At 35.7% G+C, this 71563-nt stretch overlaps 7 protein-coding genes across 7 annotated transcripts in view; 4 read left to right on the top strand and 3 right to left on the bottom strand.

The window, feature by feature from the left end:
• The first annotated feature begins 9422 nt into the window (after positions 1 to 9422).
• LOC121997928 (ethanolamine-phosphate cytidylyltransferase-like) lies at positions 9423 to 17185 on the top strand. Its single transcript, XM_042552600.1, has 9 exons — positions 9423 to 9892; positions 11419 to 11654; positions 12441 to 12619; positions 13288 to 13359; positions 14376 to 14443; positions 14553 to 14673; positions 15577 to 15642; positions 15725 to 15847; positions 16857 to 17185. The coding sequence occupies exons 1-9, from the start codon at positions 9579 to 9581 to the stop codon at positions 16926 to 16928; spliced, it is 1251 nt and encodes a 416-aa protein (XP_042408534.1). The 5' UTR covers positions 9423 to 9578; the 3' UTR covers positions 16929 to 17185.
• Positions 17186 to 17960: 775 nt separating this feature from the next.
• On the top strand, positions 17961 to 20106 carry LOC121997929 (F-box protein At4g18380-like). The gene is made up of 2 exons (XM_042552601.1): positions 17961 to 18267; positions 18588 to 20106. Exon 2 carries the CDS (start codon positions 18838 to 18840, stop codon positions 19897 to 19899), a length of 1062 nt encoding a protein of 353 aa, XP_042408535.1. The 5' UTR covers positions 17961 to 18267; positions 18588 to 18837; the 3' UTR covers positions 19900 to 20106.
• Positions 20107 to 21729: 1623 nt separating this feature from the next.
• Positions 21730 to 22212, top strand: LOC121995284 (RING-H2 finger protein ATL70-like). The gene has a single exon (XM_042549063.1). The coding sequence runs from the start codon at positions 21730 to 21732 to the stop codon at positions 22210 to 22212; it is 483 nt and encodes a 160-aa protein (XP_042404997.1).
• A 1485-nt stretch (positions 22213 to 23697) lies between these two features.
• Positions 23698 to 33485, bottom strand: LOC121997930 (protein DGS1, mitochondrial-like). Its single transcript, XM_042552602.1, has 14 exons — positions 33122 to 33485; positions 32369 to 32465; positions 32051 to 32254; positions 31634 to 31771; positions 31354 to 31521; positions 29855 to 30049; positions 27429 to 27529; positions 26802 to 26891; positions 26068 to 26140; positions 25963 to 25991; positions 25744 to 25867; positions 24891 to 25001; positions 24159 to 24259; positions 23698 to 24090 (listed from the first exon to the last, which is right to left on the bottom strand). The coding sequence occupies exons 1-14, from the start codon at positions 33382 to 33384 to the stop codon at positions 23970 to 23972; spliced, it is 1815 nt and encodes a 604-aa protein (XP_042408536.1). The 5' UTR covers positions 33385 to 33485; the 3' UTR covers positions 23698 to 23969.
• Positions 33486 to 43122: 9637 nt separating this feature from the next.
• On the top strand, positions 43123 to 49111 carry LOC121997931 (4-diphosphocytidyl-2-C-methyl-D-erythritol kinase, chloroplastic-like). The gene is made up of 11 exons (XM_042552605.1): positions 43123 to 43464; positions 43549 to 43644; positions 43750 to 43818; positions 45077 to 45181; positions 45271 to 45327; positions 45424 to 45624; positions 47142 to 47234; positions 47323 to 47422; positions 47493 to 47592; positions 48517 to 48602; positions 48702 to 49111. The coding sequence occupies exons 1-11, from the start codon at positions 43258 to 43260 to the stop codon at positions 48809 to 48811; spliced, it is 1224 nt and encodes a 407-aa protein (XP_042408539.1). The 5' UTR covers positions 43123 to 43257; the 3' UTR covers positions 48812 to 49111.
• A 15247-nt stretch (positions 49112 to 64358) lies between these two features.
• Positions 64359 to 65570, bottom strand: LOC121994388 (tRNA-uridine aminocarboxypropyltransferase 2-like). The gene has a single exon (XM_042548438.1). The coding sequence runs from the start codon at positions 65528 to 65530 to the stop codon at positions 64685 to 64687; it is 846 nt and encodes a 281-aa protein (XP_042404372.1). The 5' UTR covers positions 65531 to 65570; the 3' UTR covers positions 64359 to 64684.
• Positions 65571 to 70932: 5362 nt separating this feature from the next.
• Positions 70933 to 71563, bottom strand: part of LOC121995285 (proteasome subunit beta type-6-like) — a 1470-nt gene continuing 839 nt past the window's right edge. Inside the window, exons 5-7 of the mRNA XM_042549064.1 lie at positions 71419 to 71492; positions 71231 to 71305; positions 70933 to 71058 (exon numbers count right to left, since the gene is read on the bottom strand). Coding sequence (XP_042404998.1) covers positions 70933 to 71058; positions 71231 to 71305; positions 71419 to 71492 — 275 coding nt within the window. The remainder of the gene's footprint in view (positions 71059 to 71230; positions 71306 to 71418; positions 71493 to 71563) is intronic.

A 71563-nucleotide genomic window follows, 5' to 3' on the forward strand; every position in this document is an offset into this window, starting at 1 on the left:
ATTTGCCTTTTACCTTTTAAGAAAATATCAAAACCCCAACTTGGCATTTCTTATCCTTTTCTAAATGTGTCAATTTAAATTAAGTTCAAAACCTCAAAGTTTGTCACATTTCACTCTTCCAAAGAGTGAACATCTTACATTATGACCTAGATTTTTCTTTAATTACTCTAAGAAGATACCAAAATCCCAATTTGGTATTTCTTATGTTTTTCCACATTGCGTAAATTTAATTCAAACATAATTCCTTAAGATTTGCCACATGTTACTCTTTTCCAAGAGTGACAATTTGGATTAAGGTTTACATTTCCCTTAATTCCATAAGAAAATGTCGAATTCCAAATTTGGCATTACTTTTGCTTCTCTCTAGTGTGTCAATTTAAATTAGATTTAACTCCTCAAATTTTGACACATTTTACTCTTTCAAAGAATAACACTTATCATCCTTTCCATTTTCAAAGGTTAACAATCACCTTGAAAATGCTCTCAAGTGTCAACTTTCCCAAGGTTGGGTTAACTACCTTTCCAATTGGAGTTGACACTCTCTAAACCCATCTAGGGTGTAGAGAATATGTTCCTAGGAACCCAATACCTATTGGTGCTCCTTGGATGCTCTAGGTACTCACTAGGGATGACTTCCCTAGATACCTTCCTAAGGACCTTTCTTGGCTTCTTAGAATCCTTGGTCACTTCCACTAGGTCACTTCTAGGGTTAACTCCCTTTGTAACCTTATTTGTGACTTTATTAGGCCTTTTTGGAGTCTTAGTCACCTTTATTAGATCAACTTTAGGAATGGCCTCCCTTGTGACATTCTTTGTGACTTTGTTGGACTTCTTAGAAGTCTTAGTCACATTGGTCTTGCCAAAAATACTCTTAGGGATTCCTTCCCTAGTATCTTTAACTTGACCTCTAAACCTAGGGTTGGTCCCATAACTATATGGAACCCTATGAAAGGAAGTCACATCCTTCTTGGCTTTAGGTTTGTATCCCAACCTCTATAGCCATTGGATGGCTCTTGTCTAGCTTTTCCTAGGTTATGCTCATTTTGACCCCTAAGAATATTTTCCATTCTTGTTAAGGTCCTTTCTAAATTATCAAGTCTTGTCCTCAATACTTGATTTTCACCCCATAAATCCCTAGATTTTGGTTTTTCATTGAATCCTTAAGCATTTCTATTTTTAGGCATATATCTAAAATCCTTGGTGTTATTGCCTAAGTTGTTATTTACCTTCCTAACCTTAGGTGTGGCAAATCTAGCATGAGGAGGAATATATTTATCCTTAAGGTTATCATGCCTCCTATTCTCATGATAAATAACATTAAGATGATAAGAGTTGTTTCTAGCATGCTTTTTATCATGTGTCAACGGAATGAATTCATTAAATGATACCTTGGTTTTTACATTGGAAGTTCCCTTCTTCTCCCACTTCTTCAAGTGCGCCAATTTCTTGAGCTCTCCTCTCCTTGGGCACTTTGTGTGGTAGTGACCCCACTCACCACATGTAAAGCACCTAATGTGCTTCTTCTGTAGGACCGTTAGATTCGATAGAGGGGGGGGTGAATATCGATTCGAAAATACAGAGTATAAGTGCAGCGGAAAAAGTAAAATAGACACAATGGTTTTACTTCGTTCGGAGCCTGTGACGACTCCTACTTGAAGGCCCGTACTCCTTGAGTACTTTCGTTGGGCAATTCACTAGCAATTCGGATAATTACAATTTAAGTACAAAAAGATGCTAATGAAAATTGAAAACAAATACCGACAAAAGGGAAAAGAACGGAGTGTAGTGTCGGAGCTTTGTTGACGTCGCACTGAACGTTGAGCAGCAAGACCAGCAGTAGAAGAGTTCTCAGTTTAAATTGATTGATTCTGAAGCTCCTGTCTGGGGCTTCTTTTATATGCTGTTCCAGGCGCCTGGATCCCTTCCGGGCGCCTGGAATGTGACGTAGCTGCACAAACCATGATGCTCCACGTGGCGACGACTCGGCTGGATAGAATTCGCCTTCCGGGCGCCCGGACCACCTTGTTCCAGAAAACTCCCTTTTCCTGCAAAACAAAGTTAGTCCGAGGCAAATGTATATCCTGTAAAACAGATTGTCAGCACAGTTAAGTTTCAACAGATAATTAAAAAGAGTATGACTTAGATTCCGTCTTTCCGAGACCGGAATCTAGTCACGATCTCGACTTAGATATCCGAAATGGATCTAAGCCGGATCGACGCCTAATGTTCCCTTCCCGGGAACGCGTCCTCACAGTCACTCCCTTCCAGTGACTTACCTTGCTTACCTGCCAGACGTCCGGTCAGCCCGTCGACCCGTCTGGACTTCTCGCCAAGCGTCCGGTCAGCCCATCGACCCACTTGGACTTCTCGCCAGCTATCCGGTCAGCCCGTCGACCTAGCTGGACTTCTCGCCAAGCGTCCGGTCAGCCCGTCGACCCGCTTGGACTTCTCGCCAGCTATCCGGTCAGCCCGTCGACCTAGCTGGACTTCGTGCCAGACATCCGGTCAGCCCGTCGACCTGTCTGGACTTTTCCTGCACACTTGATCAAAGTGTCAGACAACAACATAACTAACTTAACCTATTTGTCATTCATCAAAATCTGGGTTAGACCGTTAGTGCTACCCGCACCAACAATCTCCCCCTTTTTGATGGAATGACAACTTGGTTAAGTTAGTGAAAACATATGCAAGAAACAACATGCATTTATGTGGTTTTAAAGTTTGTTAGTTTGTATTTTCAAATTGGTTTAGCTAACTTAACCACCTAACCCTCCTCCCCCTTTGGCATTCATCAAAAAATGAACAAAGGTAAACAATCATAGTGAAGAGTTATTGTAACAGGTAATCAAATTTTGAAAGATATCTAGGTTTGGTTCAAAATTTGAAAGATAAAAGTGCAATTTTTAACACCAAGTTAAAAAATTGTCAAGTTGACTTGGGGGAGACAAGTAGTTTTGAAAAGTTTAAAGTTAATCAAGTTTAACTCTCAAAAAATTTTTTGTCAAAAATTAATTTTTAAGGCTAATTTGATAAGAACTAAATTTTGAAATAGTTAACTTTTCAAATCAGGTGGGATTAAACTTTCACATTTTTCAAATATTTAGTTAAATTTAACTTTTTGTAAATCAATGTTCAAACATATGTTAGGCTTTAAAAAGCATTTTTCAAACACACAAAATTTGAGTTAATTCTCCCCCTGAACTTGATACTTAACTTTAACCAGCTGTCTAACCAATTAGGTACTAACTAACTATCAGAAGATAGTAGCTTTCACTTGGTTAGTCAGATTAAGTTAATTATAACCAGTCAGTGTTTGACTTGACTGATGAACTTTAATCTGATTAATATCTGAATTGTATTTAACGTCCAGACTTATGCTGATGCACTGGAATAAGCATCTTAAGTCTAGACAGTTGGCCTATGCATCTCACCCCTTTCTATGTTTATCAAACACAAGCAAGGTAAACCTAAGGTGTTTGTGAGATGCTCAAGAACTAGACCTATGGGTACATGCTTTCTAAGGATTCAAAACTAGTCTAAGGCCAAAACTGTTTTTGAAAGTCTAAAAATGGAAAGTTTGAAAACAAACAAGTTTAGCCTATAAGTTGGTAAAATCATTTTTGAAAGTATTTTTGAAAGATCCTAGCCTATTAAGATAGAACATATTTAATGTAAGTTTGAAATGCCACTAGATAAATCCAAAATATTTTACAAGTAGTGTAGCTACAGGTATAGGTCATCACTAAGGCTACTGAGATGATGAAGGGTGGTCCAGATCCCAAGGATCAAGAAGTGCCATCACCAAGGTGTCGGTGTCTCCAAGCCCGTAATCAGCAACCTCTCGCCAGATGTCCCGATGAAATCGAGGAGGAGGAGGAGGGCAAGGCCAAGGAGGCTGAGCCATGGATGCCAAGTTGCGACGCTTGGTTGCATACATCTTGAAATCTGGCACGGATGTCCTGCAGGTGGCTCGCGAGCCGATGGCGAGTGAGGATCCGGGAAGGGAAGGCAGCGATGCGTCGAAGACAGCTCTCCCGGCCTCCGGCCGCTGATGCGCGGCCTAGCCGCGTCGCGTATTCGTCCACCAGGTCCTCCATCTCGAACGCCAAGTTCCGGATCTGTCTCAGCCACTCCTGTAAAGATTGGCTTTGCTCGGATCTGGGCTTCTGGTCGGCATCTCTGAGATAGGATTGAATCAGTAACAGTTTTTTCGTCAGTGACTCGACCTCTGCGCCGACGTTGAAGAGGCCGGCGACCTCGCTGGAAGCAAGTTCGCCCAGCTTCCCCAGCACCAAGTTCACTATCGTAGATTCCATCTCTGTTTCTCTGCAAGTTAATGGACCAGGACCAAGCCAATACATGCATTATGACAGACGAGCAACTTTGATCAGATATTAATATGGATTAATTTAATTTTGTAACAAAATTAATTCAATTAACTGAATAAATTAAAATTTTAAAATCTTATTCGATTTTAACTAAAAATTAAAATTTTATTTAATTAATTATATTTTTAAATAAAAAATAATTAAATTAATATTTTTATTTGATTTATTCAATTTCATTAAATTATAAAATTTAAAATCAAAATCAAATCGAATTTAAAAAAATAAATTAATCAAACTGAATTTCTAATATTTTCCAATTTGGAGCACAACCAAACGATTTTTTTTCCCAAGTATTCTTCACCAAATGATCTCCGAATGGTAGATCCCTCGGAGGATAGCACAAAAAGGAACAAGTAGATGGACGCAACTCTAAAAACTCTCGGATAGTCGTAGGGGAAAATGTGATATCAGTGCCCGCTGCCCTAGTGGTATAGGTGAGGTCGCTCATTTTACTAGGTTATTGCAAATTCTAAGACACGTAGACTTATGTTTATTGGACCGGTACATTCGACAAGGTTCCTTAAGTTATAGTGGCCTATAACCTCAGCGAGACATGACCCAGAAAGAACGATCTATCTAAGCATGGTGGACTCAAACTTAATCCTAAGTTCGTCTGCAGGGAAACCTAGGTCTACTAGCATTGGAGGGTCCAACACCGTGATTTGTTCGTTTCCTACTGTATATAAAAAAGAATATTCTAAGAAAAAAAATTGAGAAGACAAATTCTAACAAGACACAGAGAGGGAAGTATTTTATTTACCCCGAGGAGCCATCAAAATATAGATTTGACCCACCTCGGTTGAATCGCAATAATAAATAGTTTTCACCGCAAGGAAAATTTTGATTTGTAGTACTTTCAGACCGAGATTCAGCCAACCTCGCAAAAGTGAGAATTGCCGGGGCAAGGTCAGCGCCCGCCTTATTTATAGGGGACCGGTGCTCCTGACTCTTCCTTCCGGGCGCCCGGGGTTGCTAGGGCGGGGTGCCCGGATCCCCTTCCGGGCGCCCCGGAGGGGAATACCAGGGGCGCCCGCCCTTGGTTTTTGACTTTTTTTTTTTTTTAAAAAAATTAGGCTTGAAGTTAAGTTTAAAGGTTGAAATTAAGTTTAAAAATAAAATTTTTGAAATTAATTTAAAAGTGAAAATTAAAAATTGAAATTAATTTTTAAGTTAAAAATTTTGAATTTTTTTTTTAAGTTTAAAATTAAAGTTTTGAAATTAATTTAAAAGTGAAATTTTAAAATTGAAATTAATTTTTAAGTTAAAATTTTTGAATTTTTTTTTTTAAGTTTAAAATTGAAGTTTTGAAATTAATTTTTAAGTTTAAAATTAAAATTTTGAAATTAATTTTTTTAAGGTAAAATTAAAATTAAGTTAAAAATTAAAATTTTGAAATTAATTTTTAAGTTAAAATTAAAAATTTTGAAATTAATTTTTAAGTTAAAATTAAAATATTGAAAATAATTTTTTAAGTTTCAAATTTAAAAATTTTGAAATTAATTTTTAAGTTTAAAATTTTGAAATTAATTTAAAAATTAAAAATTAAAAATTAAAATTTTAAGTTAAAATTAAAAATTTTGCAATTAATTTTTTAAGTTAAAAATTAAAATTTTGAAATTAATTTTTAAGTTAAAATTAAAAATTTTGAAATTAATTTTTTAAGTTAAAAATTAAGATTTTGAAATTAATTTTTAAGTTAAAATTGAAATTAATTTTTAAGTTTAAAATTAAAATTTTGAAATTAATTTTTTAAGTTAAAAATTAAAATTTTGAAATTAATTTTTAAGTTAAAATTAAAAATTTTGAAATTAATTATTTAAGTAAAAAATTAAAATTTTGAAATTAATTTTTTTTAAGTTAAAATTAAAAAATTTTGAAATTAATTTTTAAGTTTAAAATTAAAATTTTGAAATTAATTTTTAAGTTAAAATTGAAATTAATTTTTAAGTTTAAAATTAAAATTTTGAAATTAATTTTTTAAGTTTAAAATTTTGAAATTAAGATTAAAAATTTTGAAATTAATTTTTAAGTTTAAAATTAAAATTTTGAAATTAATTTTTTAAGTTAAAAATTAAAATTTTGAAATTAATTTTTAAGTTAAAATTAAAAATTTTGAAATTAATTTTTAAGTTTAAAATTAAGGTTACAGAATAGATTTTTTAAGGTTAAAATTAAAGGAATTTTGAAATTAATTTTTTGAAGTTAAAATTAAAATTGCAAATTAATTTTAAGTTTAAAATTAAAATTAAATTAATTTTAAAAAATTTGAAATTAAAATTTAAGCCTTATTCATCTCACACGATCTCAGGGAATCTTATGAGTTTTGTGAGATGAAATTGGTTTGATTACAGACTTTTGGTTAACTTGTGTTAGATTCAGACTTAGCTTTGGTTTCCACAAATAGGCATTCTTGGATAAACTTCTGGGTTATTGAGTCACAGGACATCATTAGAAGTAACCAACCTTCGAGGTTTTCAGAATAGTCCTATCCACGGGACTTAGTACTAAATCTTGGTCTAACCGGTTAGGGGTAGCTTCGTTCAGTTCCACTTGGCCAAATGCACCGGATCGAAGCCATATCTTTCTAGACATCATGATGCCCAAGCTTCCCTAACGTACTATCATCCAAAATTTCACAGTACCACCATGATTAAACTTGGTCTCTTTTAACTAATCCTAATTACTCCCGAGTTAGTTAGTTTTGGAGGTGCCACCTATTCTGGAGCCATTATTGGCCATTAATTTAGATTTTGGTTTTAGGTGTCGATTCTTTTATAGTTATAGTTAACTTGGTGATAATTTTGTTATTTTTAAACTGTTTAGATTTTGAATTTGATTTATGTTTGTATTTTGGATTTTGGTTTGGTTTATTTAATTTGTATAATGTATTTTTTCTTTGGGTATATAATATTAATTAAGTCCTGCTTGCGTGGGTGAACACGCTTTGGAACCAAATTGGTTGACATATTGATTATTAATGATTTGAAGGTTTTATTTGAATTGGACTTATATATCCGAGTGCGGTTTTATTATAACATACTTTTTTATTATTTAGGATTAAGTCTAATTTTTTGATCTTATTGTGAATTTTTCTAACATCTCTTTTAAATTGTTTTTTCGTTTTTTAATGATAAATTCTCTTCCTCAAGTGTTAGATCTTGAGATGGATTAAATTGCAGTTGTTCCTTGAGGTTTGATTTTCCTCAAGAAGTGATTTGTTTCTTTTCTAATTTAGTTAATTTACTATTTAAACAGGGAAATAATTCTAAAAAAAAAATTTGTTTAAATTAAGTATACACTCATTCAGACCTTGGGAAGCAGTGGGACTGTTGGCTTGTTTGAGTTCAGACCGTCTTACGTCTTCGGCTGAATTATCTGTTAAACCGCGGGCCATCGATGCGGTGGCTACGATATTCTGCTCTTCTTCCTCAGTTCGTCTGAAGAGTCGTCCCACGTTGCTGAGTGCCTTTTTGAAGAGTGAAAGAAATTAACAAAGAGAGAACCTGAGGCCTCAGAGTAATTACAGGCTTCCCATTCCCATCCATGAGCAAGAGTTCTCCTTCCAGATACTTGCGCCTCCTCGAATAATTGTCGACGCGAAAGGCTAGCCTTCCGCTGCTATCATAGATTGAGAAGCCATCTGTTCCTTGAAAACCCATGCTCGACTTGTTCCACACTGTCCATACTGATGGATGATCTGGGATCATCGTACTAAGCTTCTTCTTTGTCGTTCTTAATTACTCAGCCAGGATATGATCAACCCTGGACATTTTTCAATGTGTTCCAAAGCACACTTACATGATGGCGAGGTTGCATGTTTGGCCTATTTTTAAAGTGGTGGAAGCTGATCAGTAGGAGATGACAAAGTTTTTTTCTTCTCTTTTGACATGGAGATTAAGATAATGGCACAGAGAATGAGATTCCCAGTGGTATTCTAATCAGCCGAAAGGACAAAAGCATGGAGCTTTGGATCCCACCAATTGTGTTGGCTGATGTTTTGGTGTAACTTCGAGGCACAATTGCAGCAACAGTAAAGCAAATATTCGATTGTTCTTTCCCAGCAAAACCAAGGGAACTTCCATCTCTGACAATCTAAAGAAAGTTTCAGTGAGTTCCACTCCTGGTATGAATGCTATCTAGAGTTTGAACAATCAAGATTATTCCAGTGAGCAAGATCTGTAAAGAAGGATTTACTAGAATAATCCCTTGTGGCTTACCTATCTCTCAATCCAACTGTGTGCCTACAGAAATACTACATCAGACAAATTGTATTACTAAAAAGTCGATTTTGCCAGTTCTTCATGCAAGATTTGCATTTGACATCACTAAAGCTATATGTGATTCATTATCGGAAAAAAGGAATAGAGAATATAGACTTTTGTTGGTTAGATTCGCAAAATAGAATAAATAGATCATTTTCATTTGTAGATTTGGTTGATAGGAATATTAGGAGCAATTGAAAAGGAATACCCTGCTCGTCCACCTTGTCAGTCTTCTTGCCCTAGTCGATCAAATTGTTCAATCGACTCAACTTGCTCAACCCATTAGTTTGAGTTGCGTGTCCTAGTGAAAGGTACCATTTAGGGTTTGAAGTTTCAATGCCTTTTAGAAGTTTAGGTTTGACGAGTTGGTGTTTATCTTTGTTAGAATTTTAGAGTTTGGCAAAGCGTATGGCTATGGCGCACTTCATTCCTTTGCCTTCACCATTAAGTCTTTTATCTCTCTACTGTAACAAAAGTATTTAATAATAATAATAATAATAATAATAAGGGTTCAAAAATTCTCATTTTTTATAATTTTATATATTATTTAAAATCATGTTGATTTATTAATATTTTATTTTATCGTTTAAGTTTGGTGTAATTTTTGTAGTTCCACGTGTTTGGAGCAAAAATCATTAGTTTTTTGTTGCAAAAATAAATAACATATTTAAAACGATTCAATATCGTGTCGGGAATTTAATACCATTCGATTCCAAAACAAAAGCAGAAAAGGGAGGAACAAAAAAAAAATAAAAAAATAAAAAGGGAAAAATCGATTTAAAGAAGCGTCTGGTTGCAATCCGCCTCCCTCTCGTGTGTTATCAACCAACCGCCTCCCTCCTCGTCTCCGGCGAGAACCGTTGAGCTCCGAAGAAGGGTCCTCAACTTCTTAAATCCAAGATCTCGCACACAGATCCATCTCCTACCCATGGTAACCGGAGCATGCGCCATGGAGGTCCTTGGAAGCCCCAGCTTCACGGCGGCCTGCCTCTTGGTCGCGCTCTCCTTATTTTCTGTTGGCCTCAAGTCTTTGCTTTCAGGGGTGCGGATCCCTGGGATCCGCCGCAGGAGGAAGAAGCCCGTCCGGGTTTACATGGATGGGTGCTTCGACATGATGCACTACGGCCACTGCAATGCCCTGCGCCAGGCTCGCGCCCTCGGAGACCAGCTTGTTGTTGGGGTGGTGAGTGATGACGAGATCAAGGCGAATAAGGGGCCGCCCGTCACCCCGCTTCACGAAAGGTGCATATTTGAGATTTATCTCTATGTCGCTTGAGAAATTGCCAAATTGGTTCTAGGTTTAGTGATTGTATTGCCTTTCTCTAATAACGCATTATTTTTATGGTAATTGATCGGTCAATTACCATAGTTTATTTAATTGCAGCCATGACATTGATTTCTTCGGTAATTAAAGCTCATTTGGTGTTTCTTTTTCATCCTGTCTCTACACCTTATATGAAGATATCTACCAGCACGCCCATTTGTAGTTGCTTTGTGTCCATTTGTTTGGTCTTTTTGCCTTTTATTGTTATCCACCAAGCTGAGAGGAAGCATTCCTATAATGTTTACTCCAAAAGCATTTACACATCCAAAATTGATTTTGGTGCATGCTTATTTAACTTACTCTATTTTAATCTTAATTTAATTTCCGAATCAGAGAGGATATTCAAGTATTTATCACTCTATCATAGGTAGGTCACACGCCTCCAATTTTTATACGAATGCTCGCGTCCTATTATTTCCACACTTCATGCATATAGTGGAGTTGCTAACCATATTCACACGTTGTGAACAATCATGACATTTTCTTATTCATTGAAATAGATGCTGGAGAGGAAGTTAATGTTCAATTCATCAAGATCCAAGAGAAGTACGAAGATATACTAATTTTTCATATAGTGGAAGGGACAAATAAAGAAGATAATGAAAAAACTATGTTGAACAAAATCGGCGAGACAATTATTTCTTATGCATAAGAAGTGATGGCATAAGAAAGATGTTGATAACTCACCTTGAGTTGATGATTTCTCCTTTGGTAGGGGCAAATAATTAGATCAGGAGTTTAATCTTCAAAGGTTCTAGACTTGGCTAATGCTTATTTTGGTAGATCTTTTACTTAAGAGAATAAGTTAAGCAAGGGAATTTGATTTGGTAATTATTTTGTTCAGAAAATAGGAGATTTATCCCAAGTTCTATTGAAGACTTTTACGTATATAATTATTTTGTTCCTAAAATAGTTTGACTTATTTATCTTCTGTTTTGCTTGGATGGGACGTGGGAGTCTTTAAAAGGGACCCAAACCTCCCCTGTTATTCATTTGAAAATTGATTATATCTCTATTTGTGATTTTTTTTTTCTCTGTCTGAAATTGTTGTTCCTCGTGTTGGACCTTTTATTTCACTTTCTTTCTTCCATTCCATTCTTCCCCACTTTCTCTCCCTACTAGGAAACATGCTGTTATATTTTGTTCCTTGTCATTTGAATTTGTTTTACTTATCACCATTTTCTCTCCCTACTAGGAAACATGGTGTTATACTTTGTCCCTTGTCATTTGAACTTGTTTTACTTATCCACCAATTCCTTTAGTTTCATCTTTCTACTGTCAGGTTACATGAAATGACCAGTAAAGAGCAACTTATATATATACGAAAAGGTTTTCATAACATTGATTACATCCTTAGTCTTAATGGCATTGATTTGCCTTGTACAATTACAGTACATGATTTCATTAGTTGTTTGGGTAATACATCATGTTTCCCTTTTTCTAGGATGACAATGGTTGGTGCAGTGAAGTGGGTTGATGAGGTCATTCAAGATGCTCCTTATGCTATAACTAAAGAATTCATGAATAAGTTATTCACTGAATACAATATAGATTACATCATCCATGGGGATGACCCTTGCCTCCTTCCAGATGGTACTGATGCATATGCTCTGGCCAAAAAGGCTGGCCGATACAAGCAAATTAAAAGAACAGAAGGAGTATCAAGCACTGATATTGTTGGTACTTATCCTTGTCTTGATTTTGTTTTTTGCCCTTCTAATTTCTAGTCCTTTCTTGGTAGGAAAGGTCAATTTTAAAATGCAATTAGTTTGGAACTCGGATGTGCATTTCATTTAGTATGACAGAGTGTGTATATATAATATGATTTTATAGGCTTATTGAGCAGAATTTTTAAATAGAAAATTCACTTCACCTTTGACAGGGTTGAATTCTTTGTTCGATTAAAGTATCTTATCCAAAATGTTTATGCAATAAGGAAAGAACCTATCTGTAGTTTTATATTTTGAATGCCTACTTCATGGGTAGGCGAGCAATGAGATTTGATTAGCCAAGCCTTATATTTAAGTTGACTTAACGTAAATAGAGTAATATTTTTTTACATTATGAACTTGAAATATTCAATCTGAATTCTTGGAGGTCTCTCACTAAAAAAAAAAAAAAAACCAACCCGATGCACGAAGCTCCCGCCTTGCGGGGTCCCGAGGAAGGATCCATTGTACGCAGCCTTACCCTGTTTTTTGCAAGAGGCTGTTTTCAGGATTCGAACCCGTGACCGTTTGGTCACATGGCAACAACTTCTTGGAGGTCTCTCACTGCATGCAAGTAAATTGCAGCTTGTTGCGCTATCACTTCCACCACTTTTTTTAGTGTTCTACCAAGTTCTAGGGGCCAAGTTTCAATACATGTGGTCATGTACTGTTGATTCTCCTTTGTATATAATGATGGATAATTTTCTAAATTGTCAAAGCATTAACTTATTTCTTTCATTATCAACGGCATGTACAGGTCGTATGCTACTTTGTGTAAGGGAGAGATCACTAAATGGCAGTAACCATTCTTCTTTGCAACGGCAGTTCAGCCATGGACACAATCTGAAAGTTGACAATGTAGGGTCTGCTACAGGAACTCGGATCTCCCATTTCTTGCCTACATCCCGGCGAATAGTGCAATTTTCAAATGGCAAGGTCTAATGTTGGAGATTTCTAAGTAGCTTTTATTAATTGAGTTCACATATCTGCTACTATTATTTGACTATCACTTCTATTCATCACCATAATTTTTTTTCAATATTTTCTTAATTGTAGGTGATAATACAACCTGAATAGTTTTGATGTTTAGTTAGTAATTGGCAAAATTTATGCTATTAGATTTGTTCTAAGGTTTTGCAAATTGTTCTTTTAGTGTGACCATCCTAAATCTTGAAGAAAAGCAGTATTATTTTATATAATTGATCTTCCCTCCTTTTGGAGTCAATCTCATATTTACTGTGATTCATAAGACATGGTTCTTATGGTTTGGACATGGTGTTGGCCTTTGGAGATAAAATATAGCAGCCATAGAAGGTATTTTCATATGAATATATAGTTAGAAAACATGTGCTCATTATCTGTGATCTAAGTATAGCAAATTGTTTTTTCTCATTTAATCTTTTATTTCTGGATTAAAAACCTAAAATTAACCGCTCTACTATTTCTAATTTTCTCCACAATGATAATGATGGCAAATTTAGTGCATATACAAACAGTGAATTGTGTGTGCGTATACACTTGTTTAATAATCTATTAGTTCTTGTTTGTTCTTTGGCTTTAGACACATTATTCATCTGTGCCTATCTTTTCCCATTTTCATACAGGGTCCTGGACCTGATGCTCGTATCATTTACATTGATGGTGCATTTGATTTATTCCATGCTGGACATGTGGAGGTGTGCTATGCTTTCTTTTCCTTGTTTATATTGTGTATCATAAATGCATGCGATTATATGATGGACTAAAAGTCAACACGTTTCACATATGTCAATTGAATATCTAGAACAATGAGATGGGAGTCTCTTTTATAGTTTTGCAATCTTGTAAAACTTGGGGAATATAGATCAAGTTTGCTAGAAATAGTGAAAGTGCAAAAAAACAATAATAAAGTTGTAGAAATAAAATAAAAATTTAGATTTCAAGCTATTTATTGTGATTTTATTTTTATTTTATTTGCATATGGATGTGCCTCACTCCGAGCATGGCAAAATTGCATGCTTCATGTGGCAAAGGCGATTCGCTCGCCCTCAGCGCCCCCGCCAACCCGTCCCTAGGCCAATACGGAGGAGGTAAATCACGGGTGGCTACTAGCCATTAGTGCAAATGGCCAAGACATGGGGGAGGTTATGCTCAGTCACGCCGAATTTCGACCAAAAAAAAATTGCATGCTTCATGCTCCAGCACATCATGATCTCAGTTATGCAATCAATAGTTGAATCACTTCCACTATTTAAGGCTCAAACACCAGCCTAGGTTAGTCCCATGCTTAGGTCTTATACATTGCTCTGTCATGCTACCAGTCTGCAATCAAACGTATGAGTCATCAACCTTGTGGTCAAACTATTGAATTCCCAACTTATTAATCAACACCGTTTTCAACAGTTTAGATGTGAATAGTTAGATAGTGCTTTAGGTCATTTTCCTCTGTTTTAGGGCATAAATAGTGAAATCATTTCTGTTACTGATATTCTTCTTGCATGCTCAAATCATTTCTTTTGTTTTGGATTTTGAATTAACTTCATATATTCACCATTAATTATACAAAAGGTCAAAATATCCAGTGTACAATATGGATCATTATGGCATTTTACCTTTTTTCCTCTTCGATAGTTATAACAAAGTTTTTGGTTGCTTTGTTGCAGAACTTTTCTTTTTGACATTAACATCCAGTCTGGCATTGTCTTGTGTACAGATACTACGACTTGCTCGAGAACTTGGAGATTTCCTACTTGTAGGAATTCATACAGATCAAACAATCAGGTTACTTTACATCAGTTGCTGGCTCATAATATCTTCAGCAGACATTTTTCGTGTATTGTTGTGAAAGTTTCTTAAGAGTAGTGATCATTTGGTCTTATTTCATTCACAGTGCCACTCGAGGACTCCATCGCCCAATAATGAATCTCCATGAGAGGAGCTTGAGTGTTTTGGCCTGTCGTTATGTAGATGAAGTGATAATTGGTGCTCCTTGGGAAGTTTCAAAAGATATGGTAGGCCACTGTCATATTTTCTTTGTGTGATCTTGGGTTGTTAGAATAGGTTTCTCTCAAGAAAAGAATTGTATTCTTAATCAAAGCTTTGGTTGGTTGCACTAATAAGATGGTTATTGCTTTATCATCTCTGTAGTTATTGACAGATATATAAAAGACATGTGTTAGTATGGATAATCATATTTCTTGTATAACTCTTACAGAATTAATAGTCTGAGTAGTCTTTTTGTGAATTGGTATAATAGTCATCTTGCATTGTTGTTGTTGGAATTCCAATTAATGTGGGTTAAGGTAATTATTGAACAACTAATAGTTGTTTGGTATAGTGGTGAGCGGGCTAATTCTGAGAGACTTTCCGCCAAAGGACAAGGCTTTAAATCCATATAATGACACTATTAGGAGGGGTTTAGTCTTGTCGCTCATGAACCAATAGGAAATTGTCTCACATCAAATGTGGTGGGGAACACGTCCTGGTCAAAGACAAAAAAAAATCTTATGAACAAATGCTGCTTGTTATATCTTTGAGTTCGATCTTCACTATATTGATTCAAAATCCTTCGTGTGTTGATGAGGATCAGCATCTTATACAATTTGATAAATTATTGTTGGATATGTAGTTAACATTTATAGTTGATTTTACGTCTTCTAAATCTTAAGAGTTCTTTGAATTTCAACATTTGGTCCGAGAACTTTGGCTGATGCACATGAAAAAATTGGTATTAATTATGCACTAATTTTCTTTCTGTTATTATATGCTGTTACCTTTGCTTGGGAGGATGCTTGTTTAGGTGCTAATAACTTGCCCCATCCATTTATTTTTTTTATTGGAATGTTTGAGCACTAGACAAGTTCTCTCGTATCCACTGCTAGATTAATTGACAATTCTTCATTGGTATGCTGCAGATTACCACCTTTGATATCTCTTTGGTGGTTCATGGAACTATAGCTGAAAATATGGATTTCCTGAAGGTACCTTAATATTCTGGTACAAATAATAAGATAGGAATGTGAATAGCAGGAATACTCACACCATTATTGCATAACTATATAGGAGGATTCAAATCCATATTCTGTTCCCATGGCTATGGGAATCTACAAGCAACTACAAAGTCCTTTAGATATCACAACTAGTACAATCATCAAGAGAATTGTTTCTAATCATGAAGCATATCAGGTACAGTCAAATAGGTTATATGTTTTAAAAGACACATTTTTGTTTGCTGTTTTCCTGTGACAACTTATTTATTATTAGATTCTAAAGGTTGATGTGCTACCATATTTGATTCATCATTCATGTAACTGCAGTAGTGGTCGGCTGGACATCCACTCATTCCTACATGCTTCGTCTCATTATCTATAGCATAGTCATAAAACACACCTTAGGAAATTTGCACTACAAGAACTGATGCTGCTAGCAAGGTATGAAGTGCATGCAAACTGCTATCTGCATAGAAAATATGCAGTGGCAGAGACAAACATTTTCCGTACCAAAAATGCTCAAAGATACCATAGTGATAAAAATGACAAACATACATAGGGTAAACCATTAAATAATAAATAGAACAAATGTTTAAGATAATGCTAACTAGTTATAAGCCATAAATAGGTAGCTTAGAGTTTTGACTCAATTTAGTAAATAAACTGGCTTTAATGAACCAAATAAGACTTTGTTTCAACTGCACATGTAGACTAGGTAGCCATATGGGTTTCTACTAGTTATAAGCAGGTGAGAGATTGGATTTTCTGCTTGCTCCTGGAAGGTTCTAGTTTTCTTCCAGGCAGCATCTGATCTATGGATTATTCATGCATATGTAGGTTACGTTGTGTCTGTTCTTTTGACACTGGTAATTCCATAAAGTATTTGAAAAATTAATCTTTTCTGCTATCTCTTAGCTAGTCGCTGATACTTGTAACTGTTATTCATGGTTTTGCTGTCATCAATGATCTTGCTGTTAATAAGTTTGGTTAACCATAGGCAGTACCTGACTGTCACAGTACATAATCCTGAATAATAAAATGAATGGTTACTGATTTGGTAAACCCTTTCTTGCACAACTATTTTGCAGATTTAGATCACATTGCTAGTTGCCTCGTATTGAATTATTCAACAATTTGATTTTGTGCATTTGATGAGTGAATTTATGGGAGGCCATACTAAGTGGCAGTGCTTTTGCATTGTGCAGAAAAGAAACGAGAAAAAGGAAGCAAGTGAAAGGAGGTACTACGAGAACAAAAGCTATGTCAACGGCGACTAACACCCACTTAGTGAACTAGGAAACATTATTCTTGAAACCCCTACATTTCTAATGCCTGCAGGGGCAGTTGTTGCAATATCGAGCAAGTTCATCGGCTTGAATTTTGTTTGTTCTATAATTTTTCACAGAAGCTCATTATGCAGCTACTATATATATACATATATATATCAGTTTACAGGGTGTAATTTTGTCAGTTATTTACCTCAATAGTCTGGGGCAACAATCGATGGATTTATTATTAGTTTTGGTTGCTTCTATGGATGGGTGCAGTGGGTAGCTGTATAGATGGTTATTCCAAGCCTTGGGTTAATTTTCAATAATTTTCAGTGAATGTAAAATATCTCATTGGCTGCTTAACCTTTTCTATACAAAAAGTCACTACGTTAAAGTAAAATGTCTTATATCATTTATCTATTTGTATCTCGTGGGATCAATGAAACTGGCATCCATCACTTTTGCTCTTATTATTAGTTTTGACTTGTATAAATGTGTTTTATTAATGATTATATCTCGCTACTCCTGCTCGAGCTTCTTTAACCCGTTCAATGGGTTTTCTTTAGGTATCTTCGGCCATCCCAGTTCGGTAACTAAGAGCTAAAATGGCCAATTGTTAACCAGGTGGTTAACAAATTATAGTTCTCATAATTGTTATAATTAGATTTGATCAAGTATTTTTTCTAACTTAGTAAATAATATTTTAATATAATTACACTTTATATATAATAACTTTGATTAAATTAATTTACTATAGTGGTAGCCGTTATAATAATATTGAAATAAGTCCTTTTCATTTTAACATAATTGGTTAGTTGGTGCTCTTCAGTGATAAATAACGCAACTCTTCATAAATTTTGCCCTTTATTTTAATCTAAATTCGTAGTTGAGACGTTCTGAGAAAGTAAATGCTCTTTCTGTTAAAAGGACAAATATAAAGGGTGTATGCGAAAAGGGGTAAAGATCCAGCGGGAAATAACCCCCCGTGGCACAATGTCCGACAAGGTCACGTGCTTCGACGGTGCCGTTAACTATTGCTTTTTCTGTATTCCAGCGTTAGACGAAAGTGAGAGAGGTGGACGAAGCCACCGCCCCATTTTGTGTGTGAGAGAGACAGAGATTCCTTTCCAGAACCCTAATCTCTTGTCTGAAACCTATGGTTTCGGTTCTACTGGCGAGATTTTATTTGGGGAGCTCGATCGACGCCCTCGCGCTCGGTATCGACTTAACAGCGGCGGCTTTTGGCTGATTGTTTGGGATTTGAGGTGGAGACTGGGTGCCTGTGAGCCGATGCGCTTATTGCTCAGCTTCAGGCAAGGAGTTCTTGTTCCAAGGGTCTTAATTGGTAATGGATCTATAGTTAATGTCTGCTTTTTCAGAAATGCCTCTTCGTTTTTTGTTTTCTTTCCGGTTCAAGATCAAGCTAATGATCGCGCCTTCTATCGTTTTAATGCGGCTTTTGTGTGTTTTTCCTTGACGAAAATGTGGATTTCTGCTTTTAGGTATCAATTATTTGAACTGATCTGAGGTTCACCTTCTTTGTTTGATTTTTTTTTAGTTTTTAATTTGAAGCTGATTATTCAGATGTTATTTGATCACCTTAAAATGCTTCGATTGTGCAGTAGTTGTTCTGATTCAGAGATTGTTCTTTTTAATTTTCTTCAGATCATTGTTTCGGCTTGGAGTCCAATTATTCGCCCATGGCAGTAGCTAAATGTGACATCCAAAGTTGATTTTTTACTACTGCAAAATACTTTTTGATCTCCTTTGTGTTTCTTACGTCTCTCAAGTGTTGGGAACTGGAAATTCCAAAAGATTGCAAACGTTTGGGCATCAACATCTCCATTAAGTTGGAGAGGAATCTCAGGGAAGGAACTTTTGTTGGGTAGCAAAATCCAAAGAGAAAAGGGAAAAAATGCAACCAAAAGCAAGAATCTATGCTGATCCTTCCTCTGACCTGGATCACTTCGACCTCCTACCTGACTCGATTGTTCTCCTAATCTTCAATAAGCTTGCAGATGTTAGATCGCTAGGCCGCTGTTCTGCTGTTTCTAAGCGGTTCAATTCTCTTGTCTTCACAGTCCATGATGTCTATATTAAGATTGATCGTGTGGTCACTGTTGATGGTGATTCTGACGATCCATTAAGCTCATCCTCTCCCAGGCAACGGCCCCTTTTTGCCAACCTCATAAAACTGATGCTCTCCTCGCTCCTGAAACCCTTCCTGAACCTCCGTAGCATCAAAGGAAGTAACAAGCCTGTCTTCCCACAGCTCTCCCATCACTCCCCTGCACAAGTTCTCAAGGACTTCACCCATGTCCACAACCTCCGGATTGAACTTCCATCAGGCGACGTTGGAACTGAAGAAGGGGTTGTTCTAAAATGGAGAGCTGAGTTTGGAAGTACTCTCCAGAAATGTGTGATCTTAGGAGGTACTAGGGTTGATCAGAAGCCTGTCTCTTCTGAACTCGAAGCATCTGTAGAAGACAATGGAAGCATTCCTGAATCATTCTACACTAATGGAGGTCTCAAGCTACGTGTTGTCTGGACAATAAGTTCGCTTATTGCTGCTTCCACAAGGCATTATCTTCTCCGGCCTATCATAAGGAACCATCCAACTTTGAAGAGCTTGGTTTTGACTGACACTGATGGGCAGGGAACCTTGTGCATGGGCGAAGAACAGCTCAAGGAGTTTAGGGAGAAGCCACTGGCACCCTTGGGATCTTCAAACAGGACACAAGTTCCAGCTTCTAACATGAAGTTAAAATATGCGCCCATCTTGGAACTCCCAGGTGGGATGGCATTACAAGGAGCAACACTAGTTTGTATCAAGCCATCTTCTGATGGAGGCAGTGCTGCCAATACAAGGACTGAAACTGATGCCTTCATTTCTGGAGCATTTGACGGCCCATTCAAGACCGCAGTGAAGACTCTGATGAAGCGAAGGACATACCTTCTGGAAATGAATGGTTTCTAGATGATTGAACTTTCCCTCTTTCTCCACACTGATGAAGTAGCATTTGTATCCTCTAAACTCTTCCTGAAAGTACAAATTGCTATCTTACCTTAGGTGTGAGCTAGTTTGTGTTGTCCTATGATGCTTTGCGTCTGTATAGCAATAACAACTATGCATGTAGAAGTTACATGAGATTAATATGAAATATCTGTTGTAGCTTATTATTCCTATGCTAGTCATTCCCTGTTCTTGCATTGTGTATCAGCTTTCTTTGCTCATTATTAACTCCCATATGGCTCCGAATTGTAGGGTGGAAATGGTTGAGTTAACATTTATTTCTCAGTGCGTTCGTTGGATGGCCAAAGTTTCTTTACAGATTATTCAGCTTCAAAAAAACTGATGCAGTGTAGATAGAAAAGTTGTTGCATCCATTTAATGAAACAACTTTCATACTTCTTTGATGTTAAATCTTAGTATTTCACTTTACTCTCAGCAATTTAGAAATTTTGAGTTTAGTGTAGTTGTTGAGTTTGTGACATCTTTTAGCGCATTTGTTAAACAATGAACATCATGAGATCACCTCGTTGACTTAACTGAAATGGTATGTATCATCTTGCATGCTTATCTGTTAGCTGGCATCTGCAGCAACATCACCAAATAATGGCCTTTTGAAACATGGTTCTACTAATATTAATTGCAAATTAATACTTAGATTAATGATTCAGTGTTATCCTTTCCACAAGACTCCAGTGGCAGTGTTCCAGATCAATTTACTATTGATGGCACACAGACATTGGGACCATTTTAAAGAGTCCCTGACACATTTGCAGATGCTGTGACAAACTATGTTCTGGGATTAAGCAAGAACATTAAGACTAACTTCTGAATTGAACTAACTTACTTGAATTAGATTTTTTGTCTTCAAGCAAGTGGAGAGGCCAATGTTTATATATTATTGTTTATTGTTTTATAATATAGTGTTTGATTCTTTTCGGAGGGCCTTTATTTGACTTATAATAATACTTAATAAAATTGGTGGCTTCTGCCCAACCCCTTTTTCAACCAAAAAAAAAAACATGGGGGGAAATGGAAATTAATAATCTGTCTACTAATTATAATCATCGATTAAAGTAATTATAAGATAGATAAGGAAAAGAGTACGTAGAGATAGATAGGGATAATTTTTTCTAAATCTGACAAAAAAAAATTTGACATCCAACTTTTGATATTTGTGGGTATAAATATGGAGATGGATATGATAAAATTTTACCCATATCTTACTTAATATATATAAAAACATCACTTGTTATTGGGAATGAAAAAATTTTATCCCGTAATACTCATCCGATTGAAGGAAGAAGAGCAAATAATTACTGAAATAATTTTTTTTATATAAAAACTAAGGCTGATAGTAATAAGTAGGGGTGATCACGGATCGGGTTAGTTTGATTATTGGGGTAAAAAACTATCCGACCCTACTAGATCAGATAATGTAATATTAGGACCCTACATCCGGCCCTATATCCGATGGATTATTTTTTTTCGATTCGTTTTGGGTCGGTATAAGTGGGTTGGTCGGTTTGACGAATTGACTGTTCACCCTAGTAATAAGTTACTAAGATGATGGGAAGATATAAATACCTTAGATGGTTAAGAAAGTTAAATACCCATGAATGGAGAGAAAAAGGTAATACAACTAATATTACAACACATTAAATGCTATATTAATGTGGGATAAGATCTGCTCCATCATGGTAAGTTTTTCGCAGATTTAATTACTGTTTTTGTTTTTTAATTTCTCACAGAATTAAGCAAAAATATTGCGGGCTGATTTTTTGTGTTGGTATTGAGATGACGGTGATGATGGGTCTCAGCGTCGGCCTCCGGTTTGCGATCGGCGCCGTGGTCTTGATTCTGCTCTTCGTCGTCGTCGGATTCTTCCAGTTCTGCCGCAGAGCAAGGGACGACCGCGAGGCGACGGCGCCGATGGAGGGGGCGGATGCGGCAGGCGGCGTCGACGAGGCGACGCTGACGAGCTTCCCGAAGGTGGCGTACTCGGAGGCAGCGGGGCCGGAAACCGAGACGTGCTGCGCGATATGCTTGGCGGAGTACGAGGCCGCCGACGTGCTGCGGAGGCTGCCGGCGTGCGGCCACCTCTTCCACGTCGAGTGCGTCGACCCTTGGCTGAGGTCGCACGGCTCCTGCCCCTTCTGCCGCGCGCTCCTCGTCGGCAGTGAGTGCCGGAACGCCGTCGGAGCCAACACCGGAAGGCGCCGTGGCAATTGGGCGTATGTGAACACAGGCGCAGTAGCGCCACTACCAGTGGTTCAGTAAACAACCCACCACACTCTAATCCTTGTTTATCGATCAATATCTCCTCCGTCTTGATCTTGAGACGGATTGACAAGGACACTGAGACGAATGTATTCAGTTTTTGCGACCATTGTTTATCAATCAATATAATTTTGGTTTCAGGGAATGGAGATGGTTCAGATCACAACATTAATCCAATACATACATTTTCATATGTAAAAATATTGTTTGTTTTCTCGGCTAATCTTTTAATTAAACAAAGGCATCCGACTTTTATTTAAACAAAAATAATTATCTGTATTTTTCATTAACTATAGTGAGTTTTTGTTCTGGCAGATAAATTTTTTTTTGATGCATACTAACTTGGATGGGTGAATGATTAAGAGTGAAGTGATTAAGCTAAGCATAAATTTTATGGAGGGAAGAAACATAGAGTAAAGATAATGATTCTTGTATACTCTTAAAATCATTTTATATATTTTTTATATCAAATATCTACATCTTACAATTTGATTAATCATAAAATCCGACCTCACATTCTATCCATTAGCTAAATCTAAGAAACGCGATAATAAATGTGTCATAGATGTGACTTGCATAAAAATTGAACCTTAATTATTTAAAAAATACACTATTTGTTTACCAACACTCATGGGCATTAAAATCACTTTACAAGAATCATAAAACACCATTTATTAAAAAAAAAATTAAATGAGAGCGTTTACATTCTCATTATTCTTTTTACAAAATAAATTTGTGAATTACAGAAAATATCCATTATAACTAAATAAAAATATTTAAATTATCTCTGTTGATCCAATACATTTGATAGATATTATTTACGAGATGTCAAACTTCTAAAGTATTATATCGACGACGTTAGAAGGATGCTTCTGTTTGTTTGTATACCATGGAAAAATATATTAAAAAATATATCCAAAATATATATTCAAAAAAGATAACTCATTTTTAAGTGTTAATTTGGATGAATCGCATCTAAATAAAAGTATTATATAAAAAAAAAATCTTAATACGAATCCAACCCAAAGCCAAAACCTTAAATCAAATAATCCTAATAATCCGTCCAACCCAAAAAAACAACCTATTTTTATTATTTCCCTACAGTTTTTTTTTATCTTAATAATTCATTATTATACTAATATAATATTATACTATTTATGTACCTAAAATATCTTAATTTTTAAAATAAAATTTAATTTAATAAAAAAATCCCTAAACCAACCTAAAAAAAATTTCATATCAAACCCAACCCAAATCTAAAAACCCCCAATTATATTTTTTGAATCGACTTGAATCTTCATTTTAGAGGAACAATTTATTTATGAGAGACTACAAAGGTCACAAGTCTCATTTTTCAATGCAAATGATGAGATACACAATTTTCTTATGCTTCTGGTCCTATGAAATGGAAAGGGAGAGCCGTCATATCAAAGGAAGACCAACCAAAAAGGTCATCAAACAATCCTCACTATGAAACAACACAGCTTCATCATAAACAAAAAATAGATTCTAGGGTACCTGCAACGTTTGTAGTAGGGTAGTGGAAAGCATTCTTTCACAATGATCCCAAAATTTATCACTCTATTTACATCTTTCCCATGAACTTGAAAAAAATAAATGCATGAAAGACTTGCTTGCAGAAGCTACCTGAGCATTTGTAAGTGGACAGATGAGAATGGCAGCTTTCAGGAAAGATGTATCCCCAATTATGAAAGAACAGGGATTGATCCAAAGCAGAAAAAAAAAACAAAAAGTCTTCACACCCGTCGCGAAGAAGGGAGCAATGATTCATACATCTGACCCATTCTTGAGGTTATGACGAACTTGTGCACGGTGCTCAAATCAGGCTTGGCTAGGTCCACGATATCTTCTCTCAAGCTGTAGAGGAAGCACATTTAGGCTAATTGGTTTCGAGTCACAAGATGTTTGCAGAGACCATTACTTACCTTATCCACTCGCCGGTTTCCTTAGCATGCTTTTCTACTGCCTTATATAGAAGATCAAGAGTATACAACATCAAACCATACATGGATTGAGCATCTTCTGCCTGTATATTAAATGAATTGTCATCAGTCACTTGATACAGATTTTGTCAACCATGTTATAAGGAGTTTGTTGATATATTAAGTAAACTGTCATCAGTCACAAATTTGTTGATAGAAGACAATTGTTGAAGAAGTCGTTGCTATGTTTTTATTTATTGTTTGCCATAATACTCAACAAAGAGTCACAGGCCGTAGATATATGGTTCAAGAACGTAGTTTGGGTTGTGTGAGCTTGACAACCATGTTATAAGGCTACGACAACGTACTTAACATAATCAAAAGTGATACCACTATTTTAAGGTATTCAACTGAGTTGGTCGCATTACAAATAATTATTGGTTGGATTGTAACATATTTTACAAAATGGCATAGGATCCATTAATGGGACCCATATTTCAGCATACGTCCCAGAAGTATGACCATCGAGGGCATAAAGGAGCACTAACACATAATTTGATGGCAGCTTGTTCATATAACATGCTCAATAAGTTGAAGGATATTATGTTTCGGTTGTGTTCAATTGTCATTTTCTCAAATGGGTAAAACAGACTAGATGAAAAATCCAAGTCTCAGAAGTCAAAGCAAACATAACACGAAGTCCAATCTAAATAGTATCCAAAATAAATTCAATACCTTTCCTTGGTCCATGCAAGTTTGGAACTCAACTAGTCTTTTCTCAACTTCAATAACAAGAAGCCTTCTTTGCCTGCGAGCAACTCTTCCTCTGCCTTCTGCGCCCTTATCCTGAAATTGTATAGACAAATAATCAAAATTCAAGTTGGCAATTAGAGTTGATTGGATTATTATCAAGTAAGCCTACAAGTAAGATTAATTTCCCATCATCTAGCAAACACATTAAGTAGCTCGGCAAACCATAATATTAATCCACTGTTTTCAAAAACATTACAGCAACAGTAGAAATTGCAAAGAAGTTAGCTACTCAATGAAGATGCACAAGCATAATATGTATGTCCAATCATGAGCAACTCAGTGATATCACCAAGCCAAGTACCACTAGAGAGAGGGCAACTGCAAATCAAGATGATCACAAATGACATTTTGGTAAAATGATTACTTTTTTTTCCAGGACAAAACTCTAAAGATGCTAATGTTAACCCTTATCATCATCATCACCAAGCTGTGCCAGGATCAGCTACATTGATTGTCAGTCACCAAGTAGTAACATTTGGAGCACATGGATCAAAGCTTATTCATACTGCTGTCTCCATAACACACATCACATTCAGTAGCTCGTAGAATTAATGAATAATTTTACCCGCCTCAATTCCAATAAACACAAAATGATATCTTTAAGATAATAGACAAACAATATGAAACCAAGAAAGCACAAAGAAGAAACTAAAAATAAGTAAAGATGCATGAGTTTAAATGAACCAAGTCTCCTGACAGTGTTATAACTTTTAAGCATAATCTAGATGAGAAACAGGGTTTTCACTAGTAAATTGACACTGAAGGATATGCCTACCTGCATGATCCAAGCTCTAACCAACATAAGCAGAAGCAGCGAAAGACCAAAGGCTGGCAAAGCAGCAAGGATAGCAAAATTAATCTCGTTGGCCTTAAGAATCTGATCTAGCTCAAGCATTGCCCTAGTCACAAAACAATTAATGGAGTCATTAGTCATATCATGAAATTTACTTTGCATATAGGTTCAAATCCTCCAGATCTGTAGAATTCGACTTACGTCTCAAGATCCAGCTTCAGCTTTTGAATCTGTAAAACTAAGAAATTAATACAAAGAGCATCTAGAAAGTACAGTCAACTGCTATTTACACAGGCATAGGAAAACCTGGATAAGCATCGCTCGAGCAAGCTCTCCACTCAACAAATTTTGAAGGGGATGCATCACCTCTTTTTCATATCTGCAACAAAACATCTATTTGCTAATGTGGATGCAGTACTGAAAAAAATCATACTTCAGTTTAGATTTTACTCCAAGTTATGTTTCAAAAACAGATATCTACAATTGTTCCTGAAGTATCCAGCAGATAAGTAGAAAACAATTAGTAAATAGACAGCAATGAAAATCAAGAATCCTGACCACATCTATCAGTTATTAGAGAAGTAAGATAACAATAAACTAATGACCAGCATTTTCTGTAACATGCCAAAACAAGTTATCTTAAGGTGCAATCTGCAGTTGTTTTCTCTCGCCTTCACCAAGTAGTAGGCATCTTGATAGATACTGGAGCATTCCAAGTCAATATATTAAAATGTTTTGGTTGAATAATCCATAAAAATATGGAAAAATATTTCGTACTTTAAAAAAAAAATCCTATTGTAATTTGTGAGAATCCATCCAGTTACCTCCAATGTCATACAACACTAAATGTATTGGAGAAAAACGAGATATTATAATGTATCATTGCATATGTTTGCTCATGCATGAGAGTTCATGTAAAATTTTTCTTTTTGATGAACAAGAGCTCATGTAAAAATTGGTTACATTAGAGTGGCATATAGAAAATTTAGCAATTTTATTTCACAAGGAAATTGATGTAGTTCAATAATAAAACTCGTTACCTGGCCATCACCATTTCCAACATTTGCTGATCTGGAATATCATCTGGTATCTTTTGACCTTTTGTTTGCTCACAGAAAGCCAACAACATCCTGAAAATTAGTAGTAAAAACATGTCACACATCCCACAAACATGTCACAGAAATCCCTTACAATGAGCAATCATATGGCACACATACTGAAGCAGATATGATGTCAAGTTATACAAGATAACCTACAATATGTCACACATCCTACAAACCTTGCTGTTAAAAAATATTGCAAAAAAAAGAGAATCTGCCAAGTGACATTATCCTATATAATACAGGTACAACGAACAAGGATAACACAAGGATCTAAACTTTCAAACGTGTATATGCCCTCTGACAGAGTTTACGTTAAGATGCAATCTTTTTCTTCTTAATCATCCATGTAGGGCACAGGGCTAATCTTATCGAATTGTAGCATCAGAATTGAAGGAACTTGTTCTGATATTAGCAGCAGGATGTCCCACTCATGGTCACCAATTAAGGATAAGTCATGGCAGGCTATTATCCTGAAAACTACTTGGGGAAAAAAAATTTCTCATGGATATAAGGGCAAGCAAGATCAGATCACAAAGCATAGAACAAATTGGTTAAGAATTTAACCTGTGTAAAGATTCAGCTGTCAGTTGCACCTCTTCTGCTTCCATCACACCTTTATGTCTCCTCCTAAATGTTTCAAAGAGCTCATCTCTGATTGAAATGAGCTGAAAAGTAGAAATTGAAATAAGATCTAAACAAAGTAGAATAGCTAATATTAATAAAAAATTGCGTTGCATCTGTGAAAATTTGCATAATTGTAATGCTGCACAAGAGGAATGGATAGCTTAGTCTAACTGATACAGATTCAACTACAAAACGGGTGATGATTTTAAGTTCTCGTGTAGTCAGTATCCTAGACTATTATCATGACAACATTCTACAAGATCCCTTTTGGCCAGACATTAAAAACTGCAACCCCTGGAACTGGATAAAGATCCCAATATCCATGTTTCTGAATAATGGGAAAAAAAAAATCCTTAAATGTCCATCCCTGGTTGAAGATTAGCTGAATTGAACTAAGCACCCCTACAATAACTGAAGCACTGTTGTTCATGAGATAAGACAATAAACATTGCAAAGGTGCTTTAAGGCAAATTAGTTGGGTGAAATGTTTGTCTCTGAATCAAATACAGCAATGTATTTTAAGACCCTGTTTTCAACAGTTGATTGGTATTCATAAGCATGGTTGAAACACATCGTTCCAGTTGCTGATTGTATCAATACTATGTCAGCATGAGTAAATGTCATAATGTCACCTGTGCTGACACGGTTTCCATAGTACCAACATGACAGTGTTATCAAAGTTAGTATTGTCCAAAATTGACCAAGATAGGAAGGGAGTGTTCTCTTCCCAAATCTCATCCTTCCATTCTGCCTGTTGGCGCAAAGAAAATGAGAGTGGAAGAAAGAGAAGAAGCACCGATAAATGATACTGGCTGAAATAGGAAGATTTTGTACCAACAGCCTATTCTTTGATTGCATCTGTCAGTAAAGAACAGGAGATGAATCAATAAAAGAAGAGGAAAAACATCAATTGGAGAATCAACAATAACAAAGAGAGTGACTCTAGAGTTGGAGAAATAGAGATATATACCTATATCTTGTAGTTATACCTATATCTATTTCAAACATGTGGAGAAATTAATTCCAATTTAAGAATGTTTTAGGAGTATTCTTTATTATAAGTATTGAAAAGTTTATGATTAATTTGAGCAAGACGATTCAAGAAATAATAGTCTCGGTTATACCCATTTTGGTATTATTAAGGTATAAGGGTCGAGATTCTTTCTATATTTTGGAGATAAACAAGCAAAGAGGAAGGAAACAATAGGATCAAAATTGATTCGAATTAAGGTGGAATGCTTTGAATCATGCCAAAGGATGTGATGACCTGACACACTATAGAAACCATAGCGTTCCTGTTGGAGAATGAAACTTCAGCAAGCAACAATACTTTAAACCTTCAAAATAACTAAACATAAAATTAAATTGAATCCCACAAAAACAATGAAATCTACCAGGGGTGGCAATTTCTGACCCGACACGAAAACATGACCCGAACCGAACCGAACACAAAAAAAATCAGGTTAGGGTCAGGTCTTAATGGATTCGAGTCAGGTTCGGGTCAACCTAATTGACATGATTAATAAACGGGTCGAGTTCAGGTCAACCTGAAATAACCCGATTACAACCCGCGAACCCGTTTATAAATATTTTTGGGTCGGATTCGGGTCAAATTCTGATTGAGTTCGTGTTAAAATAAACATATTTTAATAAAATGGGTCTTTTCAGGTCGAGTTCAAGTTGAGTTCGGGTTAAGATGAACATGTTTTTATAAATGGGTTATTTTGGGTCAAGTCAGGTTCAGGTTGGATTAGGATTGTGAGTCATTTGAGGTCGGGTTCGGGTCAAATACAAATAAACGGATGGAATTCAGATCGAACAATTTAACCCAAAATATTAATCAGGTCGGGTTCAGGTTTTGATGTTCCAACCTGTCAACCCGAACCCATCAACCTGAACCCGCCATCCCGAACCCGACCCTAATTACCACCCCTAAAATCTACCAACTGGAAAACAAAAATTTTAAATGAAACTGAAACATGCTTGAAGAGACACAAGAAACATGAAACGCAAACAAAGAAAGTGAAACACCTGAGCATACAACCCTGTAGCTAACCAACACTAACTTGCATAAGTGAAGATATCTCCATTTTAACCAATATTCTATGTTGGAACAATTCCACATAGTCAAACATAAGATTATGACAACAAAATCATAACTAACAAGAAGAAATACTTCACTTTTCCCCCAATATTAAAATAAAAAATAAAAAAAATAGCATAGCAAGGATGGATGAAAAGTGGATGTCAAGCTAAGCACTTACAAATCAAAAGACTCAAAACCATCAATTGTTAAGGTTAGATTTCTAGAAATATATTCTAATAAGTAAAACTGCCAAGAGGGAAAAACAATCATGCAAGCATACTGGCTGTTCAACATGATCCTTCAGAAATCCTGCAGCAGATTCTTTTGCTTCATTGATCCAATTTTCTATGTCTGAGCTTCCCATTAAACTACTATGTCGCAAGAGCCACATTGAACATAGTGACAGGCCAATTGCACCACATGTGTAATGCAACCAGTATATTGATAATTTATTTGGCTTTTCACATGTGGAGAGCTGCAAACACAAATTAAAGCCATTTATCAATCATAAATCCAAAGAAGCAATATAATAATAAACTAAGTCCGTTTTTAACTGAAATATTTAATTTATTACACATATAAGTCTATATCAATTAAAAAGTCATTTTCATAAACACTTAGGAGAATAGGGTACAAATCCTATTAGAATCCTTCCCCTTAAATAGAACTCTAACTTTTATTTTAAAAAAATGCACATTTCAAAATAAAATAATTTGAAATTGAACTTAAATCAAATATTATAATTTATTTTTATAATGATAAAGTTTTTTTATAGTTTTTAATTTAGGCGAGGAGAAGAATGACATGAAGTAAGGTTGGAAGGTTTGATGCATCCAAGGTACTGAAGGCTTGATGACAAAAAAGCAACAACATTACATTTTTTTGGTAGGAATTAGGAAGTTATATTCATTTGTGTTTATTCTTTATTATTTTTGTCACATATCTCGGACACTAACAAGCATACAAGCATCACACATTTTAACGAGTTTATTTTGCCATTATTTTGGCTTACTAGCTATTCAACCCATTATCCAGCCATTCAATCCTATGCATATCACCCAACTTATTGCTAATATTCAGCAAGAGCATCAAAACCATTCACAGAGGCACACTCCGATCATCCACTGTTTGCACCTACAAAGCATCACAAGACTTAAACATCATTTTATTAGCTTACTTAATGAAGTTGAGTTCGCCTGGAAAGGGAGAATGATGTAGTTAGGGAAATCTGTATTCACTGATTAATATTGTTCATCACTTCAATGCTGGTTAAGTGAAAATCATGAAGTTTTTTTGAAAGAGGATTCTTGATAACTAGGGTAGAAGACATAGTGGAACCCACCATGGATATATAAGGAATATCAATTAAACTACAATGAGGACTTGAGCCTAAAGGACACCAGACTTGATGTTGAATAAACAACAAAATAACTAGGCTGCTTTTGGCATGTATCACAACCAAACTTTCAATAGAAATTGGAAATGGAAGACTTCAAAATCCCATGAATCATATGAATCCTTCCGATTCTTGTTGCCAAAGGATCACTTGGACAAGAAATTTCTTGAAGCCAAACAAAGTATAAAAAATGCAGTTATTATTATCAACTCGCGTAATAGCATTAACATTGAAGAAAACTCAAGTGAAGACATAACAAAGAAAACCATGTATATAAAAAAAATATATATATAAGATACAAATCCAAGTTAAACATGAAATTTCTTTCAGCCCCTATATTAAGAAACAGGTAGAAAAAGAAATGAATTTGGAAGTCAACTTACAATGCCGGCTAAATACAATTCAAGTCTCTGGAGATTTTTTTGAATCACTTCTGTAGCATCCCTAATCTCAGTATTTGTCCATTGAATCTTTTGTTCTTCCGCATAATGTATTTTCTCAAATTGAAGTGCAAAAGAGCTGTTCTCATCAACAGTAGATAACCTTTCACCCTATCAATACCATGATATCTTTCAAAAAACAAAGCGACATGAATCGTGTAATATTTTTTCGTATACACAAATTAAAAGAAAGACGAAAGATTAAAAGGCAAAAATGTATAACCTTGAAATTTTCATGTATTTGAGTAATTGAACCTTCTAATTTTAAGAAATGGTTATTAATCATCAACAATAATAAAGGCAATGACTTGTCAACATCCTCCAGTAAAATTCCTCCATGCTTGTTAACTTCCAAATAAACCTACAACAGCAAATGATGGATTAAAGCAAAACACATTTGCAGTATATAAAAGATTAAGAAGGTCCATTAACTAACTTCAACTACCTATATTATTTTCTAAATATTACAAGCTAATATGTAATTTTCATTGAAAACGGAACAAAAGATTGCATGATTGTTAAATTTAAAAAAGTTAAAATGGACTACTTTGTGTGTATACAAAATAAATGAAATCAAAATGTCTACACAAGTAGGAGCAAAATCAAAGAGAAATAAAACAAACATTTACAGCATGAAAACCTGTGCAAGAAAATTAGCCAGGTGATGACTTAGACCGGATAAAATAGCTATCTTGTGAGATATTGTACTGGAAGCAACATGAGATAGATTCTGGATTGGGGATCCACCAGTGCGAAGTCTGCTTAACATTCCATACGTGCCATCGATGAAGGCCAAAGGTCCTCTTTCAAAAATCATGAAATAAATCTTCTGAGCATTGGTTCCCTAAAAACAGAATAAAAACCATTTCCACTAAAAAAATATCTTATGATGGGTCTAAAATAAAGGGAGTTAGTCTCCTCTAAATTATAAAGTATGAGAACAAAATTCAAAAGCCACCTCAGCTCTCGTCTGCCAAAAGTGCAAACTTTTTTGAACACTATGCAAATAGCGTAAGGTACATTCCATAACATCCTCTACAACCCTGATAGTAGTTCTGCAATATGGAGATTACAATTAGTTAGACAACTGCAATATATTGGTACTGAAGTTTATGGTGACTGCATGCAAAGAATTAATCCGAATTATAATTTAAACAAAAATGATCAGAAAGTTGTGCATAAAAGGCAGTTTGATAGCTGAGAAAGCATGATGTTAATTTAGAGCTTTATTATGCAGTGGGAAAAAAAATGCTTTTGATTAGTGCAGGGCTAGCTTAAATCTTTAAGAAAATAAATTGCTTCTATTCTAGCACATTGTCTCTAGTTACATGATAATTATGTCTAATCCATTTACCTAAGATAATTAATCGACCAATCTCCGGAGGGCCAATTTAACACAAATCACATTTTGATTGGAAGATGGTTTAACAATCAATCAAACTGTACGACAGAAGCTAAACATTCATGCATATTCCCTTGATCAGCATAAATAAGTAGGAAACAAAAAGAAATTGCAGTTCATCAACTAGCTAGCAATCTCGTGCCTACCAACCGCAAGCGAATTCCAAGACAACACTCAGATTCGTAAAGTTTATATTTATTTTATCAGACTGTGAAGATAAAACTGAACCTACTTCTTAAACCCTAAATATTGAACCAGTGGTTGCATAGGAACACAAGCGAGGCGACTGAGAACACAAAAAATACTCACGGAGAAGGCTGAGCCGCGTAGGAATGCAGCGGGAGGGGGAGACTTGGCCTACGCCTGCGTTGGCGCCGAGTGGGCAACAGTCGCTGGTAGAGGTCAGAGATCACGGCGACGAGGGGCGAATCAAGAGAAGGGAGGCGGTCCTGCACGGTCCTCGAGATCCGATTGAGGTAGCGACCCATGGGAGAACCCGAGTCTCCGGCGGCGACAATGGATGTAGATGGAGCAACGGAGGAAGGGCTCTCGGCCGGCGACGAGGAAGCCATCAAGAATTGAGTCTCGCTCGGCGGCGGCTCGACTCGGCTCGTCCAGTCTCCGAGAAGAAACAAAATGGTCCTTTCCACTAAACGAGGGCAGCTGGCTCATGAGTTACAAGAACAAAATATATAAATATATATATATATATATATATATATATATATATATATAAAAGAAACAAAATGGTCCTTTCCACTAAACGAGGGCAGCTGGCTCATGAGTTACCAGAACAAATATATATATATATATATATATATATATATATATATATATATATATATATAAAAGAAACAAAATGGTCCTTTCCACTAAACGAGGGCAGCTGGCTCATGAGTTACAGGAATAAAATATATACATATATATATACACATGAGAATATTATCTTGTGGCATACATCCGTGCAGATTAATATGATGGATCGATCCATTGATCGATTCACCCCGCTGGATCAATCAATGGATCGATCCAGCAAGCACGAGAAGACGAAGCGGGGCTTCAGCCTCGTTGGATCGATCAGTGGATTGATCTAGCAAGCTCGAGAAGACGAAGCGGGGCTTCAGCCCGCTGGATGTCGGAACCCCTTGGGTTCACCTTTTGCTCGGGTAATAGTAAAGTTCGAGGGTAGGCGACCGGAAGCCGCCGACGGTGGGAGGGCACGACTGGCACAACGGACGCGAGAAAACAAGCGGGGTTGAATCGATCCACTAATCGACGCTGAATTGATCAGTGGATCGATCAAGCAGGCGCGAGAAGACGAAGCGGGGCTGAATCGATCCACTGATCGATTCAGCCCCGTTGGATCGATCAATGGATCGATCCAGCACTAATTTTGATGCACGCCGCACCAAATCGCACGGAGCATGCCGCAGGATAGCTTCTATATATATATATATATAATACCAAATTTTTACGACAGTAAATAGTAATAGTAAACAGAAGTAGATTAAAGGTAATTACAACAGTAAATAATAATAGTAAACAGAAGTAGATTAACAGTTACGAACGTAAATAGTAATAGTAAACAGAACTAGAGTAACAGTAAACAAAATACCTTAAAATGACAGTAAACAGTATTAATTAACAGTAATAGTAAAACAGTAATAGTTTTTGGTAAAACAGTAAATAGTAAAAGAAAAATACAGTAATAGTGAAGTGCTAAACAGAAGTAGATTATCACAGTACCTTGATGGTACGGTTAAATATATTGACTTTTAAATGTTTACTCTTTTTTTTTTTACTAAATTGCTTTCTTTTCTTGTTTGATTTCCAGGGAGTCTCACATGTTCAGGACCTCACCTTTTAATCAGTGCACCGGCTTATGCGTAAGATTTTGGGTTGCTACCCTTCTTACTTAGCTCGCACAGGTCTTATATGATTTTGGTTATTCTTGATACAGTTACTGTTCACCTATTGGTTACTAAGACAAGAACTGAGGAAAATAACCAAGACGAGAGAGACAGAATGTTTTTGAGTCTAAACTTAGATTGTCATTATAAAGCAAGCAAGCAAGCATAGATCTTATTTAGTAGAGAATTTTTACAGAGAGTTACATAAAATTTTTACATAAAGATAGTTTACATAGAAAACAACATGTATTACATAAAGGTACAGAATTTTTACATAACTTGACAGAGAAAACTTACAAACACACTTGAGCACACTTGAAGAACAGCAAAAGAGTATGGACAGTAGTGAGTGCAGTGGGGGAAGTGGATGCTTCAGTAAGAGAGTTTTGGGGTCCTTTTATAGGAGGAGGAGAGAGCTTTTCTTGGAGGAGAAGGAAAGCAGAGAAAGAGAGGGGCCTGGAAAGAGAAGGCTTGGTGAAGGACAAGTGGAAAGCACTAAGAAATGGAAAGGGGGTCTGGCAAAAGAAGGGTTTAGTTGAGGGGACAGATGACTTCATTTTAGGTGGGTGGACATATTAGCTGGTTGGCAGAAAAACGTCAGGAATGACGTTTTTGGTAGATGTTACTGTAGTGTTGTGTTTATGGGAGAGGACGTCATGGATGATGTTACTTCATTAAGTCTCCATTAAGTTGTCGAGGTTATTGTCACTAGTAAGGTCCAGAGAGGGAGTTTGTGAACTTCCGGCTAAGTCTGGCTGCATACTTCTGTGGAGTGCTGCTCTATATGCCCTAGTAGAGAGGACAGAGCTGGCTAGTCTCTTCTAACAGTATCTTTCAGTTTTTCTTTTATAATGTTGAAGCAATGTCGTATGCTGTGTTTTGAAGGAGAAAGGGAGGAATCTAGTTCCCATATCTTTTGGCCAATAGATCTTCTCAGTGTAAGTTTCTCCTACTAAGAAGTAATTGTCTGGATCTGTCAAGCGATCCCAAGCCCAATTAATTTCTTGTACTGATGCTCTCCAATGCTTTAATTGATCTTCAATAGTAGGGAGAGCTTCCCAATGGAGATCGGGGTCAGATGGGTAATCTTCAAGTTCTGTTTGGATACCCCCAACTTCATTGATATCTAGCTTAACCAGATGTTTGGCTGGTTCAATATTAAGGTTAAGTCATTCCGGTGAAGAGCTGTCAAAAGTACATACAACAAACGTTTCCTCTTCTTTGAGGGCCAGAGAAATAATAGTACCAAGCTTTTTAGGAAAATCTTTAACAGAATCTGAATCATGTACCCAAACTTTGTATAGTAGTCCGTAGTCCATCAGAAGAAAAGGAGTGATAAGCCTTCCTTTGTATGAAATTGCTTTATACCTTTCATAGTCTAAGTTGACTTTATGGAAGGAATATAGCAGCTGGCATGGGCATCCGTATTTAGCAGAGTCTTCATAGGTTGACCTAATTTCCTGACATTTAAGTTTGGGGCAAAATTATGCTTTATAGGTAATAGTTATCCCAGGAGGGGGATTTTTGTGAAAGGCCTTTAGTGCTTCACATAATTCAAAAAATGTGAGTAGTGTAGATTGTTTTGCTAGATTCCGAACATAGGAGTTGATATCCTCGGGTATAGTGTTGAGCAGGCCCAATATATGGGTTGCGGATGTTCTTTGAGCAAAAGTTGTAGCAGCTTGTTCTTTTAACTGGGACAGTGTTAGATAGTTGGTCCGTTGTGGTTTCTTTTCTTCTAATGTTGTGGAAGAGGAAGGAGACACATGAGTTCCTTCAGTAATTTGTGCATATGTAGGAGGCTCTTCTGATTGTGAGCTAGTTGGCACCATAGTTGTTGTTTTTAATAAAGTGCTAATAAAGAAATTAGCACCAAGTTGAGTTCTGGCAACATCAAAAGCTTCTTCAAGTGAATAATACCCTTTGAAGAAAGGATGTTCTAGGCCTTGTATGGCCATATTTGTTTCTTCCCAAGTAGCATATACCCCAGCTTGTGGCCCAGAAAAGACTACATAACAAGAGAATTTCTTGCCTGCTGGCTTTTGTATGGTTGTTAGAAAATAGTTTGTTAAAACATTTATGACTACTATCTTGTGTCCTGAGCTATCAGGGATAGTAGGAATGTGTCAAATATTATCTATCAAACATTGTTGAATGTGATCTAGTTTGTCTCTGAATAAAGAGCGAAACTGATCTTCTTGCTATGTAAACTATTGTAATTCTTGTGTTCCAAATCTTAATATTTTAGTAGCAAACGAGGTGCATACTTTCCTTGGTTGATCAATTACCTAAACAAAAAATGTTAGTGGAGTAAACGAGATAAAGTATCAGCTAAATAATTGTTAATTCCTTTTATATGTTCCCAGTGAATGCGTAAACCTTTATTAATAATAATATCTGTGAATTTTAGCCATCTCTTAGTACTTAATCCTTTTCTTAATCCTTTAGTTTGTTGACTATACTTGATTATAGCTTCGCAGTCGGTTCGAATGGTGATTTCTTGCTTATTACAAATGAATAATCGGAAGGCTTCTAGACAATAAATAACTGCTAATATTTCAAAGTCTAACGAGGTAAGATGTCCTTTTTCTTGAAATTTTCCAGAGGCATATCTGCATAAGGTTTCTGTAGTTTTAGGGTTATACTTGGATGTTTTTCTAAATAAAATTCCTCCCCATCCAGTTTCACATCCATCTGTTTCGATGACTAAGTAGTCAGCATCAAATGGGAGTGTTAACATGGAAATTGTTTTTACTAACTCTTTAATATGTTTTACAAGTGTTATATCTTGTTGATTAAAATGTTTTTGTCCTGTTAAGGAGGTTTTGTTGTATAAGGGGCCGCTGATTTTTCCTATATTTTTTAATAAGGTCTAGCATAATTTAGGAGTCCTAAAAAGGCTCTTAGAGTTTTAGTGTCTTCCATCTTATCTGGAAAAGCAAGGATTTTAGCAGAGATATGAGGTTGAAGGGCTATTTGTCCCTGTCCTATCTCTACTCCTAAGAAATCAATATGAGTAGTAGCTATTGCCATTTTCTTTCGAGAAATAATCAGACCATGTTTCTCAAATAAGTTAAATATAATATGAAGATGAGCATAATGTTCTTGTTTAGTCTTAGAGAAAACTAAAATATCATCTATATATACACAAGTGAAGAGAGAAAGTTCTCGAAAAATGTCATCCATTTCCCTTTGGAATATTTGAGGAGCGACCTTGAGGCCAAAAGGCATAACAAGCCACTCAAAATGTCCTTCGGGACAGGAAAAGGTTGTCCATTCAATGGACTCAGGATGCATTTTGACTTGCTAAAATCCTGATTTCATGTCAAATTTTGAGTACCATTTTGAGTTTTGGATTTTATTTAAGAGTTGGTCTTTGTCGGGGATTTTATAGCCGCCTTCTTGACAATTAACATTTAGTCTCTTGTAATTAAATATCATTCTAGATTGGCCACGTTTTTGTTCTGATCCTTTATTAACTATAAAAGCTGGACTTCGGTGTCTAGATGTAGACCTTTGAATGACTCATAAAGTTAAGAGTTGGTTAATATGCATTTTGCATTCTTCAGTTTCCCAATTTGTATATTTTAAGTCTTGGGCCTTAATTATAAGGTCTGGGTTAATGATTGATAGTTTGCAGTATATTTTGTCTCTGTCCCAATATTTAGTAGGATTTTCTCCAATTATTTCTAGTTTTTCTAATCTAGAAATGAGAGATTCTAAATCATGTTTATGTGTGTTTATTAATTGAAGTAACTGTTGTGGGAGTATAAGATCATGTGGGATCCAAGTATCATCAGTTATAGGGCTTGACCAACCAAGTGAGGCTAGTTTTCCGAGTCTTGGTAGTCAGAAAAAGCTAGGGCACAGGTCTGGTTATCCGGTTGTGCCTTCTTACTGGGTTGTTTACAGGCATTTTTAGGAGAACATTGACAAGATGTGTTGTCTGAAGGTAGGAGTTCTATGTGGGATTTTGTAGTTAAGGGATGGACAATAGAGAGATAGTCTGATACTATTGGGGATATTATGAGTGAGGAAAAGAAAAGAGCATTATCCTTAGTTAGAAGACAAGCTATATCTGATGCTACCAGAAAATTTAAACCTAGGATTAAGTGAATATTAGGATGTAATAGTGGTTTAATCCATAGCTTAGGAAGTGAGAGTGGTGTGCCGTATTTACCACAGTTGTCATAAAACCTTAGATGGGTGTTAGTAACAAATTACGTGCAAGCTAACTGTTGGCCATCAAATTGTGTACTTAGTAATGGTTGTGATGCTGTTTTTATAAAGTTTTTGGTAAGAGAGAAAGAAGTGTATTTTCATCTATGGTGGAGTTGGTAGCTCCACTATCTAAAAAGGCATGTAGTGTGAATTCATGACCATGGATATTTACCAGACATTTGACTCTAATGTCTAGAGTTTTTCCTGTATTACATATACTAGAGGCTTTTATAAAGACTAGATCTCGATCTATTATATCGGCTGGTGTAAGTTGTAAACCTTTACCTTTATTAAGGGTAGCCTGAGAAGAAGAATGTGGGGGAAGGTTTTCTTTTATTTGTTTATCTAGGGTCTCAATTTTTGTTTCTAATTTATTAATACGTGTTTCTAATACAGAAACTCTTGTTTCTAATAAAAAATTTCGAGTGCCTCCTTTAGAGAGTTGGCTTATGGGTATCGTAATAGAGAACAGTTGTTGAAGACAAAGACTACAGGCTTGTTTTTTACATATTTTGCAGGTTCCTCTTTTATCTAAAGATGGATAATAACTACAAAAGAAACAAGGAATGTTATCAGCTCCTGTTTTGAGTATCCACTCATGTAGGCAGTTAAGTTCTTCTGTAGTCTTATTGTTGAGTTGTTTAAACATTAGATTTGTATCTGGAAATGGAGAGTCATCCCATAATTCATCTAGATTGTCTAGTGTATCATAGGGTATGTAATTTTCAGGATATAGGTTATACTGCTGATGCGAGGGTTGCAAGAAAGAGTTTACAAGACTGTAATCAGAAGAATGAACAACTTCTTCTATTTCATCTACAGAAACAATAGAGTAGATGGAGGATGTATTAGAAACGTCTGATTGTACTTCTATTAAATCTAGATTTGTACAGGTAACTAGTTTTGTTTCTCGGGTATATAAATTCTTTTTATTTGGGCAGACAGAGGATAAATGACCTGGTTCATTACAGACAAAACATGTGATAGTATTGACATATGTCTTCTTTGGTTTGAACTTCCGTACATATTTTTCTTTATTTAAGTAAGGTTTCTTTTCTCTACTTTTTCTAAGATAATAAGTCTTTTTAGGTTTTATTGCCTTTGGCCTTATTACCAATTTTCTGGGTGTTCTTGCTGAATGATTTAGTCTTGGTCTAGGTTGGGTGAGACCATATTGTTGAGGGGTATATATCTGGCTACAAAATCCATATTATTGATTTTTTAATTGCTTTTGTATGTGGATATAGATACATTTTTCTTTAAGTATGGAAATAATGTGTTGAATTCTTACTCCAATGTTATCGTATTATGGTGCTATATTCATATCTGTCCAGACTTTATGTATTTCCTTTCCTAAGTCTCCTGAAAGTTTGTTAAAAAGTCTTTCCCCTAGTTCCGGGTTACAATAGTTTCCCGAGACAGCTGTTAATGCTAGAAAGTCATTACAAAAAGGTTTAATCCAGTTCCAACTAAAGAGTTGTAATTGTTCTAAATCTCTCATAGCTTCTCTTTGTCTTATATCTAATCCAGTATTAGCATCTCTAGCGGTAAACAACCTATGAATTGTATAGCAAAAATTGAGTATATTATTTTCTTGTGATGCCATCCTGGCTACTTCCTCGGGATATGTAGTTTTATAGGCTTCCCATGCTGCTCTGGCAACATCACCTAGGTAATTTTCTCCTACTCTTATCATGACTTCTCCTGTTTCTATGTCTAGTTCATGTCTAGCTTGATAATCTCTTTTAACATAGACTATCCACTGTTCTAGGTAAGTATCATAAAGTTGAGGATCATCGCATTCTCCAATATTTAACAAGACCAAATTTTTGCCAAAATAAGTAATTTCAGGCGGTCTTCTTTTTCCTATTGTTCTTAATAAAGGATTATTATTAGTATATGGGGTAATCTTTGTTCTTGGGGGATGTCCTTCCCCATAATCCATAGTTCTCATAGAGCTTTCAGGATATCTTACTTGTAGCGGTTGTGGTCTGAAGTTATTAGTGCTACTGGATTCTGCTGGATTCATTAGATTTACTGTTGAGAAGTAATCTTGTTTTTTAGCAATTATGTTATGCTCTTCGTCGAAATATAACATCCAGTCAGGCTCTAATTTATGGTGTAAAAGGTCAAAAGTTTCTAATTCTTTTAAATCTTCTTTAGTGAAATAGATGGCTATTTCAAATGGAATGTAAACATATTCATTTAGATCATCATAAAATAAATAATTATTTTCCACATTATTGCTTATAGGAGTGTCTAGTATGCTATATTCAATGTTCATTAAATTCATATTAGTTTGAGTTTCTTCATTATCTTCTTCTTGTGATGTTGAAGGTTTATAATTATGAAATCTTACTATAGAGCTTCCATGTCTATCTTTATAAATAATGGATTCCGTTGGTTGTAAGGTTTGTGGTTTATTGTTTAATTCTAAATTAAGAGTCCAATCCAATCCTGCAAGTAATGTTGATGAGAAGTCCTTAGGTTTAAGGAAATAAATGTCTTTTGTCGTAAGTGTTTCAATAACATTAGTAATTTGAACTTTAAAACTATTGTTAATATTTGTCATGGTTTTTCCTAGAAAGATTATGTCTATTTGAATATTATGTCTTTGAAAGTCTCCATACCCTCTAGCTTGTACTGAAATTTTAATATGTTCTATAAAGTCCGGGATTGTCATATTGAAGTTTGGACAGAAATAAGTAATTCCTAAATTGCTATTCATATCTACTTCAATGAGTCCAATAACTGCCTTATCATTGTCAGAAAATCTTGAGTCGTAAAGGACTAAAAATACTTTAGCTCCTATACTTCTTCTAGTAAGTCCTCTTAGTCCAAACACTATTAATCCTAGATGTATGTAGTGATGTTTTCTTTGTAAAAGTGTTCTTGCCGATTCTTCTGTCATGATTGTAAATTTTTCTTCACCTCCATCTAGTAGATGAAGTGGTTGTGTTATGTGATGTCTATAAAGTGATGTAGAGAAGGATAATAGTCCTTGATTATATATTCTTTTTGGGTTTAAGGTATTTAATTATTCGTTAGAAAAAGTGTCTAAATTATGTTCTATGTCTATAAGTTCTTCTAATTGATAAGTAGCAATATTTGTTGAGGACCTCCTTGGTATTATAGATAAGTTCTTATTTGGTTGTCTTAAAGTTTGTGATAATCCAGAAAAACTTTCAGTTTGTTTCTTTGTTCGTAGATCCATTTGAAATGACATCTTGAGTCTTATAAGTAAGAAATTTATAAGTAGTAGGTTGTTGTCGGGTAACTGTTTTTCCTAAAGACAATTTACTAAGGTCTTTGTTAATACTTTCAAGAGTTTCTTTTAGATTACTTGTGTGAATATCTTTATAGATATGATTTTCGAGAGTAAGTAGTTGAGTTTCTAATATCGTAAGCCTATAATGTAAAGAAGTAAGTAGTGCTAATATGATGTTATTTTGTTGTACTAGTACTTGGTCGCCTTGATTTACTAGTGATATATTACTGTAACCAGTTTCTTTACTTTTAGCAAATTGTTGGGAAAACTCAATAGCTTCTTCGTAATGAGTGTTTCTAAATTGTATTTTGTTCATAAATTATAGGATCTTGAGGTTCTGATACCAAATTTTTACGACAGTAAATAGTAATAATAAACAGAAATAGATTAAAGGTAATTACAACAGTAAATAGTAATAGTAAACAGAAGTAGATTAAAGGTAATATTAAACAGTATATATATATATATCTTAATTTATTAAAATCTTCCTTTAAAATGAATTTAAATTATTAATATATATATATATATATATATATATATATATATATATATATATATATATATATATATAATAACAAATAATATTATAAAATGTTAATAAATTTCACGGTACTTGTAAAACAAAATTTAACTTTTTATAACTCTCGCAAAACAAATTTAACTACAAAATCCAAATTGCAATTTTGTGCTTTTAGTTTGATTTGATTAAACTACTGTTTTGATATTATTTAAAATTAGGATACATTTTCGACGATGACAATAAAAAAGGGTATCGTTTTATAAAAGTGATGTCTGTTTTTTATTTTAGCCCTTCCTTGTTTCCTTTTCACATTTAACACCCTAATAAGGTGGCATTAATGAACAAAGACAAGTCAAAGTCGTCATCAGCCTTCCCCGTCAGATTAATTGCTTGTTAATTCCGTCGCAACAACAGCGTAGTAGACCAGTTGTTGCCTTTCCACTACCGCCGCTGCTGCTGCCTCCTTATCAATCCTTCCTTGCTTCCTCCTCCCCTCGCCTTCCTCGCCGGAGACACCACGGTAGCGATGATGATGGCCATTTCCTCTTCCCACCGCCTCTTCCCCTCCTCCTCCACTTCCGACGGCCACAAACCCTTCAGCAGAGGCACTTCTTTGAATTTGCCCCGTTCCTCATCTTCCTTCGACCCCAGAACGACGCAGGTGACCGTGAGGAGGGGACAATCGCTCAGGATTTTCGCCTCGGGCTCCACGCCCGGGCGGAGGCAAGTGGAGGTGCGGTCTCCTTCGCGTCGATTTCTCTAATATTGGTTCTGGTAGCGGAGTTGCTCACAGTAGGGATTTTATGTGTGTTTGCAGGTCGTGTACGATCCGGATGAAAGGTTAAATAGATTGGCAGATGCAGTGGATGACAACGCTGGGCTTTCTCGGCTGTCCCTCTTCTCACCTTGCAAGGTGCACGATACATCTCGAGGCGATAGAATTCGGTTATGTTTGTGATTTTACAAGTTACCGTGGTTGTTGATCTGACGCCTGTATCTTTGGTCCTCTGCTCTGCAGATAAATGTGTTTTTGAGGATTACTGGTAAGCGCGCTGATGGTTTTCATGATTTGGCCTCTCTGTTTCATGTAAGTAATATTTATTTGTTGTAGATATTACAAGTTAAATTTTATCAGTTTCTTTGATAGTGCTGCCAGATGAGTAGTATCAGTTTTATTTTTCCATCAATAGTCAATTAGATCTGCCATATCAACCTTGCAAAATTTTGAGTTTGATAGTATTTGCAATCAATATGAATAGTTCAAGCATGAGGAATGTGATCGAGTCCACAAACATCACATTCATGCTATGCATAAATATCTGAAGGTGCATGTTATCTTAAAAATTTGTTTAATTGTTTATTTAGAACATATAATTTTTATAGTTTCTAAGAACTATCATAATCAAAATATAAAAGGACTTCTAGATTCGTAGGTGGTTCATATGTACCATGTACATGCTACCTAAGGAAGGGCATTAGGACTTAACTGATGGAGATTGTTACTCCTAGTTTAGTTCCACATGGGAAATTGAGGGTTGATAAATCTTAGATGGCTAAAATATCATTAACAACTTACTTATCTTGATCCGTGGTTGAGCCCATCATGTTAATGAGCCAGTTTTCTTATTTGGATCAACAATTATCACAAGTGTGCTACAACGAAGGCCTAGATAATTGATGTCAGTGTTTTATTAATCTTTTATGTGAGGAGTATAAGTATAGAATTCAAATTTTCTTGATTTAATATTTTGTTGAAGTAAAGATAGTAGGGGCTGAAAGGCCTATGTAGGCATAATTTCTTGGTGTTGAGTTCAACATGTTATGAATTATGAACTAAATTATTAATTGGTATCTCCTCTTTGTATTCCCCTTCGCCACTTTCCTCTATTAACATGGGATTGCTAATTAAGGCACATGATTTTGTGTCCTGTCAATTACTGTAAATGAGGCCACATAGGCTTCTTTTTAATACAATGGTCACTAATCCTTATGGTTCTGTTTAGAATTGGTTCTACCATGTTTATCATTGTTCTATAATTTTTTGAATTACCATAAATGCCACTTGACTTTTTAAAAAAAAACAACAGTTAGTGATCCTTATTATTCTATTTGGAATTGTTTCTGCATCATGTTTATTATTATTTTATATTTTTTTTAATATTAGTGATGACAACTATCCTTGTTCTTTTTAGAGTTGGTTCTACTCTATGTTTATTGTAGATCTGTAAGTTTTTCGTCTTAGGAATCTATTCCTTATGATTTGCACAAGTGAGGCCTTTTAATTCTAGTATTTTCTTTTGTATCTTATATTTGAGGTGCTATATTTTTACCTATTTAATTTTCAGGTAATCAGTTTAGGAGATACTATCAAGTTTTCCTTGTCACCCACTAAGACAAAGGATCGCTTGTCAGCAAATGTCCCAGGTGTTCCAGTGGATGAAAGAAATTTGGTATGTTTGTAAACAGTATACTTGCATTATGAATTCATCAATTTATGTCTTTATTATTGACTTTGGATTTTGTGATTTTTAAATTTTAGATAATTAAGGCACTCAATCTTTACAGAAAGAAAACTGGCACTGATAACTACTTTTGGGTAAATGTCCATTTATTGAATCAAAGTCTGAATTTTTCTAAATATGTTTATATTCGTAGAGCCTTAAGTTTGTGTCCATCTCAACATTGCTTATAGATCCATCTTGACAAGAAAGTTCCCACTGGTGCTGGTCTTGGAGGTGGAAGTAGTAATGCTGCTACTGCACTGTGGGCTGCTAATCAATTTAGTGGTGGTCTTGCTACTGAAAAAGAGCTTCAAGAATGGTCAGGTGAAATTGGTTCTGATGTTCCCTTTTTTTTCTCACAAGGAGCTGCATATTGTACTGGCAGAGGAGAGGTATGCATCACAATTTTCTAGGACTCGTTAGCTAAACATGCCTCCTTTTTGTCTATAAATTATTGAATTCAATTTGACTCATAACTGCATCTACTTAAGAATCTTTTGGAATGTTTTGCTTCACGATGAATCTCATTTTGATACCTCTAGGGTAGCATCACTATTTTGTTCGAAATGTTGTTTGTTATTATACTCTTTCTGGCTTTCCCATTGCCATCACTCAATTCACTATATTTCTGGAATATTTCTAGACATTCTGTTTGTATTCTTGTATTTTTTTTTTCTTTGATATTTTCATTTAGGAAAGAACACTCCAGTTCTTATGTCAAAGAAGTTATGCCAGAAGAAGAATCAAATTCTGTTATCTATTGATATTATAACAATATAAAAATATATCCTAAAGCATCTATTTGACGACCCCTAACAAATAAATTTTAGCTGTAGGTTTAAGCAAACATTGGGTCATGTTAGAGTTGTTGATATATTCGTTTAGGATATTTGTGTCTTGAATGAATAACATATAGCATAACATGTTGCCTACTGCCTAGTATACAGCATTCACATGCTAAATTAACATGTAATTTGTCTCTAAGATATAGGCTGGTTGCAAACAGGAATTGCCATTAATAGTTAACATTTGTTCAAATCTACATGCAGTTTTTTTTTTACAATGTCAGCTGTGCAGTTGACGACAGCTGCAGATATTTGGATTTTGAACATTCAATCAAGTACATCTTATTAAATATTTCAATTTAGCTGACAAGATTATCACCACATCAAGAATAACGCCAACATCATTTTCTTTTACTATATTCAATCTTATTGTTTAATTTATTTATTTTTATTTTGTTTCTTAAGTAATGATATTTGGATCAAATCTGTTTGCATCTAAATATAGAAAAAATGTTTTATTTTTCTGTTTGTTTCTAATTCTACTTGTGAATATCTGACATTGTAGTTAAAGTTGTTAGCTAGGATGAGAATAGATCCATTATTTTTTTCCCTAAAATTCTCAAATCTATACCTATCTTCTTAAGTTATGTTTCTGTGAACATTAATTGAGCAGAAATAGTAAGATCTCTATTAGGTTCAGTGGAAGTTTAGGCACCCAGTCTCCATGCATCAAGTATGATATATTAGTGCATGTACTCAAATAAAACTAAAATTAAGGATGAATTCAGATATATGGGTTGGGTGTGGTTAATTTTGCCAACTGCTGGATATGTTGCCATCCATAGTTGCAAATCAACATAAAGTAAGGCTAGATTTACTTGGATGGATAACTAAGAGGGGGAAGGGAAGGAGGGAAAGCAACACGTTTATGTACATTACTGATCCCTGATCCATGTGTGATTTTATAATGCTTCCCTCTTCCCCCTCCCCACTTCTAAAGTATTTAAGATTTTGATTGGAAATGTGTGAAACCGACTTGCCGGCAGTTGAACATCCCTTTTCTTACTACTGATAATTGCTTATTTTATTTTTCTAGTTTTCATGATAAATGAATCTCTTTACAGGTTGTTGAGGATATTCCACGTGCACTGCCAATGGACTTGCCTATGGTTCTTATAAAGCCTCCAGAAGCTTGCTCTACAGCTGAAGTTTACAAGGCAACAAATTGATTAGTTTGCTTAAAGTCAACATCCATAAGTACATTTTCCTTGAGATTTTTGTACTGAAATTGAGTTTCCTGTGCAGCGATTCCGGCTAGACCAAACTAGTTCAATTGACCCCTTGGTGTTACTTAGGGAGATCAATGAAAATGGAATATCTCAAGATGTTTGCATCAATGATCTTGGTAGATAGTTAGCATGTTAGTTTCTGCTTTTTTATGTTTGATCAATTGTATAACAATGGTTATTTTGCAGAGCCTCCTGCTTTTGAAGTACTCCCATCTCTTAAACGGTTGAAAAAACGTGTGCTTACAGCTGGTCGAGGAGAGTACAATGCTGTACTAATGTCAGGAAGGTACGTTGGTTACCATCTTTACATAATGTTGGTATCAAGATTTGACTTTGTGGAAGCATAAATGGATACTATTATTGATTATATTCTGTATTGATGCATGCAAAATCCTTTGCACCACTGGATTCCTTGGGATTTTGGTTCTGTAAAGGGTTTCTACTTGGCATATGATGGAAATAGTATTTCTTCCTTAAATCTAATTCTCTATGGAGATATTTATATTCTTTACCTTTTCATACTTGTAGTAATAGTTAACTTTTGAGTTTCTAAAAGAGGGAGACAATTAAGTAGAAAAGGGAGGTCTTCTATATTACTTTGGCTTCTTAGTTCCGAATTTAGTTAGTTGGGTAAGTTTTGCATAAGAAACAAATGACATAGTAGATGAATATTTCGAGGAACAAAAATTTCTCTAGTATTTTTCATGTTTGTAGCAACTTGAAGCACACATCATTTTTGTGATGTTCTTGGCAAGCATGAAACAAGTCAAGACTTAAAAGTGCATTAGAGAGTAAGATAGGAGAAAATTGTTAAGATCTTTCACACTTGGATTGGATTTTTTTTCCTAGTTATTAGGATGATTTAAAGCACCATACATTTAAATGGATTCGTAGAGAGAGAATTCAAACTCATCTGGAAGGTTCTGTTTTCATTTTTTGTGCTCAATCCAAATGTTAAATACTTATAAAGATCTATTCTAATGATATTGAGTGGGAGCTTTCATCTCGTATTTTTTTTGTTTTGTTTGTCTGATAGAACTCTAGCTTGTGTACTGGTGGTGCAGTCAAGGCACTCTGCCTTTGCACATGCACGGGAATATTTCAACTATAAATGTTGTAATGATAATAATAAGAATTACATTTATTGAATCACTCATTTCTTACCATTTTCAACCATCATGCTCAATTTTTTTGCACGTGTTTCCAACAGCGGAAGCACCATTGTCGGCATCGGATCACCTGAACCTCCATCATTTGTCTACGATGATGAGGAATACAAAGATGTCTTTGTATCAGGTATATTTGTGTAATTCCCTCATCCATGTGGCACCTTAGCACATGTTTCACTTTATTAAAATTCTTTCTTGCTTAACCATCCTTGTATCTTGAATCTAGATGCATGCTTCTTGACACGCGAAGAGAATCAGTGGTACAAGGAACCAAGTTCGATGAATGCCTCATTTAGCGACAGTACAGTTTCTGGAGTTGGACCAACCGCTGAATGATCTATTTGAGATAATTGCTCTTTCTTTTCCTGATCAATTAGATCTCGATGAGATTGAGCATATATAGCACATTGCTGAGGATGAACCAGAAGAGGTTTGTTCATGGCAGTGTTATAGAGGTACCTTTGGAACAATTGTAACTCGTCGAGTGATTCTACTTTTAGTTAGCAATATTTGTACTGTTTTATTGCATGGCATCTGATACCTTTCATCCAATAAGTTAATTGTAAGATTACTAAATCGTTCGTTGTTGAAATTCATGAATTGAGTTATGAGATCGTAATTTTTAAAAAATGTGCTTGTTTGCTGATTTGTTGCCAACTAGATTTCTTTTTGTTCGCCAAGAGAGTAACAATTTGTATTATCGCATTGTCGTCTCTGTTCTGACTTTCAGCAATTCATGAAGAAATGCACCAGACACAGGCTTAAGCAATACAAAAAAAAAAAAAAAAAAAAAAAAAAGATCCGCTATCTTAGCGGCTCTCCTAGTGCCGGTCCCACGGATATGGAGGGAGGTTCATGTAGGTACACAGGTCATAGGCGCATGGCGGGATAAATCCTAGATCGTCAGTTACTGAGAATCAACTCTTGGCCATTATGACAGAGATATCATGTGTCCACCGTCTACGTTACGTCCTGGGGGCCAGGCTTAAGCAATACAAGATTTTATTTACAATGGATGCGGTCAGCCGCTGAGGATCTGAAGGAAAACATTTCAGTATCTTTACGTACAAAATTAGTCAAGGTCAAATAATCCACTAGCATTGACTAAAGAAGTTGAAGCAAACCATAGAAAATTCAATAGTCAACAAACGGACCAAAAACTCCCACCACTATGCCCATTACAATGAGGGCATTTATCATGAAATAGGAATGATACTGGTATCAGTCAATTTTAGTTTTAGCAACTTTGTTATCAGCAAAATGACACTACAGATAGCATTGTCACAACAGAAAAATATAAACAGGATCAAACCGCAATTGAATTTCTACTCGCCAACCTTTTGCAAAGACAAGATGGCCGATGAGATGAACTTTTTCTTCTTATCATTGTGATACACTTTTTTTCATTTCTTGTGCCTAATATCAAATTAACCATCAAATCTATAAAAAGGACAAACTACCACCAATCGTATCAAGATATGATGTCGGGCCTCCAAGGCGTAGCTGAGTTGGTACCTAAGTGGTACACTTGTATCAATGGACAAGGGCTCGAGTTGCGACTGTCGCAAATAACCCTCCCACTTAGAGGGCTGCTCAGTACTTTTTACCTCTTTTCATTTCACTGTGGGGCCGAAGAGGAACGCTTGACGTGAACGTTATCATATTTTTTTTTTTTTACATCAAAGATAAAGATATGATGTTGGATCTTTTACCTATATATATTTGTAATTGGTTGACTTGTCGCTCTGACAGGTGACAAAACATCTCGGTTATCATTTGTAAGGGTTATTCCTGCGTCAAGATTTGGAGGAAAACAAATCTTGTTATGTACTAGAAGAAATATACCAAGTTAAGCACAAAATAACTTAATTTATCTCATCAACAATGCAAACATTTCTAGATAATTTCAATTGCTTTAAAAAAATCAATTCAATCTGAGTACCTTTATTATTAAAATAAGACCGATTGACTATTGATTTTCTTTTTAACTGCTTGAATCTACAGATCAGTAAACACAGTGCTATTAGGAAGACAAATTAAGGTAACAAGTTCATCTACCGAGTGCAACAAATTAAGGTAACAAGTTCATCAAAAGAGTGCAATAAAACTATCAATGGGCAAAAGGCGATAACACTTGCTCCAGCACCCCCGTCGTACCTTGCCCAAGGCCATCACGAGGGAGGTTAATCACGGTAACCGGAGAAGCTAGTGCATAGTGAGAAGAGGGACACGGAAACCAGGGATTTACGTCCTAACTACCCCGCGATTCGAACCCACGATCTCATTGGGCAATCTTCTATGCACTAACCACTCCGGATAATCCTATGGGGCGTGCAATAAAACTATCAAGATATTAAACTTGAAGGTTATATGAGATGTAGGGAAAGGGAACAACAGAAGACAATGAAAGGATAACAAGTTTGCATGATCACCTGCCCTTTAGTGACTCCCCAATGTAAGAAGAAGCAACAAGATTAAATTATATATTCTATCTGTGGCCAGTTTCTTTCATTGCTAACGATCACAAAAATGTATTATTGAAGTTTATGCTCATAGAAACATCTACAAAAGTGTTTAACTTTAGCTACTGAACAAAAATTGAAAAATTAGATGATTTAGAAGCACAAATTCAATGGTATAAATAATATTCATCTATGCAGCATCTTTATTTTATTAGCCTTAAATGTGTAGAAATGTAAAAAATGTTACAATTATTTTTCTGGGGATATGTTGTCGTACTCAATGCTTGGTTTTTCTAAGATTAATAGCAATAAATAGGTTGATTGATCTAAGAACGCAGGGTTGATTGTGCTTTTTTATTTATCCTGATGACTAATGGGACACTTCCGTGGGATCGAGACCGATCATCCAGAATTATTCAGTGTAAACTGAATACCCATCACATCAACGACCATGAAGTTAAACCATACTTCGTCACTTCCTCCCATGATGACTCGCATGCACATCAACCTTCTTTTCACTTGACCAATCCTATTATAAACCTAAACATGTGCCTGTTCTTTGTCCCTAGTCCCTCTTTCCGCCTTTTTTTCGCTCTGATGAATACTTTGCCAGTGCTAGCTCGTTCCAACTTCACCAATTTCACACCCATCTTGGCCATATGTTTCACCCTCTCTAGCTCCGCCTCCTCTGCCTCTATTACCTCCTCCGTCACCACTTCCAACTCCCCCACCTCCTCCGCCTTCGCCATCTCCGCCTCCAACTCCTCCGCCTCCTCTACCATCTCCCCTGCCTCCTCCGCCTCCACTGATACGGGGAATGTCGGGAGCCTCCACATAAGCCTAGAGGGTCAATCATCTTGCTAAGGTGGAAGTTAAAGTTTGGGTGGTTCACCCCAATCGGATTGTCAGATCCGATTATATATATAGCCGTCGATTTCTATAGACTCCAGGGCTCAGCTCCCCTAACTTAGTGCCCCACTCTGGTAGTTCAAATGCGTCTAGCTGGTCGATTTCCACATAAGCCCAGAGGGTCAATCATCTTGCTAAGGTGGAAGTTAAAGTTTGGGTGGTTCATCCCAATCAGGTTGTCAGATCTGATTATATATATATATATCCGTCAATTTCTGCAAACTCTATGGGCTCAGCTCTCCTGACTCAGTGCCCCACTCTGGTAGTTCAAAATGGGTCCAGCTGGTCGATTTCTACCAACACTCAATACCCTCGACTTAGTGCCCCACTCTGATAGTTCAAATACGACCAGCCAATCGGTTTCTACATACTCCAAGGGCTCAACTCCGCTGACTTAGTGCCCTGCTCAGGTAGTTCAGATACAATCAACCGGTTGGATTTTACCGACTCCAGAGACTCAGCTCCCTCCAACTTCTTAAAGATGAATAGTCATTCAAGCTGATCAGCTTGCTCACCCCAAAAGCCCCTGCCTCCTACTTCTTGCTCTTCTCTACTTGGTCTCACCAACCCAACTTAGTACCTCTTAAGAGAGTCAGGCTCCTCAAGCCCAACTGTCTGTATCCTTCATGGTCCGCCATAATAAATACAGCAAGGGGAGGGAGGGTCAATACCAGTGGTACTATAAAAGGAGTCCGCTCCTATGGGCACAAATATGCAATCATCTACGCATGCTAAACTTCTGTCTTGCAGACACTCTTGACTGAGGATCTTCCATCTTCAGCTTCCTTCTCCTGACTTTTCCTTGGTGGTCTACGACCTGGTCAATATCAGCAACAACTCATCAGTAGCTCATACGTCAGTGCTTTCAGGTAGGATCTGTTGGAGCAATCTAGTGTAACCCTAGGTTTTAATATTTGGGTAGAGGTTTAATTTAGGTTTATTATTGTATTTGATATGCATTGTGAGTGTGCAGGATACATGTACAACAACATAAGTCCAAATGTGACTTGGCAATCGATGAAGTCTCGGAGGCGCGACCTCTTGGCAAAGGAAGATCCGTCAATAATGACAAGGCCGATGGAAGCTCTAGAAGACAAGGCGTGAAAGATGGGGAGACATCCGAGGGACGCGATGCTAATGGAGGAGGCTAGAAGGCTAGGTCTAGGTTGTGCGGGCAAGGACGAGTGCATGAGAGACTGTATCCAGGGAAAAAATTACAGTGTACTACAGCAGTACTATAATGTTACTGTAGTACTATAGTGTTACTGTAGCAGTCAACTGGTAGTCGACTGTTGGCTTGCAACGGTTTAATTTCACTTAGGACCAATCGACTGGTAGTTGTACAAGTCGACTAGTGGCGGGAAAATAGCTTGGCATTTTCTTCTCGAGCTTTATTTAATAGAGTTCAGGGTGCTTGACTAAGATTGACAAAATAGAGGTAGTTAACCCCTATTAGAAGTCTATCAAAGCCCTCTTGTGTGTTCAAGTGTACTTGAGCAAAGTTATGGTGAGGTTTCTCCACCCATAAGGAGATTGAGCTAGTCGGAGGTTTTTCGAGGAATCATCCATCGACGGATCGAGATCATCCACCTTACGAACAGCCGTGGAATAGAAGTAAGTAATCTTCGAACCACATTACATAAACGTGTTAGGTTTGTTTGTGTTTCTTGTCTTCTAGGGTCTAGCTTTTTCTTGTTTGTTTTGTTTTGTATTTCCGCTGCGTACTAACAAGTGTAAAAAGCAACGATTTAGATGATGAGCTATTCATCCCACCCCTTTAGTGGACGTCAAGATCCCAACCGGATCATCCACTATCTCCATGCATCCTCCATCTCACCCACCTCCATCTTTGCCACCATCTCCACCTCCGCCATCTACGTCGCTTCCTTAATTCTCATCATTGCCGCTAGCTAGGTGAGAAATTGAGAATAGTTCGATTTCTTTTTCATTTTAGTTTTAGAATGATTTTAAAAAAAATATAGCAAGGAGTATAATATTGCATCCGAGATAACGCCCATTCGTTGTGGCAACAACGACTGGGACGTGGAGGAGGATGATTCATGATCCGGCAGCTACATCGTAGTATAATTCACTACATCCAATAGAATAATCATATTTCATACATCGAGAAAATACGTAGTATAATACTGGATCTTTATTGTTTACCCTGTTTGTTTTGAGTTCGGTGAAAAATAGAATAAGAGATTCGAATGATAGTTGCTGAGGTATGAGATAGATTTTGAATGCATAGTTAGTGTTACTAATGCATAGATACCTCTATTGTTTACCCTCTTCTATTATTGGGTTATTATTAATTAGGTTACAAAATAAGAAAAGCTTGTGTCATAGAACTTGTAACCTTGTACTAATTCTTGAGCATTTGAATAAGGGAAATAAGTGTAAAACCTTGTGTTATAGAACCTCGATTGTATACTTTATAAAATGCTCAAGAATTAGTACAAGGTTAAAATTTGATCTCCTTTACTACTGCAGAACTCTTGATTCTCCCATGGTGAGTTATTACCACTCAAGCCTTTTTATTTTGTAAGCAGATAATAGAAGAGGGCAAACCGTAAAGGTAGTTATGCATCAGTAGTAACATAAACTATGCATTCAAAATCTATCTCATACATTAGTAGCTATCAGTCGAATCTCTTATTTTATTTTTCTTTGAACTCAAAACAAACGGGGTAAACAGCAGAGATCCAGCATTATACTATGTACTTTCTGTGTATAATGTGTTAAGTGTGATTATTTTATTACATGTAGTGTATTATACATACTATGAGATATCTGTCGGACCATACATCATCCTCCTCCACGACCAAAATTAAAGTTGCTTTTGTGATTATAATCTCACTTACATCATAATTTGAAAAATGTATCATTGTAACGGAATTTCAGATTAGTCATGTAACCAGGATAGCTCTTCTGCATCGACTGAATCACCAGATGGAAAACAGACATTTAAGCACACACAAGCCACTCAATATGCCTAAGCTGAAACTGAACTGTGTGTCTCAGTAGGCAACCCTGGTTATCTTTTGCTATATCACAACCTAGAATTCATTGTTCACAAGAAGCATTGAGACCATGGATTAAAAGACACAGAAATGCTTGCACTTAGTGAGAGATGATCGCCAGTCTAAGTCAGCCACATAGAAGGGAACTCTTGGACACGAGTTTAGGAGGCAACAAGAACCTCCTCTAGGGAAGAGGTGGAAGGGGTAGGAGGTGACGATGCATATTGTGGATGTGACAAAATGAAACCGAAGCCTTCTCACCTAGCAAGGACAGCCGCCATTGGCACCTGCTGATGCAAACGATGAAAGTGCTAAAATGGCAGTACCTTGTGGAGAAGGAAGCAAGCTTCCTATTGTTGGCCATAGGGCCAACGATGGATGAGACAGCTTGCACAAATTGCAACAAGCAAGAAGGGGATTGCTTGGCAATGAAATCAAAGTAATGTGCTGATCCTGAATCAAAATTTTGCTCGGATATGTAATACCAACTAATAGAACACCAAAATCAAGCTCTCAGCAATTAAATTTTATTATGAAGAATATGATTATGTGGAGGAATGAGGATCTAAGACTCCAACTCAAACAAAATTGAAAATAAACTCAAATTGTTTTAGTAAAGATATAGTTCATACCCTAAAGTATTTTATACATTAAATTAGATAATTACCAAATCAGAAAACTAACTTATTTGTTTATTTTACAAAATAAACATGTCTACCATAATAATCATTTATAAATCTAAACTTCTAAAAAAAATTATAATTTGCATTATCCACATCCCTCTATAGACTACCATGGGCCAAGAGAGGGGAAAAAACCATATAGTTTGCTCCCCTGTAACTCCTACTCTTTGTTAACAGACACCATCTTCTACTCAGCTGCAGATTGACACAACAGCCAAAAGAGGCAACATAAGAAAGCATCTACGTCCATCTAGACACGTGAGGTATCAGAATGGCCCATATCTCACGGAACCTTACATGTCATATGAACACTAATAAGTAATCCAAACATACACTCCCATGAAATGAATTCAAATCTTTGCAAACATGTTCGAGTTATTAAGTCATATCTGTTCTTTGCATTAACTTACCACCCCATAATGGACGGACGGATCAACTGAGTAAAGCATGAGAATCAATGTGGGAAGAGCTTTACATTCCACAATCTACAACAACGATTTAGGCAAACAAAGGTTTAAATAAACAGAGGAAATGTTTCAACTTCGAAAATAAAAAATATGAATTTCTTAACAAATTACTTGATTTATGTTACTTTCATTCTTAAATGACAAAGTACTCAAGGCAAAAATGACAGCCAGTTCCTGATATATGTTTTGATATTGCTATTTCCATTAGCAAGATTAGTAATTGCAACAGCTGCTCGCCTAATAACACCATTACCTGCCCAGTAGTTGGAACCTTTCTTACGCCTTTTTAAGGGATTTACAAGCAAAGGCAAGGCACCAGCATCATTTATGAGCTGCTGATGTTCAGACTGTTAAATAAGAAAAAGCACCTTAAGGAAGATCATGCAAAGTGATAATGAAAAAAAAAAATCATGCATTTATAGTAAAAAAGTTTAAAGCAGTAATAGACACAGTGATTTAATTTATTAATTAATATGCATCATTATTCAAATAAAAAAAAATACACCCAAGCGAAATCATCCAAGCGAGGATAGCTCAGTAGTAACTGCTGGAGGCGTCTTCAATAGATTGAAGGCGCCCTCACAACCTTCTAGTGAAAGACGCCTTCAAACACTTGAAGGTGCCTTCAAGCCTTCAAGTAAAGTGCCTTCAATCAGTTGAAGACGCTTTTAACTAGGCAAATTTTGTCGTTGGCAAAGGATAAAGCCTTATCCTATGGTGCCTCACTGTCTTCCAGCTCAAGATAAGATTTTTCAGATGTTATAAAAAAATCTTTGGACCTAGAAAATAGAATATAACACTTGTAATTGAATCCTTTTGAGTTCTGTTCTATAACTGAATGTGTTAACTGATGTAATAAGACTACTTCGTTTGAAGAAGAGTTTAGTGTGCTTCCAACTTTATTGGATTAACAATCTTTCCGATTGTAACAAAATAATATTTTTTACCTCTTATTTTTTAGTCGTTTATTTTGTTTATATAAGTATTGATTATTTTTTTAAACTATAAATATCGAGAAAAGTTCAATTAAATTTTATAGAGTTTTTTATCCCCTCTAATAGACCGTCAAAGGGTCCAACAAATATATGTATATATTTAAATCGAATTAGAGGAAGCAATTTCTCTGGACTACGAGATGAAAGGCCCTCCTCTCCTCTCGTAGCCGTACTGCATCCACTTGCACCCTAAACCCAACTACAGGATAAATCCATCCATCCTAATTGTATTTTTTTTTATTATTCATGTAATAAAACTATTATATAATTTAGACCTGATAATTTTTTATAAGTAGTGATTTAAAAAGATATTTAATGTTAAAAAATAATTAAAATGTCAAATTTTTATTGATTCGGTGAAGAAAACAAAGTATTTTTTTATTTATTTTTTATAATTTATTCTTAAGTACTCATCATTTGATATTATTTGATGAACAAGCTACCATGTAAGAAACGAATCATGATCATTTCAACTGCACCCGATCAAGAATTATACTAATTCAACACTTATTGTAACGTTGACTCTTAATTTTAAGAGTCTAACACGGTTAACGATTTAGAATTATCAATTTACTGTTTAAGATTATTATTATTATTTTAAAAAATATATTTAAAATTTATAAATTTATAAAAAAATTAATGGTTGACATTTTCCATTGACCGGTTAATTATATAAATTATATATTTTTAATAAATGTATATGTTTAATAAAATTATATATATAATTTTATTATTAAATAAATTATATTCCTTTTTCATAAAAACTATTATCCAAATTAAATAGTTTTATCAAATAAGTAAAATAAAATCATTCAGTAATTAAGATAGTTAAATAAGTTTTTAAATTTAATAAGTTAATTTAGAATAATTTCAGATCAAATAATTCTAAACAAATAAATAATAAATTAATTTTAATAGATAGAAAGAATAGACTAATGCAGTAAGAATAATAATACAGAGTAAATATGTTAGAATTTAGTTTAAATAGGAAGGTAAAATAAGTGAATTAATATTAAATCACACTATTAATATTATTTAAATATTATAAATATACTAAATATAAAAAACTGCCGAATCAACAATTTGACCTATCAGTCCGGTGATTAATTGAGCCCCTTGACCATAACCAATTCAAGCTTGGCTAGTTAAGCCCAATTATAGACTCAAGTCCGATTCTATTTTGACTTGGACTATGAATAGGTCTAATTAATAACCGAACCGTTATCCCAATTATAGGCTCAAGTCCAATTCTGTTCTTACTCAGGCCATGAATAGGTCTAATTGGTAACCAACCCGTTAAGCCAATTATAAGTTCAAGTCCGGTTCTGTTCTCTGACTCGGGCCATGAATAGGTCTAATTTCAAGGCTCAGTAATTCTTGCATAATATCCGTCTCCCTCTCCACCGAATTAATGGTAATTGCACTATCAAATCAAATTAACATAAATAAGGAAAAAAAATATTTATATCCGTCTCTCTCCCCTAAAAACATCACTAGCAATAGCAAGGGAGACTACTTTCACTACTAATTTCTGTATTTTAAAAGAAGAGCCACAATCTCTTAAATCATTTCTTACTAACTGATTAAGAAATGCAGTATTATTTGCAATCCACATTGTTTGTATTAATTTTGCAATTGGCAGAGATAAAATTAAAATACAAGATCATTGAAAAATAATACAAACAATATGAAAAATAAATACAAAGAGTGTAAAATATTGGGACATTTCAGAGTTAGAGGGGATAAATAGTTCATCGTGCTGGCTCGCTCGCTTCCTTTATAGATGTTGATTTATAGTGGATAGAATCGAAGTCAAGCTCTCAATGTTAACATAAGGATTTACTTAGTATGTAATACCCCGTTTTTGAGATTCTGGTTAAGTATTGTTTAAAAGATTAGATGATACTATTCATATCATTAAGACGCATCTTCTTTTTCGGAAACCCAAACTTAAGAACTCCAAAGTTAAGCGTGCTTGGCTTGGAGAAATTTGAGGATGGGTGATCTCCTGGGAAGTTTTTCAAGTTGTGTGCTAGTGAGGACAAAGCACGCTGAAAGGACCTCCGGTAGTCTGTGGAGCTAGTCGTCAACTTGATGGACAATTTTGGTAGCGTTCCTGGTTCGATTCAGGTGGGGCCCGCCCAGGCGGGGGCGTTACATATGGTATCAGAGCAACCTTGCGACCGTAAGTGCGTCTGCGGCAGGAGCACCCAGGGCACCACCTAACGAGGGATATTATGGGATTTGTATGTAGTGTGATTCGTGGTTACATAACGAGGACGTTGTGTCTTTAAGTGGGGGAGATTGTATCCCATTTCTGAGATTCTGTTTAAATATGACTTAAAAGGTTATATGATACTATTCATATTACCAAGGTGCATCTTTTTTTTTGGAAGCCCAAACTTAAGAACTCCAAAGTTAAGCGTGCTTGACTTGGAGAAATCTGAGGATGGGTGACCTCTGGGAAGTTTTCCAGGGTGCGTACGAGTGATGACAAAACACGCTGAAAGGATCTCCGGTGGTCTGTGGAGCTAGTCATCAACCCGATGGGCAATTCTGGTGGCGTTCCCAGGGTGGGGCCTGCCCGGGCCGGGGCATTACATAGTATTCACCATTAGGTGAGATGACTAATTCAAGGATCCGCACTCTCACACATCCACTATAAAAAAAACTCCTCCTCAAAAATACTCCGGAGGTGGAAAAACATCGTACAATCTCACACGGAGAAATATAACAAGAATACAAGCACAAATAAAAGTAAACACTTTACAATAAAATTTTTGCTTAGCTTGCTATCTTCTTATTGCTTGGAGTCACTTCTTGTTGATTTAGAACTACAGCAACACTTCACCCTGAATCATCCAAGAAGTGGTGGAGATAATCGTATATGCGCTTACTACGTTTGAACTTCGCTGTCGTCTTTATACTCCGCGATCTATAACTCCCAATCTATTGCCACGTGAGATCTAGCAATCTCAGCCGTCCAAAGCTCACAACCTGTGCAACGGTCATATCCCAATCGATTAATTAATCGATTGGGAGCAGTTGGATTGATCAACTAATCGATCCAGCAACCTTCTGTGTTTTCACAGAAGACCCCGGAATCGATTAACCAATCGATTCTAACTTCCTCGCGTTATTGCGAGAAAATCAACTCCAATCAATCGACCGATCAACTGGAGTATCTCAATCAATTGGCTGATTAATTAGGGAGCACACTGTGCTCTTTGTGCGAGTGACTTCCAATCGATCAGCTGATCAATTGCGATCAGTTGGTCGATTGGGCTATCCTTGCTCGTGAAACTCTCCCAATCAATCAACTGATCGATTAAGTTCTGGTTCAATCGATCGACTGATTGATTGATCAACCCTAACTTGACTAACTCAAGTCTAGAGTTCCTAATCCCAACATCCGGTCAATTGTGACCTGCTGGATCTCCTTCGTGCCTAGCATCTAGTCAACCTTAACATGCTAGGACTTCATCATCAAGTGTCCGGTCGATCCTTTGACACACTTGGACTTTTTCTCCCCATATAAAGTGTCCAGTCAACCTTGGTCCACTTGGATTTACCGTCTCATGTCAAGTGTCCGATCCTCCATGACCCACTTGAACTTTCAAATACCAGGTGTCCGATCAACCTTGATCCACCTGAATTTTCAACTATCTTGCTTCACTCACCAGGACTTCCTCGTCGCCTAACTTCACTCACTAGGACTTTTCACCTGACTTCACTAACCAAAGACTTTTCACATTTACCCGATTTCATTCACCGAGACTTTTCACACCAAGTGTTCGGTCAATATAAACTCACTTGGATTTTCATCTTCCGCCAACCTTCTCATTGGACTTGACCTTGCCTAACCTCCAGTTATGACTTGCAGTACTCAAATATCCAATCAACCTTGACATATTTGATTCTTCTTCACATCAAATTGGTCAATCCTAAACTAGAGAAAAATTATATCACCAATCTTCCCAAACAGACAATTATATCTGCAATCTTTATATATATATATATATATATATATATATATATATATATATATATATATATTAACATTATGACTCAAGTTTAAATAATTACTCAAGCTTATTTAACTTAGTCAATTTTGATTGGAAAAATTGTACCAACACAAAATATAAAAGTGGTAAAAATTAACTCAATTCTTGATAACCTTAGGTTTAATTAGATGTAGAAATCATTTTAATACATAAAACTATTATTCTAAAGAAAGTGAGATGAGAAATTATCCAAACTAATTATTTTTGTTAAACATAAATTGCATATCTATTTACAATGAACTTTAAGGAGAAAAAAATAGATATCAAAACAATTGAGCAAATAATGACCAATAAGTTTGAAAGTTAAAAAATGCTGACAAGACTAATTATTTCAACTCGTCATCAACTCCATATTTGATATACAATGGCCATTTACTTGTCTTACCACAGAATTCAGTATATCACGTACGCACCAAACAAACAAACAAAAAAGCCTTCACTTTTCATGCCTCATCTTCATCTTTGTTCATCCCTTCTTTCCTTGGTCAAAAACGCATCAAGGTAGTGTGAGCAAGATATGAACAAAAAATAAGTTTTATTTTGATTCTCACAATTCAGATTGTTGTACCAACCTTCAATTGCAAAAGGCAGCTTCAAAATAGTCCCTCCAAATGGTACAGGAAAATATTTAGCCTCCTTCGTGCTCATCCCATCCACCAACCAACAACAGTGAATTCTATAAAAATTAATGAGATATTTGATATTGATGCGGTGATAAAAAGAATTTATCTAGCACGAGTCAATTGTTACCGTATAGGTCAAAGTCAAGATGGTAGACTCGGTTGTATCCGAGCAGGAAAAAGTTCATCGACCAATTCGAGGAATATATCCTTGTCCGATCGGTCATCTGAGTAAACAAGTATAATTAACCTGATTGACAGGAGAACAAACTAAGCGGGCCAGGAGCCGAAGCCGAGGGAGCCACCCGTTTGGCTCGGAGAATGATGTTGACATTATATACATAATGAATCGATAAAATGATAAGAGAAGAAATGATGGATAAGTAATAAAGGAAAGAGAAAATCAAATAGAACACTCCATCTATAATTAAATTAGAAAAAGACAAGATAAAGACATCCTCTATCGGTAATTAATATCATTAAATAGGAGAAGATGAAGGGTCATTAGAAAAGGTATAGGAGAAGATGAAGGGCGTGCCATGCAAGAAAAATCTTTATCCTTAGTACTCACTTTTTTCCTCTTCTACTTCTAACTTGAACGTCGAAAGGCCAACCACAGGGACCTCTTACCTGGTTTTGATTTTTTGTTTTACGGAAAGGAGCGAGGTCTTCATTCCGTCAATAGAACTGTCACCTCATCGACTTTTCAATTTCATGTCTTCAGACAGGATTAAATATATTATAAGAATATTGTATTATATTTCATACTCCTTTATAATCATTAAAATTTTAAATTCTATCGATCCGGTCAATTTATGTAATTTAATAGAATTTTTATTTACCCCTAATGGTAGCTGATTATTTTTGTTAGAGTATAACTCATCTAGTTTTATTGAACTTATGTGAAATGACACAAAATTCAATTTAGATAACCTGCAACTGTCTAGGTAGCCCCTAATTTAATTAGATCATTCTCATATCAAAAAAGTTACCAAAGCATTCTTATTCTACCAACAATTGCACACACTTGAATCATATTTTACAAAAGTTCATATGACCAGTAGGAATGCATAAGAATATTATATTATACATGTGTATTTTAAAATAAATGGAAAAGTTTAAGTCTATTATTTTTTCATGATAAAGTAACACTAAAACGTATATTAGTTAATCCTATAGTAAAGTATACAGTTTATCCTATAGTAAAGTATATGGTATGGTTAAAAAACATGATGAGGCAAATAATACTAAACTTGGAATGATCATTTGATTCATAGAAATTTTTCAACAATCATCTAGGTAAGTCAAAAAAAGTGTAAATAAAAGTTCATCCTAACAACCAATATTCTTAGATCCCCGTTGAGGAGAAAAATCCCTAATAATATATCGTAATTAAATCTGAACCTGTTCTATCACTAGAGAATTTAACCATAACATCTTACCTAAGAGCATATGGGATGGTTTAAGATTATACGAAAGAAGACCAGGGTCAATAAAATTCGATTGGTTTAAGAGATAAGAAAAATAATCTCGTGCTTAATCAATTACAATGGTACTCTCTCAACAAAAAAATAAATAATCTTGACAGAATTAATCAATGGATTGACACTAATTCACTAATCATCCGAATTGAAAGATCGATACAGTTGACTTCTTCCTTTGGAAATCGAGGCCAATGCAATGGATTAGTTACAGGAGTGGAATCTCTCCCACTTGAGATTGAGAGGTAGAATCTCAGGCGAAACATAAATCGCTCGGGCAGGCTGGACGGACCTTCACCTTGTTTTTTTGCCGCTGGAGTGGAGTCTCTCCAACTGAATATGACGTTTGACCTGTTTAATTCCTTATCAAACAGATAAGGGCACAAGAATACTTGTCTCTAAAATTCTGCACTGCTAAAATGCACATAAACATTTTCCCCTGTTATTATCCACATCAACGGCTATAAAGCTCGACCATAATTCATTTCTTCCTCCCATAATGGCTCATGCACACATCAACCCTTTTTCCATTTGATTTCAAGTGGAGCGTTTCGAGCGAAAGCATAATAGAGGGAGGTGTAGACTCCAATAATTAACAGGGAAAATTACAAGAACATCACACAAAACTTTATCAAGCAAAAAAAAAGCAGGAATATAAAGATTTTGAACAAAAAGTATCAACAGGTGTTTCACCGTCATGAAGCTTTGTTCGAATAAATCAAACCACCAACAAAGAAAACTATAAATCCAAGATGGCTGATAAGATAAACTTTTTCTTTTTATCATTGTGATACACTGTTTTTCAGTTTAAAAGGACACACTACCAACAATCATATGAAGATACGATGTTGGATCTTCTTGATGATATATATTTGCAATTGGCTGAGATGTTGCTCTGACAGGCTGATAAAACTTCTTGGTTTTCATTTATAAGGTTTATTCCTGTGTCAAGATTTGGAGGAAAACAAATTGTTGTTGTTGTTATGTACCAGAAAAAATTATACCAAGTTAAGTGCAAAATAGCTTAATTTATCTCATCAACAACATTGATACAAGCATTTTTAAATAGTTTCAATTGCTTTAGGAAAACCATTTCAATCTGACCATTATTTCTCTATTTAGGAAAACAAATTAAGGAAGCAAGTTCATCAACTGAGTGCAATAGAACCAGTAAGATATTTAATTTGAAGCTTATAGGAGATGAAGGGAGAGGGAACAAACAGAAGAAACATGCAAAGATAACAAGTTTGCATGATCACCTGCACTCGAGGGGCTTAACAATGCAAGAAGAAGAAACAAGTTTAGAATATATATTCTATTGTGGCAAGTTACTTTCATTGCTAACGATCATGAAACTGTATTATGGTAGTTTATGCTGACAGAAACATCTAAAAAAAATGTTTAGCTACTGATTAAAAATTGAAAGACAAAATAGATGATTTAGAAGCACAAATTCAATGGTATAAATAATATTGCTCTTTCTAAGACTAATAACAACAAACAGGTTATGAGCATAGCAATTGTAGATTTTGTTCCTCGGCAGCTCCCTTCTTCTCATTTGTCTTCCCAGCTGCCACCATTTCTGCCATGATTTCCTTCTTCTTCTTCAGTTTGGTGCGGGGCTTCGTCGGATGCAGGTGGCGCGCCTGGAAGCCCACCATGGCTCTCAGCAGCAACAGGAGCGCGCCCTCCACCTCCGCCCCCTTTCCACTCGGCTCCATCACTCGCAACGCCCTCGCCACCGCCTCCATTGTGCTCACACAACCCTGGAATGGCTCCTTCCTCAGCACCAGCTCGGACTCGAACGTGCTCGGCCCCTCCACCCCCGGATCGTATCCGCCCAGTGAAACCCTAACAGCAAACCGCTCGAGGAACGGCGCGCTCGCCGCCGCCATCTCCTTTGCTTGCCTCCACGTGCCGTCGAACACGACGAGGGCGGAGGGCAGGGGCCCCGACTCGGTGGCAAAGAGGGAGAGATCCCTGCCTCCGGGGAAGAGGAAGACAGCGGAGGGGCGATCGGTCGCGTTCCGGTAGAGGGAGTCGAGGAGGAAATGGGAGCCGAGGCGGAGTCGGCGGCCAGGGAGGGTGTGGCATCGCAGGAGGGAGCGGGAGAGAAGGGGGAGGGTGGAGAGAGGGTTGCGGCGGAGGGCGTGGGGATGGTGGAGGACGATGATAGTAGTGGAGGTAGGGATCGGCTGAGCGGGGAGATGGGCGCACACGCACACGCTCACTGGCCGTCCGCACCCGTCCCAGCACATCTCCCGTCCGCCTTCCTCCACTCTGGCGGCCGCCGCCGCCCCTTCTTCGGCATCGTTACGACCGCCACCATCCACTTCGTCACTTCCTCCCATGATGCAATAGGAAAAATTATAAGAAAATTACATAAAACTTATGAATGCCAGGTTATTAGAAAAACTTTATCCGGCAAACAAATAAAATAAAATAAAATAAAGCAGGAATATATCGAGGCAACACCCGTCACATACCAATTCGGATGACCCATGGGGTCAGGAGATAAATCACGGACGGTTACTAGCCTTTGGAATAGTGACTAACGCATAAAACAGGAATATATTGATCAATAAATAGGTGTTTTAATCCCTAAAATAAATAAATAAAACTAGTGATCGTGCACACGCGTCGATATAATACGTTGAAATCACATTGACCCTTTATAATGAAATTATATTAATTAAAACATTTTAACATTAAAATACTAAAATAGAGTCATTAGGGTAAAGTACCTGACTTTTAAAAATCTAAATTATTTGAGTCTTTAAAAATCCGAATTGTTTGGATTTTCGAATATCACCCTTACGACTTCCCCTATGAAAAAAAATTAATTTAATTTAATATTATACTTATCTTAGTAAAAAAAATTAAAAAAATATATAATTTTTAACATTATCGGTCTAAAATATTTATAAAAGTTTCTTTGATTATAGTGTTGTCAATTCTAAGATGTGAAACTAAAAAGAACTATATTTTTTAATATAAAACAACAAGAGAAAATTAATGATGAGAAAGATTTATAATAATATGTTGCAGTGAACTCTAGATCACTGATTGTTTCGCTTGTGGAATTACTAATAAATCTTGAAATTATTTTTAGTGTGAATAGAAAAAAAGATATTAACGTAAATTCATTTTAGGCTTCGTTAGTTAGTAAAGGAAAGAAATTTTTAATAAAATAGTAAGATAAAGCAGGAATATAGAGACTTTGAAAAAAAGATCAATAAACAAATATCTCAACGCCTTGAAGCTTTGTTCGAAAAAGTTAAACTACCATAACAAAAAAAAAAAGAAACTACATACCCAAAATTACATTTGGCAATCATAATTTCTCCCATCTTTCTACCATTGCCCTTAGCTGTAAGACAAACCAAATTCAACAAATGTTTGATCAGGAATAAGAAGAGCATGTCCTCTCGGATGGGTCTAGTGACTAACGTATGAGATGTTGCCATAATAAAATATGAGGTTCAAATTTCGGCAAAACCGAGGTAAATATCTCCCTTATATGTTAGTCATTATTCCAAAGACTAGTAGCCGCCCGTGATTTACCTCTTCCGTGTTGACCCTGAGGCGGATTGATGAGAGTGCTGGGGACGAACGTATTCACCTTTTACCACAAGGAATAAGAAGAGCACATACTACATAAGTTTTAGAGACAACATAAGTAAAGCAGATTACACTAAAATTCCCAAAGTGATTGTCAAAAGAAAAGGCAATGCCATCTTAAGAATAATGATGTTAATTAGCTAACTAACTAGAAAAGATAACCAAGTATAGACTTTGTTGAACAACTTCAAAGAGAAGTTTCAGATTGTCATTTATATATAATCGCTTCTTTGTCTTTGGTCTTTTTTTTCAAGTGTAATTAAATAAGATATAGTTATCGATCGATCAGGATAACTTATATGCCAAGAATAAACAGGAATTTTTTTTTTATCGATATCACATGTCAATTTACTAGCATTAGTAAGCTTGTATATATGCCTTGAGTAAATATGATTTTATATCATATCACATTTCAATTTACTAGCATTAGCAAAAGTCATCTCCTAGCATAATGTGGGTTCTAAATACTTTTAATGTGTCACTGAATAATTTCATCTGAAGGTCCTTTTCCACTTCTCCCAATTTTCAAACTTCAAAAGTAATCACTACATCCTTATCCTTATTATTTTATTGATTAAGGCAAATGTACTAACAGTTGGGTTAATAATTATCTCATTTTTCCAATTTCAAACTAAAAGCAATTTTTTGTGTTATTAAACAAAACACATGCATACATTATTTTTTCTGAATATGTGTAGTAGGCACTGGGAGTACAAAGGCACCAATTGCCTGGCAATAGAACCCAGTTGGTGCAACTACGGCCTAGGTGACATTAAACCCTAATTCTAGATTATTGGGGTAAGAAGGGTATGCAGCTGCAAAAGGTAAGTGACGGCTGAAAAAGAGGTATGGCTTCATTTTTTTTCACTGTGGTAATGTTTCAAAAACTATAAGATGAGAAGACACCAGTAAAAGGGATGACAATGACCAAAAGAATGAACTTCGTGGATGAGTATTATCATAAAATTGTAACAGCAATTATAATTCATATAGAGAAGCCAACATAAGAGTGTTGTTTGGATCATATTCATCTGAGCATGTAGTAGCAAATAAACAACATAGTGAGGCACTAGATCTTAGCTAGCAATGTAGATAAATTAAACACAGATGGAATAAACCTTGTGAGCCACTCCATCTCGTGTATAATATTTATTTGCAATTTCAAGGCATCTCTCATCTCTTTCACATGCAACTAATCGACCGAGTCTCAGGTAAAACCATTGCAATAGCTAAAGAAGAGTAACCTTGAGATAAAGAGCAGAAATTTTTAGCTGAGAATTATCCTTAATTATATAGCATTCTTTAAATAGAATGGTTAACAAACAAATAATAGTTGCATCTATATTTAGCACATCAGCAAGGAAATTAGCTCATCTACTAATCCTAATGATATAGGTTGATCAGTAAACTGCAGCATAATATACTGTCCACATTTTCAACATAATGAGTTCAAAATTTACCACGTGTTAAATTGTCAAATCCTACAATATCGCTTAGTGAAAGCAATTTCTAATCAAGACAGCAACAAATGAGGAATTAGTCCCAATTGTATAGGTGGGAGAAAATGATTATCTACCATTAAGTTTTATATACAATGATGAGTTATGACAAGGTTATTCAACTAAGACTAATTTTTATATAGAATGACAGTGATGACAAGATAATCTAGCTAAGTTCAAGTAATATTAATGCTTGAAAGCAAGCAATTAAAGAACAAATTCATGATCATGCAATTGCAATAACTGAAGAAAAAATACATGATGGAGGCAACAAAGTATTCAAAAGGTCTAGAGAAGAAAAGTAAGTGGATCCAAACAAAGATATATTTAAAGAAATCATACTGTATAGACATCAACTTCAATACACTTTTGTGCTCCAAGAATTTGTGCAAGAATCACTTCACTAGTAGTTGGGCTTGATCAGAAGATACCTATAGGAAAAAGTTATTTATTTAGGACCAGGTGCCACAAGCTTAAACACTAAGGAAAATACATATATTTTGTGTTTGATCCAGAGCTGAGATGCATAATAAAAAAAACTCTGGTCTCTGGTGTAATATTCATGTAGAATACAAGAGTTAAGACTGGTATGAAAATACAAAGTTTTTGTATGGTTATTAAGTGAAATTTACTACTGATGATTTTTTATCTTTCTCTTCAAGGGGGTTGTTTAACTAAGTCATGGTCATGACGAAAGACACCTTCAATGATCACAATGAAATGAGTCACCTTCATGGGCAAATCTGACCAAAACAAAAGTGTGTATATATAGCATTGTCTTGAACCTAAGAGCAAATCTGACCAAAACATATAATCTCTTTTATTCTTGAACAACTTTGGCTCATTCCCAATTCGATATAATTTATTATTAATGTTTTATCATCCTAAGTTTTTTTCCAATATGTAATTTCCTTATATGGTCATTTCAATATAGGACTAATCTAGCTATCATCATCAATCGTATTAAACACGCCACAGTTAGTTCTGCTAGGAATTCTCACATAAAAACAAGAAATGACTTAAGGACAGAGGTTCAAAAAGATCTCAAGTTGCATATCAAACGAAATACATTCGAGACAAGATGTACTCTAGAACATGAGACAAAAACAACGAAACAAGCAGTAATACCTGCACCTGGCTTCCTGGCATAGTCGATGTTTCTTCCCGCAGTTCACGAAGAATCTAAACTCGCCAAATCAAAATTAATTAAACCAGATTCCGCCCGCTGAAACGATGGGGAAAAACAGCGAGATGTGAGCATTACCGGCGGACATTGGATAAGACACATTTGTATAGATGAGGGGTGAGGTTGATGCCCTGCTTTCCCCCGTAGCTGTCGTCCTCGGAGGTCACCACGGATGATGGCTCGGCGCTGGTAGCGCGTCTCCTTGCGTGATTTGGCAGCAAATGCAGGATTGGCAGTAGAGAAATCTACTCGCGTTCGCAAGGGAACGAAGGCGGGAGAAAGAGAGGAGGGGGGAGGGGGACAAGGGTCCTTGGGAGAAGAGAGCTCAGCAGGGCACAGAGTGGAAGCGGTCGGATGGACATGGCCACGGAACCGGTTCGCCGCCTTGAATCACAAGTCAAAGTAAATAAACTACTTGTTATCCATAGACGCTTAAAGATATAACAATATAATATTCCCCGGGTCATGGTGATGGAAAGTTTAAAGATATAACAATATAGGTTGATCATCTCAGAGTTAACGCTACATTAATTATTTTTTATATATAATAATATAATATAATCAATGGAATAAATAAAAATTAATTTTTAAAATAATTATCAAAATTACTAATAATTAATGATGATTAGATTATTGAATTCAGTTGTAACCAAAATAATGAAGAATTCAGAAAATAAACCATATAGATTTAATCAAAATAGTCTACAAAGTTTATTATGAAATTCAAATAATTTATTATCAAATAGGAAAACCATTAATAATTTATATTGAGAATGATAAAATTATTAATGATATTGAGATTTTATTAATATCAATGAAATTTATCATTAAGCACAATATTAATGGATCAATAAAATTTTACATTTGACTCGATATGATTGGTGATAAATAGGGGGAAAAAACTACAATGTAATGTAATTTTATTTTATTTTATTTTGATAAGTGCTAGACAATTAAGAAGTTTTCAGAAAAAAGTCACTTAAAGTCAAATAAATCCAGGACAAAATTAAACCAAGAGACATCGGTTTGATTTTCCCCATCTATAACTGGGGCTGCAAATATAAATTGTACCATTTTAAACTTAAAAATATCATATCTGCGATCATAATATCTAAAATATTCAATATTTCCTTTTAAATCTATAAATCCTGCATATATATCATCAGTATTCCATATTTTCGATTCAGAGAACATTCAATATACAGTATTGAAATATATATATATGGTAACAAAAATCATTAAGTTACTATTTAAAGAGAGATAGATTCATCAATAATATGTGTATGTGTTAACACGAAATATTGATAAGTGTTTCAATTTAAAGACAGCTCAACAGTGTTTCAATATTCAATCTCAGTTATCTTAAACAAGGAGTTAATAATAGATCATCAAATATAGATTTTAAATGTTCATCTACTCCAGACTGAAGTTTTATGGCTTCGGATCATCAATACGACAGCTCAGTACTGGTCGTCGTCGTCTTCTTCTTCGTCTTTGTCCGTCGACGTTTATCATCACACAGAGGTAGTGAATCGGGCGGATAGCAATTTTTCATGACGCCATCAGAGTTTATCTACAACATCAGAGAAGAAATGAGAAGTAAAATTATTTAAAATTGGTCGGCTGAATTATAATTGGACAATTGAATTGAGTATTTTTATTCTCTTTTAGGAAAATAAATATTAACGAAAAAATATATATACTTCTTGGATAGAAATTATGCACTTAACAATTAAAATACTCACTGTAACTGTGCGAACAGCTCCTCCACTCGCTGCATCACTGGCTATTGCGAGCGATACAGCTTTCACTACTAATTTCTGCATTTTAAAACGGTCCCAATCTCTCAAATTACAATAACGCAAACAATATGAAAGCAAATACTCATAATGCTAAAAACAGAAATTGCATAAGTTGCCTTCACTTCTCACACCTCGGCTTTATCTTTGCTCATCCCTTCTTTCCATGCTCGGTCCAAAAAACCTTCAATACCGCTTGAGCCAGATCCTATTGAGAGTACACATGTGATCATATACAAGATATGGACAAAAAAATAAGTTTTATTTTGATTCTCAAAA

This window comes from Zingiber officinale, chromosome 6A (assembly GCF_018446385.1).
Source record: "Zingiber officinale cultivar Zhangliang chromosome 6A, Zo_v1.1, whole genome shotgun sequence".
NCBI classification, from domain to species: domain Eukaryota; kingdom Viridiplantae; phylum Streptophyta; class Magnoliopsida; order Zingiberales; family Zingiberaceae; genus Zingiber; species Zingiber officinale.

What these genes read in the sequence shown, in the direction of transcription:
- LOC121997928 (XM_042552600.1), top strand. Translation starts at nt 9,579, where the DNA reads ATGGTAACCGGAGCATGCGCCATGGAGGTCCTTGGAAGCCCCAGCTTC. An exon ending in ATCAAGCACTGATATTGTTG is followed by an intron (nt 11,655 to 12,440) that starts GTACTTATCCTT and finishes CGGCATGTACAG; the next exon opens with GTCGTATGCTACTTTGTGTA. An exon ending in TCCATGCTGGACATGTGGAG is followed by an intron (nt 13,360 to 14,375) that starts GTGTGCTATGCT and finishes TCTTGTGTACAG; the next exon opens with ATACTACGACTTGCTCGAGA.
- LOC121997929 (XM_042552601.1), top strand. Translation starts at nt 18,838, where the DNA reads ATGCAACCAAAAGCAAGAATCTATGCTGATCCTTCCTCTGACCTGGAT.
- LOC121995284 (XM_042549063.1), top strand. Translation starts at nt 21,730, where the DNA reads ATGACGGTGATGATGGGTCTCAGCGTCGGCCTCCGGTTTGCGATCGGC.
- LOC121997930 (XM_042552602.1), bottom strand. Translation starts at nt 33,384, where the DNA reads ATGGCTTCCTCGTCGCCGGCCGAGAGCCCTTCCTCCGTTGCTCCATCT. An exon ending in TTGGAAATGGTGATGGCCAG is followed by an intron (nt 26,141 to 26,801) that starts GTAACGAGTTTT and finishes GTTTTGTTGCAG; the next exon opens with ATATGAAAAAGAGGTGATGC. An exon ending in TTAGAGCTTGGATCATGCAG is followed by an intron (nt 25,002 to 25,743) that starts GTAGGCATATCC and finishes ATACAATTTCAG; the next exon opens with GATAAGGGCGCAGAAGGCAG.
- LOC121997931 (XM_042552605.1), top strand. Translation starts at nt 43,258, where the DNA reads ATGATGATGGCCATTTCCTCTTCCCACCGCCTCTTCCCCTCCTCCTCC. An exon ending in CAGTGGATGAAAGAAATTTG is followed by an intron (nt 45,182 to 45,270) that starts GTATGTTTGTAA and finishes TTTAAATTTTAG; the next exon opens with ATAATTAAGGCACTCAATCT. An exon ending in TGTTTGCATCAATGATCTTG is followed by an intron (nt 47,423 to 47,492) that starts GTAGATAGTTAG and finishes GTTATTTTGCAG; the next exon opens with AGCCTCCTGCTTTTGAAGTA.
- LOC121994388 (XM_042548438.1), bottom strand. Translation starts at nt 65,530, where the DNA reads ATGGGAGGAAGTGACGAAGTGGATGGTGGCGGTCGTAACGATGCCGAA.